The 72,089-nt window shown below is 38.1% G+C and overlaps 3 protein-coding genes and 1 long non-coding RNA gene across 5 annotated transcripts in view; 1 reads left to right on the top strand and 3 right to left on the bottom strand.

Moving 5' to 3' along the window:
* The first annotated feature begins 3,473 nt into the window (after positions 1–3,473).
* Positions 3,474–12,845, top strand: LOC107778309 (uncharacterized). The gene is made up of 11 exons (XM_016598535.2): positions 3,474–4,092; positions 5,118–5,429; positions 5,510–5,618; positions 5,712–5,805; positions 7,332–7,419; positions 7,512–7,595; positions 10,275–10,368; positions 10,454–10,541; positions 10,719–10,824; positions 10,910–11,002; positions 11,962–12,845. Exons 1-11 carry the CDS (start codon positions 3,889–3,891, stop codon positions 12,352–12,354), a joined length of 1,665 nt encoding a protein of 554 aa, XP_016454021.2. The 5' UTR covers positions 3,474–3,888; the 3' UTR covers positions 12,355–12,845.
* Positions 12,846–13,945: 1,100 nt separating this feature from the next.
* LOC107778310 (uncharacterized) lies at positions 13,946–18,582 on the bottom strand. Of its 2 annotated transcripts, XM_016598536.2 has the most exons (8): positions 18,306–18,582; positions 16,760–17,257; positions 16,003–16,177; positions 15,195–15,480; positions 14,969–15,041; positions 14,807–14,897; positions 14,619–14,698; positions 13,946–14,479 (listed from the first exon to the last, which is right to left on the bottom strand). In XM_016598536.2, the coding sequence occupies exons 1-8, from the start codon at positions 18,402–18,404 to the stop codon at positions 14,240–14,242; spliced, it is 1,542 nt and encodes a 513-aa protein (XP_016454022.1). In that variant the 5' UTR covers positions 18,405–18,582; the 3' UTR covers positions 13,946–14,239. The 2 variants fall into 2 exon arrangements, with proteins under 2 accessions (XP_016454022.1, XP_016454023.1); XM_016598537.2 differs by lacking the exon at positions 14,619–14,698 and having other exon boundaries at positions 14,256–14,479.
* Positions 18,583–42,514: 23,932 nt separating this feature from the next.
* Positions 42,515–44,448, bottom strand: LOC107778311 (uncharacterized). Its single transcript, XR_001646356.2, has 2 exons — positions 44,025–44,448; positions 42,515–42,753 (listed from the first exon to the last, which is right to left on the bottom strand). It is a non-coding gene; the product is annotated as an uncharacterized LOC107778311 (long non-coding RNA).
* Positions 44,449–70,383: 25,935 nt separating this feature from the next.
* LOC107797437 (putative E3 ubiquitin-protein ligase LOG2) overlaps positions 70,384–72,089 on the bottom strand; it is a 3,723-nt gene continuing 2,017 nt past the window's right edge. Inside the window, exons 2-3 of the mRNA XM_016620333.2 lie at positions 71,073–71,571; positions 70,384–70,832 (exon numbers count right to left, since the gene is read on the bottom strand). Of these exons, the coding sequence (XP_016475819.1) occupies positions 70,716–70,832; positions 71,073–71,571 (616 nt within the window). The 3' untranslated portion in view covers positions 70,384–70,715. The remainder of the gene's footprint in view (positions 70,833–71,072; positions 71,572–72,089) is intronic.

The raw sequence follows: 72,089 nt of genomic DNA, 5'->3' as shown, positions 1-72,089 counted from the left end.
AACTGGTGGCACTGGTGGCTGACCATCCGATTCGGTAGTACGTGTTCTCACCATCAGTGAGAGAATAGAATAAGATAATTTTTAGTTTTCGGAATCAACAATTCGCACGACAGAATACAAGAAAGTGTAATTTTCCTAAGGGTTAGTCAGCCTCTCGAAGATAAGTACAGACGTCTCCGTACCGATCCGCAAGACTCTACTAAACCTACTCATGACTCGTGAGACCTATGTAACCTAGGCTCTGATATCAACTTGTCACGACCCAAAATCCTAACCTGTCGTAATGGCACCTATCTCAATACTAGGTAAGCCGACAATACCGATAACCCATAATTTCTTGTAAATACGAAAAATATAATAATTAAGTTTAAGAGAAAATCCCATAAATACTGGATATAAATAACTCCCTAAACTCGGTGTCACTAAGTACATGAGCATCTATACATCACAAGTCTGGAAAATACAGTCTATAATAGTTTGAGACCAAATACAGTAAACAAAGAGATAGGGAAGGAGAGACAAGATCTGCGAAACACGACAGCTACCTCGGAATCTTCGAAAAATCAACTGTGCGAAAGAATCAACATCCGCGGTGTCCGGGATCACTGGATCTACACACGAAATGCAGGGTGTAGTATGAGTAAAACCAACTCAGTAAGTAACAATAACAAATAAAGAACTGAAAGTAGTGACGAGTTTCACAGCTAAGTCCAAATACAGTAATTTCCAACATGAAAAGGTAGGCATGCTTTCAAGTTCAACATTTAAAACTCCACGGTAATTTCATATCAAATTTGACTGAAACATAAATAATGTCTTTCAGAGTTTTTCCAAAACAGTGATAATGACAGCTGAAATGCATCAATAATGGAATCAATGCATCCTCTCAGAGTAACAGTCACCCAGTCCTCCCATACATTCCAACCTCACAATCACTCTTTCCTCACAGTCACTCATTCCTCACAGTCACTCATTCCTCACAATCACTCACTACTCGGCACTCGACACTCGGCACTCACACTCAGTAGGTACTTGCGCTCAATGGGGGTGTGTACAGACTCCGGAGGGGCTCCTTCAGTCCAAGCGCTATATCAAGCCAATCATGGCATATAACAATGAAACATGCTGCGGCGTGCACGCCCACACGCCCGTCACCTAGCATGTGTGTTACATCAAACCAATCACATAACATATAATCCGGGGTTTTATACTGTTACTTATCTCGAACAATGTAATTCTTTATTTTGCTATGCCTTCGCCTTGTGAATTGGCCTCCAAACGCCTCGAATCTAGCCACAAATAATTCAATTTAGTCAATAAAATTTATTGGAATTAATTCCATAAGAAAATGCTAATTTTTCAGCAAAATCCGAAATTTAGCTCAAAAATCACCCGTGGGGCCATGTCTCGGAACCCGACAAAAGTTACAAAATCCGAAAGCCCATTCAACCACGAGTCTAACCATACCAATTTTACTTAATTCCGACATCAACTCGACCCTCAAATCTCCAAATTAAACCAAGAAGGTTTTCTAAATTTTTCAACTTAATTCACCTATTTAATGATGGATTTAAAGGCATAATCATGAAAATTAACCAAAACTGGATAAGAATCACTTACCCCAAACACTCACGCAAGAATCTCTCTAAAAATCGCCTTCTACCGAGCTCCCAATTCGATTTTGTGTTATGAACTCGAAACCCCTATTTTGGAACTTTTAATTCCGCCCAGATATGCCTTTATCGCGAACGCGACCTCACCCTCGCGTTCGCGTAGAACAATCTGACTGCCCCTAAAATTAACCCTTCGCGAACGCGAAGCGAGTCTCGTGAACGCGAAGTTTTGTTGTCCCCTCACTTCGCGAACGCGACAACCCCTACGCGAAAGCGAAGGCCAAATGCACGGGGTCCCCAACTGCCTTCTCTCTTCTTCGCGAACGCGTCTGCCTACTCGCGTTCGCGATGCTTTCTCAGTCCAAACCTTCGTGTTCGCGTCCTCTCTTTCGCGAACGCGAAGAACAAAATTCTTCAGCCCACAGACATCCTTCGCGAATGCGAGACCCCTCTCGCGAACGCGTAAGAGGAAACCAGAAGAAAAACACCAGCAGTCTTTAGCCAACATGCTAAGTCCGAAAATGATCCGTTAACCACCCGAAACTTACCCGAGGCCCCGGGACCTTAACCAAACATACCATCAAGTCCCAAAACATCATACGAACTTAGTCGAGTCTTCAAATCATATCAAACAACGCTAAAACCACGAATCATACCCCAATTCAAGCCTAATGAATTTAAAATTTCTACAAATGATGCCGGAACTTATCAAATCACGTTCGATTGACCTCAAATTTTTCACACAAGTCATAAATGACATACAGACCTATTCCAATTTTCAGAATCAGATTTCGACCCCGATATCAAAAAGTCAACCCCCCGGTCAAACTTTCCAAAAATTTAACTTTCGCCATTTAAAGCCTAATTCTACTACGGACCTCCAAATAATTTTTCCGGATACGCTCCTAAGTCCAAAATCACCATACAGAGCTATTGGAATTATAAGAATTTAAATCCGAGGTCGTTTACACATAAGTCAACATCCGGTCAACTTTTCCAACTTAGATTTTCAATTATGAGACTAAGTGTCTCATTACACTCTGAAATTCTTCCGGACCTGAATCAACTAACCCGGTAAGTCATAAAACAACTGTAAAGCATAACTTGAACAGTAAATAGGAGAACATTGTTATAATACTCAAAACGACCGGTCGGATCATTACAATACACTCAACTACTTTTGAAGCAAAATTTAGGCATTTGATTATTGTGACAGAATTTAAAGTCTGGTCAAATTATATAGTGCAAATAATCCTGGTTTAGTGGGGCAAATTCTGTCCCCTGACTGCAGATTTTTATCACTATTTGCTTTGCAAGTTTCTAAAGGAAATTTATTTGTATTCTATATTCATATTAAATTATTTAATTATTATAATTAAAAATAATAAATTAAAACAACGATATATTTTAGTTAACTATACTTTTATTATAATAATATATGCATATGTGTCATGTATTCATTAGATTAGTATAGACTTACAACTTGTTTGAATAGTTCTTATACATTGTATTGTATAATATTGTTACTTTAAATACAAATTTATTTTGATTGTTACTTGAATTTTATTATATCGCATCGTTAAATTTATTGGTGCGTAACAATGAAAAAAGCCACTTTATCTAACGATCGAGTGTAGTTACGTTGTTATTTTATTTTTTCCTTTTATCTTATCCTTATTTTTAAAAAATAATTATATTGCGTACCTTACTTTTTGTTATTGTAATATTATAAGTTTATTTTTTATTTATATTTTTGATAGATGACATCATAAAATAATATCAGGTAACATAATCTGTTTAAATACTGTACACGTTAAACAAAAGGATACATTATAAAATGATCCAAACAAGTTGTAATATGATAAGTCTTTACCTTCCTAAGGCCAAGAGCCCAAATTAGACACTAACACATTCCTAGTGAATCTCAACACCCTCAAAACTCTCAAACAGACAGAAATATTAAAAGAAAAAAGTAGTAGCCGCAGCAGAAGAACGGGGCAAAGAAGAAGAAGAAGAATTAGCTGCAACACAAAACTCTGTCTCAACCTTATATATCCATCCATCCCCAAAAAAGTCAATCTCACCTTTCCCAAAACTTCATCACTCTACACACTTTGATCTAGAGAAGCAATTCACACCCAACAATACTGTTATAACAAAAAAAAAACCAATTGCTTAAATGATCTCATTATTACTTGTACAAACCACATATGTTGAATTGTAGATAAGAAAGAGCAAAAGTTTATTTTTTTGGATTGGTTAAGAATTTGCAAGAATGATGAATTCTGGGGTTAGTAGTAGTAATAATAATAATAATAATAATACAATGTCGTCTGCATCGGGGAACAATAACAACGCAGGACAATCACCTGGTTTGAAGACTTATTTTAAGACCCCAGAAGGAAGGTACAAGCTTCAGTATGAAAAGACACACCCTGCTGGCCTTCTTCATTATGCTCATGGCAAGACTGTTACTCAGGTATAACTATTAGCTCTTATGCTTTTGTGTTTTTTTTTTTTTTAAATTCTTGATTGTGGCTATTGATGTTAATTTCAATGTTATGTTTTGTAAGATGCTAAAGACTGGATTTTGAGCATGACCCACTTGGTAATATCCATGTTTTGAGCTTAGAATGGAAGGGGTTTGGCTAATATGGTTAGTTTCAACTTTAGTGGTTTGTAAGATGGTCAAGATTGGATTTTGGTCATGATGGTCAAGATTGGATTTTGGGCATGACCCACTTGGTAATATCCATGTTTTGAGCTGAGTATAGAAGGGGTTTGGCTAATATGGTTAATTTCAACTTTAGTGGTTTGTAAGATGGTCAAGATTGGATTTTGGCATGACCCACTTGATAATATCCATGTTTTGAGCTGAATATTGAAGGGGAGCCTTGGAGCAACGGTAAAGTTGTCTCCGTGTGAACTATATGTTACGAGTTCGAGCCGTAACCTATATACTTACATCTGGATAAGCTGCCTACATCGCACCCCCTTGTGGTGCGGCCCTTTCTTGGACCCTGCCTGCATGAACGCGGGATGCTTTGTGCACCATACTGCCTTTTTTTGGTGTGATGGTAAAGATTGGATTTTAGGGTTGACTCACTTGGTAATATCCATGTTTGAAGCTGAGTATAGAAGGGGTTTAGCTAATATGGTAAATATCAAATATTGAAGGTTCTACACCTCTACACCATCCTTTTCCAAAAAAGGGGAAAAAAAGGTTACTTTAGGTTTACTTGGCACCTGTATTTGTGCGTGTAGCAGGTTACACTGTGGATTAGTCAAGGCTGATATGCCGACATAGTCCTTTTCCAAAAAAAAAAGAAGGTTAATTTCAAGTTCAAGATACGTTCCCGGGGGTTTGAATAATTGAGTTTTACAGTAAATTTGTTTTGGTCTCATCTACCTTTTAACTCCGGGTCGAAAATCCATTTTCTGTCTGTTTACACGAAATCAAGGATCCACTAATGAGATAAAATGTAAAATAACTTTTATTTTCAGGTAACCCTTGCTCATCTCAAGGATAAGCCGATGCAGGCGCAGCCCCAATCATCATCAAGTTTTGGAGTGAGCAGTGGTGTTAGGTCAGCTGCAGCAAGGTTCTTAGGTGGAAATGGTAGTAAAACACTTAGTTTTGTTGGAGGAAATGGTGGAAGTAAGTCTATTAGTGGCATGAGTGGTAGGGTTGGATCATTTGGGGTGTCAAGTTCAAGTAATTCTGTTGGCAATTCGAATTTTGATGGCAAAGGAACCTATTTAGTGTTCAATGTTGGTGATGCAATTTTTATCAGTGACTTGAATTCTCGAGATAAGGTATGCTCGTCAACATATTTTGCTTTCTGAGATGATAGATTTCGTGATACAGATTATGAGAGTATTACTGTCCAGTACAGGATCCTGTAAAGTCTATACATTTCAGCAATTCAAACCCCGTTTGCCATGCATTTGATCCGGATGCAAAGGAAGGACATGACCTGCTCATTGGTTTAAATTCTGGAGATGGTAAATTTCCATGTATCAGTCTATGTGACATATAGTTTACAGCTTCTAGTAGGATTCTCTTTTGAACCACAATGTCTGTTGTCACACTTGCAGTTTATTCAGTATCCTTACGGCAACAACTACAAGATGTTGGGAAGAAGCTTATTGGGGTACAACATTACAACAAGGACGGTGCTGTTAACAACAGGCAAGGCTCTCAAATCAAACCCTTCAATTCTTGTCTTTATCTTGTCTTTGGGGAATAATGTTTATACACCTAGGCTTCCTTGACATCTTTTTTATTGAGTTTGAAATAGATGAATATTTAGTCAGACAAGCGTCATATATGTTTTTTGATGGCTAATACAACTTGTGTGTTCCCTAAAATTTTCTTTATAGTAGATAGCTTTCTCTTTTGATAAAGGTGGAATCTTGTGTTCTCTTTAACTAATCTTGCTGACTCTCTATAAATGGAAGCCGCATTTGCTGATTGGCATAATAGCATCATTTGAATTAAGTGCCATTGAGCTGGTTATTTCCCATTTATGGGGGTCATAAGTTAGATTTAAATTGGTAATCATAGTTGAGACATCCAGAAAATATGCTGCTTTTGCAATACATTTATTAAATGGCGTTTATGATTACTGAATATTCTTTAAGGCACTCCATCTCATATTTCAAAGTAACATTGTAAAAAAACAGTCAGTAACCTTAAAAGAATATTCCATTAGCTTATAAATGTACTTCTATCATTAATTATAGGTCGTCTTTTATGGACCATTAGAGATACTTTGACACCTCCTATGTACAAACTCGCCCCTCCCCTGGGTTGATGGAAGATAAGTAGATTAGTCTATGAAGTGTAAGGATGACAACAAAAATATGATTAGATTTATTTTTCAGTTTTTCACAACCGTCACGTAATCAAGAAGTTATTGAAGTTGACAAGTAAGCTTTTCTTTTTGAATAAATAAGAGGCACTATATATATAAGAAAGAGCATTAAGGAGATTGAAGATACCCAAAAAAAGGAGAAGATAGAAACAACTAAATAAGATATAAGGAACAAAGAAAAAGAAGAGAGGTAAGATCTTGAAGGCACCATCATTTAGACAAAGGAAATCTAGGAACAACAAAAAATCTTCAGCTCCTTCCATCAACTCTTCCTTGGTCAAAAGAGAAAATTAAATGAAGATAATAATTGTTACAGTAGCTGCACTAGTAGTTCAAAATATTATTTCATGCTGGTTAATTGAGGACAACTTGTAGTGATAATTTGGTGACATGGGAAATACTGTTATAGCATACAAACATTTATGTTCCACGCATGCCTTTTTCAATGCATCCTTCATCAAGGATTCTTTAAGAAGATATTTAATACTTTTTGACATTGTAGACTCCACCACTCAAAACCCCTACCCAGGAGGCATACAATGGGCCTTTCTCACTTTGCCCCTTTGGTGGCTTAAACCCCCAACCTTATTATTAGAATTCGAGGCTTTTTACCAATTACCACTAGGCTACCCCTCCCTTTTCACAAAAGATCCATACTTCATTTAGTGTTTGTTGTGTTCATTACTTGTTGAATATTTTACAATTAGTTTCCTGCAATGTCTGGCCATGCTAGTACTGTAACTCTGTAAGTGTGATAGTTACATATAAAACAAAAAGGTTTATACCAAGAAGAGAATGATTTATTTGCCAATTTAACAATTTCCTTTGCCTCCAACACCAGTCGTTGTACTAGTGTCGCATGGGTGCCTAACAGTGATGGCACTTTTGTTGTTTCTCATGCGGATGGAAACTTTTATGTCTACGATAAGGTAAATATGGTGTCTTACTAATTTCCGATGTTAATGATTTTCATATTTCCAACTTCTGTTAGACCAGTGTGCAATTTGTTTTTGTTTCGCAGAGCAAAGATGGTTCTGCTGATCCTTCATTTCCAGTCATCAAGGATCAAACTCAATTGTCTGTTTCCCATGCACGCTATAGTAAGGTATTGTGCTTATGGACATAGTATTTTTCTGCAGTAATTTGTTGTCTCCAACAATTGTCAATTTCGTTGTTTATCTTTTTACATCGAGAGATCAACCTCACCTCTCAATCTCGAATTATTTGGGGTAATCTGTATGGATTTGTGTTCCATACCATGGTATTTTGGTTCGTTTAATTTTTATACTAAATAATTTGACTTGTAAAGCATATTAGAGGTTCTCTAAATCTCACACTTAACCCTATGCGGATGTACAAGTCTTTAGCAGAATAAGAATAAAAAGACACTACAGTATACTTGATGCAAGTATAACACAATAATGAAGCCTTAAATCTCAGCTAGTTGCTATAGCCTATATGGATCACTTTTTTCCATTTCGTCATGTTTTTGGATAAATAAGAATTGCTTTGGTAAGGTTGTAGGTATACCAAGATAACTTCCATTCATGTATTTTACATCACTTTATTCATCTTTTATCAAAAAATAAACGAATAGTGGTCTATTTAGGACATGACTAAACCATCTCAAGTTATCTCTCATTTTACCCTTTATTGTGTGTTCCTTGCACTCTCTCAGTCTAGTATGATCATTTCTAATCTTGTAAAAGAATCTTGTGCAATCTGATAATACCTACATTTAGCTCATATATCTAATGGTTGTCACACTTTACTAGTAATATTTTATTGCCTTTTTTTAAAGGTTCCTTTCAAATCCTTTTAATTAGAATAATTATCAAAAAGCACATGCATATTAAGTTGCTCCGACACGGTAGTTTAGGTGCTGCACCCGTGTCGACACGATACTAGTATGGGTGTGGGTAAGGGAACCGTATCGGATTTGGTCAAACAATTTTAGGTACTTTGACAATTTTGGATACAATTTGATTCCCAAAATCAGAACTGCAACTAGGGTAAATTTGAAGAAAATAGCATATTTTATCTAGAAAATTAATCCTTTACTTTTCTACAACTTGAGAATAAAAAAGAAATCTGCACCTTACAAGCTATACATAAATATTCCACAAAATTTCTGATAATTTAGAGATTTTTTTATTTTTTTATTTTTTTATTTTTTTGAATCCGTACTAGGAGTCGTATCCTCGATTCTTAGAATTTACATCTTTGATTAGGTAAAGAGGGACGTAACGCGAGAATCCCCTTTGTTGTCATCGATCATGTCAAATTAGATGATGTTGCAAAGCAGTTTATAGAGCCAGCAAATATGGCAAATTAGATGATGTTGGTCCTGTGATATTTAATCATGAGCCAATTACCTCTTTCTCAAGGCATAGGCACATTGACTCCTTACTAGTAGCTTCATTACTTCTTTTGAGCCTATTCTAAGCAAATACAATCTTTCATTGATGAGGTTTACAACTTCTTTGGATGGTTGTTATCCATCATTTTATAGTGTATCATATTGTATTGTATTTTACTGTATTGTTCTATGAGTACAACATTTGGATGGATTGTATCGTTTGGATGTGGTTTAGTAAGATCTTTGTTGTTTGGTTTGATTGTAACATATTGTACAACAACTGATGGGTTTACGAAAATGCCTTTAACTGCTATAAATATTAGATTTACGAAGAATTACTCATAAATTAATTTAAGACAGCTTCTTTCCCTAATTTATCACCAATTATGCTTTGTAGACATATTACGTTATTAAATTCATCCAACTCCTAATGAAATTAAACAAAGACAAGATAATAATATAAACAACAATAATAAATACACAACTTTTATTTGGAACATAAATAATGTTTAATAACAGCATTCATTCATATAATTCATAACATAAAATGCATAATGTAACATTTTCTGGAAACATTTTCCATAAAATCTTCATTTGAGCGAGTTGCTCAGCAGCCAATAGTAAATTTGAGCTTGTTTCCTCAATTTTCTAGTTCCATAAGTCTACCCGTATATATATATATATATATATATATATATATATATATATATATATATATATATAAAATCAGTTCATACTATCATATAGAGTAAGACCTTCATATTTGCTTTCTTTTAGCAGATAAAAGTTACCACATGGATTCATAAAAAGACAAAACTAATAAACATTGATAAGTATCATCACACGAAGTAAAAAGAAAATAAATCATGACACAAGTACACAATGATTTCACAGTAACCTATGGTCTCAAATTGGACAATGCTACTGACGTAGGAAAAGACAGCTGCAAAACCACGAAGAAAAATAGATTATATGATAGAGTTAATAAAAAAGTGTAAAAGGTAAAATATAATTATTGAATAATAATTAAGGATAGAATGGTAAAATAAAATAAGGTAACGATGGAAACACATCAAATCGGTTGTTACATAAAATATTTTATGAGTAATTGTTGATAAATCTAATATTTACAGCAATTAAGATCATTTTGGTAAACTTTCAGTTATTTTACAATATAATATACCTAAACCAAACAATAAAGATGTTATTCAACCATATCAAACGACACAATCTATCCAAGCGTTGTATTCACAAAACGACACACTACATTATGAGACGATAGATAACAACTTTTGGCTACATTGACCTCTGCTGCAGTAGAATATTTGACTATTCCGATCTGCAGTCTGTGAGTAGCAATTTAAGTTATTCCTTTCACCTTTTATCATTTGACTTTATAGTTCTTTCTTTAATTTCCTTGTGCAGAATCCTATAGCTAGATGGCATATATGTCAAGGTTCAATCAATAGCGTTGCTATCTCAAATGATGGGGCATATATTGCAACTGTTGGGAGGGATGGTATTTTCTTCATCTAATGACTTCTGGATCTTTATTTTTGTCCTTTTCATTGTTAACTCGGCTGATAATGGCTAATTAAATACAGGTTATCTGCGAGTATTTGACTACAAAAACGAACAGCTTATATGTGGTGGGAAAAGCTACTATGGTGCTCTATTATGTTGTGCTTGGAGGTGAGTGCGTGTGGTGTTTTAGATACAAGGTATATCTGTGTCTTGAAGTTGCTTTTGCCTTCTCATTTAAACTTAGGATCCTTCCCCTTAGTATACATTTTCTTTTTTCCCTCCAAATATGTTGTTATCAATGTTTTGAGTAGAGAAACATTTTACTGAGAGTGCATGTACTGACAGTATGGACGGGAAATACATTTTAACTGGTGGAGAAGATGACCTAGTTCAGGTTTGGAGCGTGGAGGAACGTAAAGTAGTTGCATGGGGTGAGGGACACAACTCTTGGGTGAGTTTGTAGCAGATTAGTATGATTTACCTTTTCTTCTCTGTGATATTCAAGTCTTCCTTATTGTCTTGATTCGTGTCCATAGGTAAGCGGAGTGGCTTTTGATTCATATTGGACAGCACCAAATTCAGATGGCACGGATGAAAATGTTGTCTACCGATTTGGTTCTGTTGGTCAGGTATTGTTCAAATGAAGCACTAAAACTATTTTTTTTTTTGGGATAGGAAAAATAAATTTAAGATGAGGTCCCACCGGGAGTCGAACCCACGTCTCATGAAGCAATATTACTGTTTGAATTACTATTAAAACTAGGATCTTATGTGCCTATTCAAGATGAACACTTTATCCGAGTTGAAGCTTATATTCTTCTCTTGCTCAACAAAGGAAATGAAATCAAAACTTATCTTCTTTTTTTCCTTCTTAACCAAACATTACTTTGTAGTTTTGGGGTGAAATCCAAATATCCAGCATCTTTACCGGTGCATTTCATTTGTGATATGTAGTTTTTGTACTACTTACTTCCTCAAATCTCTCCATCTTTAATCGTATTACTTACATTGGTACTAACATGTTTATCTATCTTTTTAATCTTTATATGTATCTTCAAAAAATTTGTAAATAATTTTCTTGTAATCGTAATTTGTTATTTCGAGGATATTTGTAAAAATTATATATTTTTAGAATATGTTTTGACTTGTATCGTGAAATTTGTATTTCCTTGCTGGTAGCGGGTTGGAGCTAATCTCCACAAGGAACCTCCTAAGCGGAGGATTTTCTCTTCTTTAACATGCTTATCCGATAGTTGAGCCTAGTATGAATTGAACATACTTCTGTTATGGATAAAAGTTTTCCAGATCAGTTGGCAAATAGCCAACGTTCTACTTGGTTTGAATTACTCAGCAGTTAAGATGAAGCAGAATGAAAATCTGGTTCCAAATTATTTTTTACTGTAGGTGAAAACCAGTCAGAGCAATGTTGGAGTTTGAGTCCTACTTTCATGTGCATAGCAATTTGCAAAAAGTCAAACTTCCAATATCATGAAAGATATTATTATTAATTGCTCTACGATCTCTTGCAGGTTTTACCTACTTGATATCTCCTAGTTTGACTGTCTACAACCTTGATATATTTTTGCAGGACACACAATTACTTCTATGGGATCTTGAAATGGATGAAATTGTAGTACCAATGCGCCGTCCTCCTGGTGGATCTCCAACTTTCAGCACCGGGAGTCAATCGTCACATTGGGATAATGCTTGCCCCGTTGGTACTTTGCAACCTGCTCCAAGCATGCGAGATATTCCAAAAATATCACCCCTGGTTACTCATCGCGTTCATACTGAACCACTCTCTAGTTTAATATTTACTCATGAATCAGTCCTTACTGTCTGTCGGGAGGGGCACATTAAGATTTGGATGAGACCAGGCTTTGGTGAAAGCCCATCAAGCAACTCGGATTCTTTATTGAGTACTAGTCTGAAGGAGAAGCAATCGATATTGGGGAAGGTTGTTACTTCAAATTACAAGTAATGACATAAATATTATTATGTTGGAGTGCAAAAATGGAGAACGCAGTAAATGGAGGTCTTTTACATACTGACATTCACTGCTCTTCAGTTACGTTTGCTCGATGCTGATAAGCGTATGATATGAGGTTGTGCGGTGAGATTAACTGACCAATTGTATAGGGAACAATGAATTTGCTGCAGGGAGCAAGATGAGGTTGGAAGAAGGGTGCACACCTCGCGTGTAAGTATGAAATGTTAAGAGAATATTTAAACTGATAGGCTGAAATAATTATCTGACATCTTTTGAGATGTGCACCCTCCCAGAACTCCCTAACCCCTCCTTTTTTTCCCTTTTGTTCTTTTCATTTTTTTCTCTTTTCTTTTTTAGCCAATTTTGCATAGAAACTACTGGTTGACATTTGATTTGTATTGGAATACCTCATGTTTTGCCCTGTCCAACATTTTGGCTGTGGTTTTATGGGGTTGACAAGCTTATTAATGCACTTTTACATGGAATTTTTCTTGTGCAAGGTAAGTTAGTCGGGCGAAACTACAAATGGTAACAGTCTGAGGTTAATGTAGCCTGATCTTCTAAAAGTTGAACTGGATTTTGGTGAGAAATCTTTGTTTTTAGAGAAGTTTAAACTTTCAAAAGTGATTTATCGTTTCTTTCATCATTCATTGTAAAGACTTTTGAAACTTGGATCTAAAAGTGACTTTGCTGAAGTTCAATTATACTTTTGAAAGTCTGAGTTTGTGCAAATGGAAGGAGCATCAAACATGCAGATAATATTTACTTGATGTAAAAGTAAGCAATGTTGCAGATTTGTGCTTTTTGTTATGAATTACTTGTGATTTATAGTTCTGACTCTGAGTTACAAAGTTGTGGCATTTCAAACCTTGGCCAGTTGGCCGTACTAACCAATTGACATATAACAAATCTACTTGGTTGCAGGTTCTTCAGTCTTAAACTAATAATGATACAGCAGAACCAACCAATTGACATATGATAAATATTCTAGGGGAAAATGACACTGTATCTTTCAAAATAATTTCCGAAAAAATGTATTTTTTTCTGTATATATTTGCATTTCTGTATGTTATATATAAAAAATATACAAATTTTATACTTTTTTGCGGCTATCGAATATAAATAGTTTCCGCGTGATCTTTGCCCATAAATCTACATGGTGAAAACTGAAAGCTCTCATTATAGTCATTGAGCCCTTTTCTTTTCACTATATTTTGATTTTTAAAGGAATAACACCTTTGCGTTAACAGGCAACGGCGTACTGTGACTTGATAGAAAAACAAACTAAGACATTTAAATGTCAGGTTGCGATCTGTGGGTTAGGACAAAGTTACAGGTCCAAACCTTGTCGGCTGTCGCAGATAAAAAGCCTAGTATTTAAGTGGAGAAAGGTAAAAGGACATACCCATTACCCATCGAGCTTCAAATCGTGCACTACTGACCTTCGGAGATTTCTTGATGATCAAAATAAAGATTATATTTTAAATACTCTATTACATGGGGAGGAGAAGAGGGCTAGTTAGGATCCAAGTCACCTATATTGTGTGGGAGATTCCCACAAATACCAGTAAACTGTAACATGTGAACAAAGATGTGCCAAGCAATTGAATAGAAAAAGTAACAGGAAAGATACAAGATTACATTTTTTTAACAGAAAAAGGAAAGGAGAAAATCAATCTTGGTTACATTCTGATATTTACATTATTTCAGTTTCCCTTTGAAGCACTTCCTATCTGCTGGAACAATGAACCAGCCGTGTAACTCAAAACTTTACAGTTGTGACTTGCAACGGCTAGCTATACACTCCAATGATTTTCTTACCCGAGACGGAAAATGTTTTAATCTTGAATATAAGTAGACTATGTGTTCCTCGCGTTCAGCTTCCATGCGCAGCTCCAGAAGTACCAGCTTCAGCTCCATGCATTTGGCTTTCCACGTGGGGCGTCGGACTAACTTCAGATGATTGATTTGGACGCGCCCCTTCCTGAGATTCACGATGCGAATTCCATCTCCTCTTCAATTTCAAAAGCTCAAGAAGGACAGAAGTCCCACACATTGTACCCCCAAAACCCGCAAAGGTGGCAAGAAGAATCGATAAAACTGCTTGCACTCGAAGCTACAATTCCGAGCAAAAGATAAAAAGCTTTTAGTATTAGGTGGAGCCCAAGGCAATTCAAGAGAATTACATAATCTTTTTTCTTTCCAGTTGGCCATGTGTTAGGTTTTTTGTTTATTTGAGCTGAAGCACTACTCACCACTGAGTAGAAAACATGAGCAAACAGAACCACCAAGCCAAACTGAATGACAGCATAAATCCAAGCATATCGTCTTATTACTGAACACGTAAAGCATGTAGTTTGTATGTTATATTACCATATTATTGTAATCCAACACTGTCAAATTTGAAAGAAGCTAGTGAACATAGGGAGTTTAGTTCATGTACCCATAGTTGTCGATGTCATGGAAGCAAGGAGACCCAATATGCATGAAAAGGGCAGAGATATAGCAATGGCGCCCGATCCCATTCTGGTAACCTGTAAACAAGAAACTATTTAGGACCCTTTTCTGGAGTAGGATAATATATTACTGTATAATCTTTACTTACCAAAAGCTGCTCCAGAAAACAAAAGTAGGCGAGCATGCTGACGATGACAAGAACAGGAACATCTTGCCAAACCCTGTAAGCAGTTTGCACAGCTCAAGTAAAATACCATGTAATTCAACTTAAAAACTTTTTTTTACAGGTACGATGTAATTCAACTTAAACAATTTCATCATAAGAAATGATACAGAGCAACAAAAGAAAGGGAAAGGCAAGTTCATGTGTATACCTGTATCGTCCAGCTTCAGCTTGAGCTCCATTTCCTCCACGATTAGTACTTTGAATCCGCAAAAGAGTGACAGGTAAGTTCCGAACCTCTTCATTGCAGACATCACAGATCTTGTTGCCTTTTATGCTAAACCATTTTATAGCACATTCTTGATGAGCTAAGGCTAGTTCACCTTTACAGCTACATTCCATCTTCAGAGTTTCCGAACCCTCCCCAAGTTCAATGAAGCAGATTCTGCAGACAGCATCTTCTTGAGTGATGTCTTCACCAATATTAGCATTTCCATCTGAAACCATAACACTAAGAAAGGTGTAGGTTAGTTATCCTAGGTGAGTCGAATAGAAGGTTCAAGCTGTAAATGCAATGCTGCATAAGAATACTGTCATCTAGATTTAAAGAATATTCTTTCTCCAAATATAGGTTAAGTACAGCTTCTTACAGCTACCAGATTTTAAACAATGATTATATGGATTATAAACGCTATAACTCAACTTCCAACAACTCTTATCCACAAAAATTGCTGTCTATCAGAAATTGGCGAGTACATATTCCTATACGCAGATGATCACCGAGCGGCCAAAATTTTATAAATCGCAATCTGTAGTATGAAATCCTAGTTAGTATGGCCTCCTAATATAAGTTGAGACAGCACTCCATTATATTCGTATGCAGCTGCTCCTTATTAGAATTATAGCTTCAGACAAAAAAATAAAGCACGAATGATGTAACTAACAGAGAATCACAGGTTTGCAGAACCAAGCCCTTATTATACGACAATGCATCAAACATGATTATAGACATAAATTACCTGCGCTAAGAGTTGAAGTCGCATTTAATGATGAAGCATCATGTCTTGGCACGTGAGGAGTAGAGGGGACTACACGATAGATGCTCCCTATGTAATCCATCTGTTTTATGCTCCCATCTTTGATTAGTGTTGGCACTGAATGTGAGCGGGGTATGGGATGTCTAGCTCCTGCTTTCTAGAAGATGGTGAATTCATAAGATTTTAGTAGAGAAAATGAATTGTCCAGAGTGAATAGAGAGCAAAAGAAATCTTGAAGGGTTATGTGAAATTACAAAGACCTTAATTTAACAAAACCTTTATATTTATGCCAACAAACCAATAAGAAGATCCATGATCAGTATATACATCTAGGACTCTAGGTAAATGAATTAAGACTTTGGAGTACTGTCATTGGAGAACAATAATTATGCTTGTCTTTTGACTACACTCATCTTTCTTTTTTCTTTTTCTTTTTAATAATTGTGGTGTCCGGGCCAGCTTATGCGCACCTCGACTAATTCCACGGGATACCTGCCACCTCCCACCAGCAACAGGTACTAGGTAACTCTATCTATCATGGTTTGGATAGATGGGAAAAAATCACCTAGTGGTTTTTGTCTCCGCTGGGATTTGAACCTGAGACCTCATGGTTCAGACCCACTTCATTGACCACTAGGCCACACTCTTGGGTGCACACTCATCTTTCATTACCCAATGTAACATACTCTCACTGAGAATTTTACATATAAGAAGACGGGCAACAAAGATAAGAACTTACAACTGAATCGAGTGCTGCATTTCCGTAGCCACCATGTGTTGATTCAGGATTAGAGTGTTCAATTGGAGTTATAGGCAACGATGAAGTTCTTTTCATCTTTGGAGTGAAAATCCTTTTAACAGATAGAGTCCTGAAAATCGAAGTCCTATCCTGAGTTTGCGAAGAGGCTCCAAGAGCTAACATTGCAGCCTTTTCAATATCAGTCGTTCTATTCCGAAATTTGAAACTTAATTTAGGGAGGAGAGATTTGATTGACGATTTAGCCCTCGATAACGAGGGACCTGGAGATCCGTTTACTTTAACATGGCTCGGGCTTGGTAATGGGGAAAAATTCACTCTTTTCGGAGTTTGAGTTGGCGACGGGGACAACATATTTATTCTCACGAAATCCTCTATTGGTCCATCAACGGTTCTTTCTGGTACTTCCAGAAGTAGATTTTGCTGTCTTTGCCGTTCGCAGAGTTGTAGTTCCTGTACTATTTCACTTGATTCACCAACCTAAAAGATATGAGAACCACAATACAAGAGTTACTACTCAATTTCTTGCCTCTCATCATACAAACATTAACTGTACCAAAATGCAATAAAACAAAAGATATAATCTTGAAACACTTCTCTGATACAAAGATTCAGCATGCGGCACTGGTAACAAGAATTAGCTCCAAGAATGATGTTGAAGCAAAGATAAACAATTCATGCCAAAAATAATATACAAACTAGTAGGTGATCAAGAACCAAATAAAACCAGCTCAGAAATTCCTTGTACAATCCTAAACATCCAAAATCTTTTGGAGTATAAGTTCTATGAACATATGGTGTAAACAATATTTACAACATCATGTAACTTTAAAGTCAACTGCAAGCAATTCTCCATACAACAACAACAACAATAATAAACCAAGTGAAATACTACAAGTGGGGTCTGGGGAGGGCAGTGTGTACACGGACCTTGCCCCTACCCTGGGGAGGTAGAGAAGTCCGAATGACCCTCGGCTCGAGAGGAAGACAAGTAATTCTCTATACAAACATTAATTGATATCTTGAAAAAGGGAATCAATCTTCTATAAAAGGTCAAAATACACCGATAGTGTACAAAGTTGTTTACCCCGTCATTGCAAAATAAACAGGGCAGCCCAGTGCATGAAGCATCGCGCATAACATTATCAATGCACATAACTTAAATCATTTTGCCCTTGGAGATATTTTTAAGAATACAAACAAAATTTTGCAAAAGAAAAACAATCCAAGAAAATCATAATTCAGCCTGGAAAAAGAGGAAATTGAGTGATATCCAAGCGAAAAAAAATCTCTTTTAGAAGGGAATTCAAAATTCCAACACAAAAATGTTATACAAACAAGAAAAAGGATATGAATTAAGATATAGAAACCCAACAAAAGAATTTCTCAGAAAAAAAAAAAGCCATAGCTCAAAGAAATAAATGGGTAAAAGCAGAAATATGAAACAGACAAACAAAACCCATATCCAGTATCCCTTGTAAGTGTTTTACAGCAAAATATAACAAGAAAAGAGAAAGATAAAAGTTACCTTTACAAGAGGAAGAGGAGGATCAAGTCTGCTGTTCATGTTGTTAGTACAATTATTATCATCCTCTTCAGCTAATGATCTCTTGTTACTAGTTTCCATTAAATGTAACAATTCTCAAGGAAACAAACGAAAAAAAGGAAGTAAAACCCTAAAGAAAATATTGGGAACTGAATCACTGAAAGTAAAGAAGAGTGGCTAATGAACAAAGTTACAAGCTTTGAGAGAGAAAAAGAGATTCAAGAAAGTAATGGGGAGCACTCACTATACCATAAGGGGCAGTTGGGTTTGATTAATTATACGGGATTAGTTATCCCTAAATTATTTTTTTTTTTTGTAGGAATAAAAATAATACCATAATTTCAGAATAAATAATATCATATTAGTTATACTATAATTTTATCCCAATTAAATATGGAATAAACTCATCTCAAATATAATTTTAAAATTAATTATTTCTTATCTCTCGTACCAAACAAGTCCTAATTTGTTATTATTAGTATTAGAGTTTATGTCAAAAGAAAAAAACAAGAGGTCTTTTGTCAAAAATTGTACTCCCTCCGTTTCACTTTGTTTTGCATAATTCAAAGTACGAAGGTTAAAGTATTTAATTCAGACATAAATTCATCAAATTTTCAAAATAAAATTTGCATATTTAGAAATTATTTAAAAGGTATTATAAGTCAATTTTTAGAAATAAATTTATATGTTTGAAAACTATATAAAAAATATTATAATTTAAAGTAATTAATAATTTCAAATATTTTAAAAAATATTTAAGAAAAGCGTGGTAAGAAAAATATATTTATCTCTCCAAATAGTAAATGTGCCAAACAAAGGAATATGTATTCTTTTTTTCTTTTTTTGAATAATAGTGTCGGGGTCAATATGTATGCACCTCAACTAATTTATATGAGTGGTATAATAAAAGTCAGAGACAAAAATGTTGGGCAAATTTAAAGATAAAATAGACTAACATTGAAAAAACAAATAGGCTAACATTGAAAATTGTAGTAGTTGAATTTGAACCTAAAATATACTACTACTATTTTGTTGTTATGTTATGTCTCAATCGCTAAGTCATCTCTTAATAACAATTTTTATGTATATGGAAGTCTTATCCAATAAAATTACTTAATGGGAACGTTTTTCTTAATATATCTAATAGGTTACAGGTCTATATCAAGTTCTTGTTAAACATTAATGTTGGTTCTGATTAGGTGTGATATGAAGTGTTTATTTACACATATTTTAGATATTTAATTAAATTGAAAGAGAATTTAAAGTCCTCATTTCTTTTGTTTGTGCAATGTTAGCGAAAACCCCATGAAATTAAAAGTTTTATGTTGTTTCATTTTATTCTTCTTCTTTTTTGGTTTATTTATTGAGGTATGGTTATGGTTAGCATGTAAAATATAGTTAAAGAGGTATAGAAAAGAGTAGGACATTATGGGTGTGTTTGGTACGAAAAAAAAAAATTTCCGAAAAATATTTTTTAATTTTTCCATGTTTAGTTGGTTTAAATATTTTGGAAAATATTTTTTTTATGAACTAATTGGAGGAAAATATTTTCCTTATCAAGAGAATGGGAAAACATTTTCCAAAACTACTTCTCAACCTTCTCACCCTATTCCCCACCCTCACTAACCGATCACACACCCCACACACTAATCTAACCCCACGCCATGCCTACCCACTCCCCCTCTCCAAAATCACCACCCACCCTACTACCCCCTCCCACAATTATTTTTTTTACTTTTTTTTTTTGTAATTTTAAATTTCTATTTTTTCGTTTTTCTGCACCACTCACCCCCACCCCGACAGCCCACCCCCATTGCCCCTACCCCGCACAAAAAAATAATTTTTAAATTTCTGTTTTTTCTTTTTTCTGCACTGCCCCCACCCCGCACAAAAAAAAGTTTATTTTTTACCTTTTTTTGTAATTTCAAATTTCTATTTTTTTCGTTTTTCTGCAACCCCCCCTCCCCTGAAAAAATACCCCCCCAAAAAAAAAACTATTTTTTTATATTTTCAATTTTAGTTTTTTTATCTTTCGGTTTACAGGTTCGAAATTTTACAAGTTTCAAAGTTATGAGTTCGGAGGTTTATGTGTTTGGAAGTTTACGGGTTTAGAAATTATAAAGTTTACGGGTTCGAAATTTTGCGGTTTCGAAAGTTTAGCGGTTCAGAAGCTTATGAAATTTGTGGGTTCGGAAGGTTATTGGTTCGAAAGTTGATGGCTTCATGTTTATTGTATCTAAATTATTTATGAATACTTTTGAGAAGTCATTTTCCTTAATTTGCGTACCAAACACAGGAAAATGAATAATATTACGGAAAATATTTTCTGTTATACCAAACACACCCTATATATAGAGTTGAATTCCACGTCTAAGCTCCTGATTGGACACAGATTTTGCTTCCTGATTGGACCTAGATTTTGCTTACTTTTTTCAAAAAAATTAAAAACATTATTTTTCATAAAACTTGATTAGTCGTTGAAAAAATTTCAAGTTCCAAAAACTGGTTTAAGGCAGTTTTTGAGTGAAAATTTTCTTCCATTCATAAGACTATCAACTTTTTTCCAACTAAAATGCATGTACAAACACAACTTCAACTTCCAAAAATTATTTTTCCCACAACTTCAAAAACTTCTTTTTTTCAATTGTAATCAAATATATATCCAAACGATAGCTAAATTATATGGAGCAGAGTTATTGTAACACTCCGAAAAGTTGGACTAGGTGTGGACATGTTAAATGAGTATTAATGTGATATTTTAGACATGTGAATACGATTCGATAAAATCGACTAAGTTTATGGAAGATCAGTCTTATATCAGGATTTCGTGAAAATCTGTTGAGAATTTGGGAAAACTTAAAACATGAAAGTTGTAGAACTTTGAAATAGATTTCCAATGATACATTGTGGAGCCCGGACGGATTTTTGAGGAAAACGTTATGTGCGTTTTACTGGACAATGCGCAGTATGCGCGCCAGATGGTCCCGTGCACGGCCACACACTTGTGGCAGTGTCACTGCCTCTGATGCGCGTTCAGGTGTGCGGTTGGTCCTTCAGTTGCGTGGGGGCGCACTTGGGAAGTCATTTTATAAGCCCTACCTCGTCTCCCACACCCCCAAAACTTGCTCTAGAAAGGGAAGCTCTCAAGAACCTAACTCCTCAAAGGTCCCTCCACTATCCAAGGTAAGTTCTAATGGTGATTCTAAGTTAATTTGAATTCTCCAAAACTTTATTAATATAGGTAAACCCTTCAAATCATTAGAAGATATTCGATTGAGACATCAGTTTTGAGAGACGAAACCCTAAAACTCGAATTCAAGAGGATTGAACGTAAAAAGGGTAATATCTTCACCCTCTACTTGATTATAGTATTGGATTAATGATTATAGACTCTAGTTCATGAGATATGAGTTGATGGATTTGATAGAAAAGCATGAACGACTATATGTTTTGGTTGTTGATTGTTGATTATTGGTTAAGGGTGTTGTTTATCATATGGGTAAAGAAAAATAATATTGATTATAAGAAATTTGAGATTTTAGAATTTATCTAGGAGCAAAAGAATGGGTTGTTGGGTGTATAAACACCATTAATGAGGGCTATGAGACTTTATGCCCATAAAATATTTGATGAAATGTCTAAGTGACCAAAACATGAGTATGATTGCTAATATGGAATCCCTTTGACTTGTATTGCCATAGGTTAAAGTTGAAATGGTTGGCAATTGTTGTATTATGCTCAATATCAGGAAGTTAAGGTATGTGAGACTAATTCTCTATATTCGAGAATGTTTATGATTCTCCCTACACTGCATTTCTTTTACGACGTTACTAATTGTCTTAGAAATATAGTTAAGCCTAGTTCCTTGAATAGTTGCAGAACTTCTATTCTCTAGCTTCATAACTCGTTCATGACTTACATTCTGAATGTTGTGAGCTCAGTGCGTAATCAATATAGACTTGGGTTTGATGCCCATGTGTCTCAGTCTAGATTACTCAGCATGTCATAAACAATTGAAGTTTCAGTTTTCATAATTAGTTCAAGAATACATGTCTCAGCCTAGTCCTATTCAGTATTCCAGTATCATGTAACTCAATATGATTCAGTATTTCAGCATCACATATTGCAGTATGATTCTCAGTTCCTGAATTTAAATCCTTGAATGTTGAGCATATGTATTTGGGCTTGAGGTCATAGTTTATTCTGGGGTTTTTGCATCTATACCCGGTTTTGGGGTCACAATTGAACCTATACCCACTTTGCAAAAATATTTGCAGGCGTATCCACCTTACGATCAACTTCAGACTTATCGGGTCTGAAGTTAAAAAAAAATTAGTTTGAAGTAAAAAAATTACATTTCAAATGCACTTAAGGCCAAATAGGTCTGAAGTGCAACCAATGGTTTCATGCACTTAAGGCTAATAAGTCTGAAGTGAAAAATTGCACTTTAGATGCACTTAAGGCCAAAAAGTCTTAAGTGCAACTAACGTTTTCATTCACTTAAGGCCAATAAGTCTGAAGTGAAAATTTGCACTTCAGATGCACTTAAGGCCAAATAGGTCTGAAGTGTAACCAATGGTTTCATGCACTTAAGACCAATAAGTCTGAAGTGAAAAATTACACTTCAGATGCGCTTAAGGCCAAAAGGTCTGAAGTGCAACAAACGTTTTGCTACACTTAAGGCCAATAAGTCTGAAGTGAAAAATTGCACTTCAGATGCACTTAAGGCTAAAAGGTCTGAAGTGCAACAAACATTTTGCTACACTTAAGGCTAATAAGTCTTAAGTGAAAAATTACACTTTAGATGCACTTAAGGCCAAAAGGTCTGAAGTGCAATAAACGTTTTGCTACACTTAAGGCCAATAAGTTTGAAGTAAAAAATTCTACTTCAGATGCACTTAAGTCCAAAAGGTCTGAAGTGCAACCAACATTTTTATACACTTAAGGCCAAATAGGCCTGAAGTGCAAATTGCCCAGAAACAAAAATTTGTTCTTCGAATTATAAAAATTCAATATACGATTTAATACCTAAATCTACTCCAAATGAGCTCAAATTTGAAACATAACCTCCAAATATCATCAGGAACAAACCGGTCATCAATTTTTCAAAACAACAATAAATCTAATGAACCCATTTTGCAATTAAGAAAAAGAAGAAACTCTAAGGAATAGTAAAAAATAAAACGTCATAACAACTCACCATTGTAAAATATCATAAACTACATTAAAATATGTTCACAACCACCATATAAAATCATTGTCACCTGAAGAAGAAGAAGAAGAAGAAGAAGAAGAAGAAGAAGAAGAAGAAGAAGAAGAAGAAGAAGAAGAAGAAGAAGAAGAAGAAGAAGAAAACCAAAGAGGATAAGGAGGAGGAGAAAAAGGCTTGACATTGTTTAAAAAGTGGGTACAAGTTAAATGCTTTTTAAAAGTGGGTATAGGTTAAATGGTGGCGACCAAATAGGATGCCCCCGTGTAATTTTTACGTTTATGCTTTATGCATGCTTGGGCCTGAGGCCGTAGTTTATGATTTATGCATTTTTTAGCCTAAGGCCGTAGTTATGTATAAGTATACTTGGGCTTGAGGCCGTAGCTTATGCACATATATATATTGGGCCCAAGTCAGTAGTTTATTCAGATAAACATGTGGTTCATTATTCAGAAGAGGGAGCATTCATATCCTTACTTCCTTTGTTCAGTTTATCAATTCAATTATCAATTATAATTATCTATCAGTGATCAGTTATCAGTTATCGTTTCAGTTTCAGTTCTAGCAGTTTATCATTTCAGTTATCAACTCAGTTTCAGCTTCAGCATTTATAGTTCTTTCTTTTAATTGTTTTACATACCAGTTCAATTCAAATGTACTGACGTCCTTTTCGCCCGGAGCCTGTATCTCATGATGCAGGTAATGATTTACAGGTTGACGATTCAGAGCGCTAGGATTCTCATACCATCTACTTGGTGAGCGCCAGTTTTTTTGGGGAATGACCATTACTTTACAGTATTTCAGTATTTACAGATAACTAGTATTTTCGGTACTTCATTAGAGGCTTCATAGACTAGAGTAATAGTTAGACAGAGTCGCATGCTTTTCATGATAAGCAATGTTGGCTAGAGATATATTTCGGACTTATGTTATTGTTTCGCACTTTGATTTATACTCCCTCCATTTCAATTTATGTGAACCCATTTGACTGGACACAGAATTTAAGAAAAGTGAGAAGACTTTTGAACTTGTGGTGCAAAATGAAGCATATATATTTTGTGTGGCTATAAATCATTGCATAAAGGTAAATTATTTCCAAATAAGGAAAGAAGTCATTTTTTTTGGCACAGACTAAAAATGAAATAGGTTCACATAAATTGAAACGGAGGGAGTATCATTCAGACTCTCAGTATATCAACATGTGTTAGCTTATTTTTCGCAATTAATATGTTATGATATCATATGTTGATTCAGACAGCAGTTGGTTCGCTCGGTCACATGTAGTCAGGCACCGAGTGCCATGTTACGTCTAGGCCGAGGTTCGAGGCGTGACATTTACAATCACCAAACTATAACTCTAGTTTATTTTTTTATTTTTTTTAAATGATTAAAAGAAAGAAGAAATAAACAACAAAAAAAAGAAGAGAAATTTTCATCCCATAAATTTTCGCTCACTTTGATTCCAAGAAACTTTATCTTTTAATTTCTGATTTCATAATAGCACCTAGATGTCAGCCACATTTTGTTTTATTGTGTCTTCCCTGTTATTTAATCTTACTTCTTTTTGTTCACTTACCAATATCGTATCAACTCTTTTGTGCCAATTATTGCCTGTGAAACATCCTTTTCTATCAAGTCAATGTGGTGACTCACTAATGAAAGTTACCTAAACCAACTAGCCATTATAGAAATAGCTCCATATAACTTTAAATGGACTTTGGCATTCCGAAAGGGTTTCGAATATTAACGACTTATGTTTTCAAGTATTTAAAAAGTGTAACTCCCATATGTTCTACTTTGTGTGGCATAAAGAGGTGGAGCCTTGGATCAACGGTCAAGTTATCTCTATAACCTATAAATTATTGGTTCGAGTCGTGGAATCAGTCACTTATATTTACATTAGGTAGGCTACTTACATCATACGCCCTAGGGATGCGGTCCTTCCCTATCCTGCGTGAATATTTTTTTTTGTACCAGACTGCCTTTTTTTAATCGCTGAACGAGGGTTAAATTGCCAAATTTTCGGTGTGTTTTCAGAAAGAATTTTTAAGATTTTTAAAATAAATTTAAATATTTAAAAATTATATAAAATACTATAAGCTACAATATTTAATAATTTAAAAAGTCATGGTTAAAAAAACTCTTTCGACTCTCCAACGGAAGAGGAATATATTCTCGATTTTTTTCCAGCGTCTTAAACAATAACTTACTACAGGAACTTTTATGTAAATAATATATAAACAAACTGTAAAAGGTGGTCTTATTTTTAGGTTTTTTATTTGTGAGCTTTGTTGGCACATTTGGAGCCTTTTATTTAAGTCTTTGTTGGCCAAATAAATTACCTTGTATTTTGAGAGGATGTGGCCAATTGTTGGCCAAGCATTTCTTTCTTCTCTTCCTATATAATGACGACTCTCTACTCATTTGGAAACACACCAACAAGACTTGTCTTCAATTCTTGTTTTTTCCTTTCTTCCTTTATTAAGAGTATTTTGTATGAGAGTTAGTGTTGGGAAGCACTTGTGTGAACCATTTCTTTGGAGTGATCTTGTGAGGTTATTCTCTTGGGGTATTTGGGATTAATTAGAGTATTTACTCTAATTTTGTACTCTCTTTTGTACTCTTGTTGGTATAGTGAAATTGCTTCTCTCCGCTTGTGGACGTAGGTCACCTTGACCGAACCACGTTAAATTTGTGTCTTCTTTATCTTCTTTAATTGCCGTTATTATCAACTTCCATTATCTTTGTTATTATCATTATACCGTTATTTGTTAAATTTCGCATTACCCGGGTTCCCGATCCTAACACAAACATTAACATATTTCTAAAGAGAAACATCCTTACAAGTTACAAGTAATACCATTTGTGGGTTCTCTTGCATGTGTCTAACAAGAAATGTTGTCCATATATAATCGTTCCAAGAGTTGTCACCTAGTAAGTATTTTTCAGGGACAAAAGACTCTCAAGTTTGCTAGAACAAAACAATTATCCTCGGACTTAACGAAAAAGAACAAGGAAAACAAAAAAAAAAAAAAAACGAAAAAGAAGAAAGCAGTAGCGAGGCAGTGTTGCCACCTTTTTTTGTTTTATTGTTTTTTTTTATTTAATCAATTGGTACGCAAAATTTACTTATCTGATTAATTGAATTTCATATCCAATAAGTCCATTAAAAGGCAAAACGCTTCTTACTAATATTCGTTTAAATTTCCAACTTGAAATCTATAATTAAAAGACTCATCTTATAAAACATCCCTTGGGGAATCAAAAAAGTCAATTGTTTTCCATTTCATTTCGTGGGGCTCTGAAATTGTATATATTTGTGTATATATCACTTCACTTTTATATTATTTTGCCAGGACAATGTTTAACTTACGTATTATATCACATTTTGCCAGTTTGCATGTTCTCTATTTTAAGTCGAGCATGATTCTTGCCAACTTTAACTAGCTAGGGTAATGAAAGTCAACGTTACAATTTATACGTTTTTTCAGGGAAAATTAATAAAGGAAAACCTCTCTTATAAATTTTCCCCACATTCAATATCTTTTTGAAAATGTCCAAGTTTCTACTTTTACTATCCAAAATTGAGCAGCTTTGCCCTCTATTAAACTTTTGGTCCATCATAACCTTACTATTAGGAAAAAAAGTTTTGTATAATTTGCCCTTGTCAATAACCAAACTCCTGCAAGAAATTAGTGATTTCACGTGTATAAATTTTTTGAGGAAAACACTTCAAATTTACCCTATCAACTTTTGATCGTAGTTTAAGTTATTCTCGAATTGAAGCTTTGTTAGTGATCAAGGGCAAAAAAGAGTCTTTTTCATAAGGAGGAGGTAAAGCTCAACCAAAAGTCTAACAGAAGATAAAGTTGCTCAATTTATGAATAGTATATGGGCAAATTTGACAATTTTCTCATAATCTTTTGACATGTATGTGTACGAGTAAAATCGGGGGTGATGCCTACCCCGATTCCCCGAGGAGAAAACGGAGGGAGAGCATGAGACCCTTCGTATCGAGATCCAGGAAGAATGAACAATATGCCCGTCAACGGGTATGATAAACCGACGTGCCCCGAGGCGAAGAATGAGTTCTAAAACCACGGGAGATACAGTGAACGGTTACACATGACAGATAGAGGGCCGAGATACTCGCACTCAACCGGAAATCACAGTGCGGATCTCGCTCAATATCGATTATGGATCAGAAATTACCGGAGAAGAAAGATTTTTACCTTTTTAGACTTATACTAGGGATGAAACTCTCCTACTATATAAAGAGAAAGTTTTTCTTTTGTAACATATACTGTAACATGCAAATCAAAGCAATAGGAGTTTATTTTCTGCCTTTTAGATGTTGTTAAAGTTTTGCCCATTTGTTCTGTTCTTCATTCACGACTGGGCTCGAACCGAGGGCCCAACTGAGGACAAGGTCATTAGTCAGTCTAAATTCAGGCTTGGCCATAATATTGCAACTTGTTTGAACGTTTAATTCATTTCTAATTCATTTATTTGATATTCTTAATTGTTCGTGTTGGATTAAACCAAATACTCTTAAAACCGCATACAAATTCAATTGTTACCCAATTTTAGGAAAAACAGTTTGGCGCACACCGTGGGGCTATGGATAATAGTGGCGATTTGATACGAATCTCCATAACAAACCCTGTTTTACAGTTGTTCTTTTGAAGTCTTAATTTCAGGTCAGCCCAAAAATGTCAAACTCTCAGTCTGCTCACTTGAACGTTGACGCTGAGTCTGACCATCATGATGAAAATAATAATTTGATGCGAGTAACGAGGTGCCTCCTGCCGATCCCAATGGTGTCCCAGTTGTCGATCCGGTCGATGTTAGCTCGCAGGTGGCCATCAACGTCAATTTACCGACTAATCCCGAAAATAGTGTTCACAGGGGACCCCTATCACGACCGAATTTCCCCTCCGTTGGGTATCGTGATGGCACCTAGTCTTAGGGACTAGGTAAGCCTAACATTTACTAAATAACAATAATAATAAATAACATCTAACAACTTTTGAAATAGAAATCTCTATAAAATTTATAATTTTCAAAACCGCTAGTACAAGTCATAAGTTCTACAGAGATTGCTACAAATTTCTAAATACAACTATTTGGAAATAGGTAAAACAGTGTGAATACAAAATAGAAAGGTGACTCTGAAGCATGCGAACACAGCAACAGGTTTACCTTGAGTCTCCACAATAATAATCCACACAGATAGCTAATGATCAACTGACTTCGAAATACCTGGATCTGTACAAAATATACAGAAGTGTAGTATGAGTACACCACGGCGGTACCCAGCAAATATCAAGACTAACCTCAGTGAAGTAGTGATGAGGAACAGTCAAGACACTTACTAGACTAAATGGCCTAAACAAGTATAAGTATAGAAACAACAGAGTATGATATCTACATAAAGACTACGCGGAGTGGCAATTAATACGGTAATTGCAATAAGGAAGGAAAACAACAACTATCAGCGGAACACCATAATAATGACATAGAAGAAAGAACGGAAACACATCCTAAGTCCGATAATTACATATAAAGAAAGGACAAGTAGCAACTCAACAATACGACAGCTTTCACATCGAGTTTTAGTCAATAAACTCCATGAGGTACCGAACCTCGGACAAATCACAACTCACGGGTTTCAATACTTGAACCCTAACACTTGGCATCTTGTGCCCTCTTTATACCGCATAACCGCACTGACGACTCGCGTGCCAAATAGAGCCATTCTCATATAGAAGGCAAGTAAGCAAAGGTGTGCATTTATACTCAACAATATCAAGAAAACCTCTTATCCGATAAGAGTGCTTAACTATGTGTATACTTGTGCAAGTGTTCCAATATAGTTCATACCAGCTAGTGAGCATAAAAAAAGAACGGACAACATATAGAATATTTTCTCACAACTTTCACAAGATAAAGCTCACATAGGTAAGTGTACCACTACACAAATATCAACAACAAGAATGCCCCCAAGCCATCACAAATCATCACAAATAAATCCCTGACATAGCCCACCTTGTCCCGCCACGTGTGCAATAGTAAAGTAAATGCCCGCCTTGTCTCGCCACGTGTGCATAATAATGTTCCCACCTTATCTTTCCACATGTGCAACTCTATATATATATATATATATATATATATATATATATATATATATATATATATATATATATATATATATATATCCCGCCTTGTCACGCCACATGTGCAAATATCAATAGTAACAATAGCACGACAAAAATCTCGTGCAACCCCATAACAAAGAGATGTCAACAAAGGGCACTCCCGAGATACCGTCTCGTAGTCCCAAACATAAATGCTCAACATGGGATCTCCCGAGGTACCGTCTCGTAGTCCCAAAAGTAAATATGCAAGACACGGAGATCTCCCGAGCTACCGCTTCATAGTTCTAAAGTAAATATGTAAGACAGGGGATCTCCCGAGGTACCGCCTTGTAGTCCCAAAATAAATATGCAAGAACAACAAGTACAACATCAACAATAACACTAATACAAGGGTACGACAAATAAATCAACTCAGAAATTTCAATACTCAAAGGAATAGAGGAAGTAATTCACGAGGAGTGTACACAATAGAGAATACTTGTCATAATAAAAACATCTCAACAAGAAAGGAAATATTATGTAGCAACGGTCCACAATGCACAGTTCGACAACGAGGGAGCTAACACAAGGCGAATAATTTCAAATAAGGACAGGTCAACTAAAATATAAGATATCTAACTTCTTTTAAGGTTGGCAATTAAGAAAGAGATACAACAAATTCAATTAGGGATAAGCAACGGAAAGATAATCATAGCCTCAATTAAGGATGAACAATTACAAAAGAGATAATTATAACTTCAAATAAAGATAAGCAGTTAGGGAAAATATAACATGGCAATAGAAGAGATAACAATTTCAGTTAATGCACAAATGACTCAAATAAGCATCAAGGGCAGATCATGAAGCAATTAATTCTAATTAAAGCAGGTAAATGTGAAACTAGTAATTAAGATACGTATTCATAACATAACAACTGCATAATCAGTAAATATACGGACCTAAGAACCCTAAAAGGCCAACTTTCCACAAATAAGTCCGAGCACGTACGCATCACCTCGCGTACACGGACTACAATTAGCATAGAAGACTCAAATCCTAAGGGGTAGTTCTCCCACACGAAGTTAGGCAAAATACTTACCTCGAACCAAGATCAATCAATCAGTAAGAATGCCCTTTCCTCGATTATCCGACTCTGAATGGCCCAAATCTAGCCAAGCACAATTACATATCATGAATAAAATTACGATAAACTAATTTAAATAATAAATCTACGACTTTAGCAAAGAATCAAAAATTCGGCCCAAAAAGTCGACATGGACCCACGTCTCGGAATCGGGTAAAAGTCATAAAATACGAACACCCAATCAATCACGAGTTCACTCGTACCAAAATTATCCAAATCTGATATCAAAATCTGAATCAAAACTCAAAAATTTATTTGAAGAACTTTCCAATCTTTTCCCAAATTTCTAAACCAAATTCCTTAATTAAATGATGAATTCAACTATAGATTAATAGAGTATAACCATAAATGAGTAAGGAATCGTTACCCAAAAGCTTCCTCTGAAAATCTCCCAAATTATCGCCCAAGCCCGAGCTCTCAAAGTCCCAAAATAAAAATGAGACCAAACCCTCGAAATTTCCTCTTTTCTGCCCAGCGATCTCGCACCTGCGGATCCATAGTCGCACCTGCGGAAAATCCATCGCAGGTGCGGACTTGACTTACACACCTGGGTCCGCTTATTCCATCAAATGGCCGCACCTGCGAGTGCGCACATGTGAACAAATGTCCGCTTCTGCCGACTGCCCATCCAGCTCACTCTCCGCATCTGCGGAACTTCAAGCGTATCCGCGAAACTTCCCTCGCACCTGCGACCCCTGGCCATCTCCTCAATCCCACTTCTGCACTTGGCCTCTCGCACGTGCGTGTCCGCATCTGCGGCCACCCCTCCGCAGGTGCGATTACACTAGAAGCTTGAAAGCTTCACCAATTACATAAGTCTAAATTTCGATCCGTTAAGCATCTGAAACTCACCCGAGGCCCCCGGGACCTCAACCAAACATACCAACCAGTCCTATAATACCATACGAACTTAGTCGAGCCCTCAAATCACATCAAACAACGCTAAAAACATGAATCATCCTCCAATTCAAACTTAATGAACTTGAAACTTCAAATTTCTACAACCGATGCCGAAACCTATCAAACCGCGTCCGATTGACCCCAAATTTTGCACACAAGTCATATTCAACATTACGGACCTACTCCAACTTTCGGAATCGGATTACGATCCCGATATCAAAAAGTCCATTACCGATCAAATCTCCAAAAATTCAACTTTCGCCATTTCAAGCCTAAATGAGCTACAGACCTCCAAAACACAATCCGGACACGCACCTAATTCCAAAATTACCCAACGGAGCTAACGAAACCGACGAAACTCCATTCCGGAGTCTTCTTCATTCGATTTGACTCGTGCATCCTTCTTTCGATTTGATACTGAATCATCTGGTAATCATCTGAATCATCTGGTAACTGAATTCAACCTTATGCCGCCAAACGAGACTCAAATTCTCAATACGATCGGCCGGGTCGTTACATCCTTCCCCTCTTAAACAAACGTTCGTCCTAGAACGTGCCAAGAATCGCCTCAAAGTTTTCAAATCACTGAATGCACATATCCAACATACACCCGCGGGTGACCCCATGTCACCCAATCCACGTAAGCCTGACGACACCATCTCAACTGTAATTTATTCTTTCTACCAACACCGATAAGCCTTAGAGTCAAAATTCTCACCTTTTGTTCATCTCCAAAAGACCCGATTCTAAATCCATACCCGATATCAGTCTCAACCAGCTGCAACAACTCATGTCTATATCCACAAGGTACGACCACTCAACATGACATGCCACACATAGGCCCATAATAATATTTCTGATCACAATAGCTGCCCGTAATTAAAACCAGCACCGACAATTAGCCTCACATCTGTTAGAACCCTGTTTCAAACCTCCACAACACTGATAACGATGCAAGAAACATGAAAACCTCTTAACTATACTCCCGAATCAACAAGTCACAACTAACACCACCGGGCACACACCCTGCAAGCTAAAACTCAAGAAGCACATAACGAAAATGACTGAATATGTAAAGAGAAACACATAAGAGAAATATCAAACAAGCCCGACAGACAAAACTCTCTATCAGTACCATACTATGAATCAATTTAAAAAGGAAGAATCAAGGTATATGAACAAATCACAAGGATCTCATCCTAACATAACTTCTACCGCGGCACATAGCCCGTTTAACCATATCAAATCACATGGAATCGCGAGGGTCTCACCCTCAACTCTGAATCACAAGTCGAATACACATCATACCAATGGAAATCTTTCACTAACTCAATTCTGCCAATAAAATCACAACACTTACTAAACTCTCACCCCGGTAGAGTATCAAATCACAAATCGTAACCAATTTACTGAGGAATCACATCAAACATGCCATAATAGACAACATAAATTTACTTCTAGTCTCGTAACTTTCAATAATAAATTAAAACAATGATAGACACGTCTATCACTCATAGAATCTCCCAACAGGGGCAAACACATAAACATAATACTAGGTTATGAACTCACCCATATGTGGGACAACAAATAGGGGAATTCGCCCCGATAGGCAGAATCGAATCAAAATACGAATGGTGCCCATCTGTAACAAATCAAAAGCATACATGTATGACATCATCTAGCACAATGGCCTCAAGCCTACTATATGAAACACATCAACGAGCGGGGCCTTCCTCTCTTGGGTGCCCTCTACTCACCTGAATAATCCGCTGTGACACACCTGTCTAGAGTCTAGGACAATCTCTCACCCTGTGGCTGGTATCTTCACACTCGAAGCAACCTCTCTGTTGATGTGGCTATGGGAATTGTGCGGTATGGGTACTCTGAGACCCATGAGCACCTGAAACACTGTGCGATGCCTGAAGTGCCAACTGAACTGGCTGACCCACAAAACCTCTACCATGTCATACCCTACCTCTAGAATAAGGGCCAGTAGATCTCTCCGGTCTACGAGGCTTCCTCGCCTCCCTATCCTCTCTCTCCTGACCTCGCTTGTCCTCTCTCTCTCATGGCCTCGCCTGTCTCCTCTCACTTTATCCCACATGCCTTCTACTCGGCGAGTGATCCCTACTACCTGCTAAAACGAAACATCCGACTCTAACTCCCGAGCCATGCTGAACCGAATATCATGCCTGAGCCCCTCAATGAATCTACGAACACACTCTCTAATTGTAGCGACAAACACAAGTGCATGTCTGGCCAAATCACTGAATCTAACGACATACTCCGACACTCACATAGTGCCTTGGCGCAACTACTCAAACTCTGTGTGCCATGCATCTCGAAGGGACTGAGGTACAAACTCTCTCAGGAACATCTCTGAAAACTGAACCCATGTAAGTGAAGCTGACTCGGCCGGGCTACCCAACTCATATGCCCGCCACCACTGATAAGTCCCCCCCTAAGCTGGAACGTAACAAAAGCAACCCCGCTTGTCTCCACAATACCCATAGTACAGAGAATGCGGTGACACTCCTTCCAGGAAATCCTGAGCATCGTCTGTCGCCAATCCACTAAAGGTAGGAGGATAGTACTTCTTGTATCTCTCAAGTCTAAGTTGTTCTTCCTCAGATGTTGCTGCCCTAACCACGGGCTGAACTGGGACCACAGGTTATGTCGCCATGACACCTGGATCCTGACCAATATGAACTCGCTGCTCTAGAGTGTGGGCGGCGGGAGTTTGGGTTCCTCCTCCGATCTGTGAAATAGCTGGTGCAACCGGAATCAACCTTGCCTGAGCCAATGTACCAAACATGCTCAGGAACTGTGCTAAGGTCTCCCGAAGTCCGGAGGTAACAGTAGGCGCCTCCGGTACCTGCCCCCCAAAGGAACTACTGGCGGCTCATCAACTGTTGCTCCGGTAGGTGCCCTAGCTGCGGCACGTGCTCCTCGTCGGCCTCTGCCTCTGCCCCTAGCGACATCTGCTCCGGGGCTAACGTCATCAATAACTGCAGCTCGTGTCGTCACCATCTGTGAGAGAATGGAATGATAAAAGTTCAAACTTCGAAACCAATGAACTCGCACGATAGGAATGGAGGAAGTGAAATTGTCCTAATAGTTCCGTAGCCTCTCGAAGATAAGTACAAACGTCTCCGTACCGATCCGTAAGACTCTACTAAACTCGCTTATGACCCGTAATACTTATCTAGAGCTCTGATACCAACTGTCACGACCCAATTTCCCCTCCGTTGGGTATCGTCATGGCACCTACTCTTAGGGACTAGGTAAGCCTAACATTTACTGAATAACAATAATAATAAATAACATCTAACAACTTTTGAAATAGAAATCTCTATAAAATTTATAATTCCTAAAACCGGTAGTACAAGTCATAAGCTCTACAGAGATTGCTACAAATTTCTAAATACAACTGTTTGGAAATAGGTAAAACAATGTGAATACAAAAAAGAAGGTGACTCTGAAACCCGCGAAGGCAGCAACAGGTTTACCTTGAGTCTCCACAGCAACAATCCGCACAGCTAGTTAATGATCAACTGACTTCGAAATACCTTGATCTGTACAAAAATATGCAGAAATGTAGTATGAGTACACCACGGCGGTACCCAACAAGTATCAAGACTAATACCACGGCGGTACCCAACAAGTATCAAGACTAACCTCAGTGGAGTAGTGACGAGGAACAGTCAAGACACCTACTGGACTAAATAACCTAAACAAGTATAAGTATAGAAACAATAGAGTATGATATCTACATAAAGGTTGCGCGAAGTGGAAATTAATACAGTAATTGCAATAAGGAAGAAAAGCAACAACTATCAAAGGAACATCATAATAATGACATAGAAGAAAGAACAGAAATACAGCCTAAGTCCGATAATCACATATAAAGAAAGGACAAGTAGCAACTCAACAATACGACAGCTTTCACACCTGGTTTTAGTCAATAAACCCCACGGGGTATCGAACCTCGGACAAATCATAATTCACGGGTCTCAATACCTGAACCCTAATACTTGGCATCATGTGCTCTCTTTATACCGCATAACCGCACTAACGACTCGCGTGCCAAATAGAGTCATTCTCACATAGAAGGCAAGTAAGCAAGGGTGTGCATTAATACCCAACAATATCAGAAAAACCTCTTATCCGATAAGAGTGCTTAACTACGTGTATGCTTGTGTAAGTGTTCTAACATAGTTCATACTAGCTAGTGAGCATAAGGAAAAGAACGGACAACACGTAGAATATTTTCTCACACTTTCACAAGATAAAGCTCACACAGGTAAGTGTACCACTACACAAATATCAACAACAAGAATGCCCCCAGGTCATCACAAATCATCACAAATCAATCTCTAACATAGCCCACCTTGTCTCGCCATGTGCGCAATAGTAAAGTAAATGCCCGTCTTGTTTCGCCACACGTTCATAATAATGTTCCCATCTTGTCTCACCACATGCGCAACCCACATATATTTATATATCCCTCTTTGTCACGCCGCATGTGCAAATATCAATAGTAACAATAGCACGGCAGAAACCTCGTGCAACCCCATAACAAAGAGATATCAACAAAGGGCACTCCCGAGATACCGTCTCGTAGTCCCAAAAGTAAATGCTTAATAGGGGATCTCCCGAGGTAACGCTTCATAGTCCCAAAAGTAAATATAGAAGACAGGGGGATCTCTCGAGGTACCGCCTCATAGTCCCAAAGTAAATATGCAAGACATGGGGGATCTCCCGAGGTACCGTTTTATAGTCCCAAAGTAGATATGCAAGAACAACAAGTACAACATCAACAATAACACTAATACAAGGGTACGACAAGTAAATCAACTCAGAAATTCCAGAACTCAAAGGAAAGGAGGAATTAATTCACGAGGAGTGGCCACAATAGAGAATACTAGTCATAATAAGAACAACTCAACAAGAAAGGAAATACTATGTAACAACGGTCCACAATGTACAGTTCGACAACGAGGAGCTAACACAAGGAGAATAATTCCAAATAAGGACAGGTCAACTAAAATATAAGATATCTAACTTCTTTTAAGATTGGCAATTAAAAAAGAGATACAACAAATTCAATTAGGGATAATCAACAAAAAGATAATCATAGCCTCAATTAAGGATGAACAATTACAAAAGAGATAATTATAATTTTAAATAAAGATAAGCAGTTAGAGGAAAGATAACATGGCAATAGAAGAGATAACAATTTCAGTTAAGGCACAGATGACTCAAATAAGCATCAAGGGCGGATCATTAAGCAATTAATTCTAATCAAAGCAGGTAGAGGTGAAACTAGTAATTAAGAGACGTATTCATAACATAACAACTGCATAATCAGTGAATACAAGGACCTAAGAACCCTAAAAGGCAAACTTTCCACAAATAAGTCCGAGCACGTACTCGTCATCTCGCGTACACGGACTACAATTAGCATAGAAGACTCAAATCCTAAGAGGTAGTTCCCCCACACGAAGTTAGGCAAGATACTTACCTCGAACCAAGCTCAATCAATCAATAAGAATGCCTTTTCCTCGATTATCCGATTTTGAATGGCCCAAATCTAGCCAAACACAATTACATATCATGAATAAAATTACGAAAAACTAATTTAAATAATAAATCTACGACTTTAGCAAAGAATTAAAAATTCGGCCCAAAAAGGCGACACGGGCCCACGTCTTGGAATCGGGTAAAAGTCACAAAATACGAACACCAAATCAATCACGAGCTCACTCATACCAAAATTATCCAAATTCGATGTCAAAATCTGAATCAAAACTCAAAAATTTATTTGAAGAACTTTCAAACTTTTTCCCCAAATTTCTCAACCAAATTCCGTAATTAAATGATGAATTCAACTATAGATTAATGGAGTATAACCATAAATGAGTTAGGAATCGTTACCCAAAAGCTTTCTCTGAAAATCTCCCAAATTATCGCCCAAACCCGAGCTCTCAAAGTCCCAAAATGAAAATGAGACCAAACCCTCAAGATTTTCTCTTTTCTGCCCAGCGATCTCGCACCTGCGGACCCATAGTCATGCCTGTGATGCCGCACCTGCGAAAAATCCATCGCAGGTGCAGACTTGACTTACACACCTGGGTCCGCTTCTGAGATCAAATGGCCGCACCTGCGAGTGCGCGCCTGCGAACAAATGTACGCTTCTGCGGACTGCCCCTCCAGCTCACTCTCTGCATCTGCAAAATTTCAAGCGCATCTGCGGGCTCGCATATGCGGAACTTCCCTCGCACCTGCGACCCCTGGTCATCTCCTCAATTTCGCTTCTGTGCTTGGCCTCTTGCACGTGCGTGTCCGCACCTGCGGCCACCCCACCGCATGTGCGATTACACTAGAAGCTTGATAGCTTCAACAATTACACAAGTTCAAATTTCGATCTGTTAAGCATCTGAAACTCACCCGAGGCCCCCGGGACCTCAACCAAATATACCAACCAGTCCTATAACACCATACAAACTTTGTCGAGTCCTCAAATCACATCAAATAATGCTAAAAATACGAATCACCATCCAATTCAAATTTAATGAACTTGAGACTCTAAATTTCTACAACAGATGCCGAATCCTATCAAACCGCGTCCGATTGACCCCAAATTTTGCACACAAGTCATATTCAATATTACGGACCTACTCCAACTTCGTGAATCGGATACTGACCCCGATATCAAAAAGTCCACTACCGGTCAAATCTCCAAAAATTCGGCTTTCGCCATTTCAAGCCTAAATGAGCTACAGACCTCCAAAACACAATCCAGACACGCCCCTAAGTCCAAAATCACCCAAAGGAGCTAACGGAACCAACGGAACTCCATTCTGGAGTCGTCTTCATACAGTTCCGACTACAGTCAAAATCCTAAGACTTAAGCTTCCAAAACTTGCATCCTTCTTTCGATTTGACTCTGAATCATCCGGTAACTAAATTCAACCACGCACACAAATAAATACACATAATACGAAGTTGTTCAGGACCTTATGCCGCCGAACGGGACTCAAATTCATAAAACGATCGGCCGGGTCGTTACAACCCCTACCAACAACTCGAGAAGCGCCCGAAGGCGAAGGTGATAGGGTAAGCATGCGGCTATTCTTCGAAATGTTACATGCTCAACAGACGGTGTCATACCTCCTTTTTATGGGGAAAAGAGTTTTTTCCAATTTAAGTGACATTATTTAAAATGGGATTGATTTTATTTTTATTTTTTTAGAGTCGTCACTTGAAATTATTTAATTTTGATGTTCCGAGTCACCAATTACTTTAAATCCCTAATCAAGGAAAATATGACTACGTATAAGTTTGCGAAACATATAAGACCTGGGTAAGTTATTCTGTTAACCCGAAAAAAGGTGTGAGGCACTCCTGGATTCCGTGATTTTAGCACGGTCGCTTTACAATTACACATGGCTTAATTATCCAATTATTACATATTTTAGCCATATGTACATTCTTACCCTTTTACCGCTTTTATTGTAAATCGCGTTGCGTGAATGTCACGACCCAAAATCCTAACATGTCATGATGGTGCCTATCTCAATACTAGGCAAGCTGACAACTTAAAAAAACTACATTTTCTCTTAAGTTTGAAATCATAATATTTGAATTTCCATAGAAAAATCTCACAAATTACTAACATAAGATACATTCCCAAAACACAGTGTCACTGAGAACATGAGCATCTAAATGATAACAAAGTTTGACTGCTAAAAACAGTGTCTGAAAATGTAGAACAGTACAAAAACTGAAGGGAAAGAGAATCAAGGTTTGTAGACGTCAAGCAACTACCTCGATGATCTCCAACAGATAAAACTCCAAGAACTAGCAGCCGCCGTGTCCAGAAGTACATAGATCTGCACACGAGGTGCAGGGTGTAGTATGAGTACAACCAACTCAGCAAGTAATAATACTAAATAAAGAATTGAAAGTAGTGACGAGCTTCACAACTAAGTCCAATTACAATAATTTCCAACATAAGAAAGTAGGCATGCTTGTAAGTTTAACAATTAAGCCCCAAACAGTAATTTCATATCAAGTTCAACTAAAACAGGAGATAATATCTTTTAGAAATTTCCAACACAGTGATATATATGACAACGGTAGTGCAATAAGAATGAAATCAAACATATCCTCTCAGGACCACAGTCACTCAGCCATTCCATTCACTCATCACTCAGCATTCGCACTTAGTAGGTATTTGCGCTCACTCGGGGTGTGTACAGACTCCGGAGGGGCTCCTTCAGCCCAAGTGCTATAATCTGTACAGACAACTCACGTGCTAGTATAAACTCATGTGCTGCACGGATAACTCACGTGCTATAGTATAATATCTGGATCTGCACAGACAACTCACGTGCTATAGTATAATATCTGGATCCGCACGGACAACTCACGTGCTATAGTATCAATATCTCACAATCAGGCCCTCGGCCTCACTCAGTCATAAATCTCTTCAGTCTCTCCGACTCTCAATAATCATGAAAGTCAGCCCAAACAACAATGAGATGATGCATCAATAATGAACAATAGAGACTGAAATAAAATAAATAAGAAAACTGTGACTGAGTACAAAACAACAATTTAGCAGATAATTTAATACGGACACGGCCTCTGTGGGTCCCTACAGTGCCAACACATAATCTAAACATGATTTGTGATTTAATTTCTCTACTACATGGAGAATGTATAGATAACAACAGATTATTCAACTACAGAGTTCCATAGAATTTGACCAAGTCACAATTCCTACGGTGCACACCCACACGCCCGTCACCTAGCATGTGCGTCACCTCAAACCAATCATATAACACATAATCTGGGGTTTCATACCCTCAGGACCAAATTTAAAGCTGTTACTTACCTCAATCCGAGCAATTCTTTATTCCAATAAGCCTTTGCCTCGCGAATCGACCTCTGAATGCCTCAAATCTAGTCACAATTAATTCGATTCAATCAATTCAAATTATAGAAATTAATTCCATATTAAAAGACTAATTTTCCAACAAAATTTGAATTGCACTCAAAAATTGCCCGTGGGGCCCACGCCTTGGAACCCGACAAAAATTATAAATTATGAACACCCATCTAACCACGAGTCCAACCATACAAATTTCACCAAATTCCGACATCAACTCGACCCTCAAATCTTCAATTAAAGTCTTTGAAGATTTTCTACCATTTTCAACCCAATCTTTACACATTTGAACTCAATAATCTTTCCACAAACCTTATTGGTACGTGTATATATAAATAATACTCTTACACCCAAGAATCATACTCCCAATCACCCATCTTTACCCAAACTCGAAAATGAAGACTAGGGTTAGAAATTCTTACCTCTTTGAAACCCTAGCAAGATCCTTGTGAAATCTTCAAATCTTGAACAAGAATTGATGGACAACTGGTTAGGTCTTCACTTTTTCTCTCTAAGATGCTCTCACTTCTCTCTAAAATATAAGATGAAACCCTTCAAAATGACCCCTAATAGTGTTTTATAAGAATGGGATCGGGTTTATAAAACCCAAAAAATGAAGTCCCGAAACACACTTTGCGGTCGCATATACGACCGTATAATGCTCCTACGGCCCGCATAATGGGTTGCAAAAAGGCCCTCCATAACTGGGCAATACTGTATCAAATTGCGGTCGTTATGCGGTCTGCAGATCTGTTTAGCGGTCGCATAATGCTCCGCAGAACTGGTGTGCGGTCGCATAACGCGCTGCAGACCTTCCTCTAAACTTTCCCCACTTCTGATTCACTCTGCGGCCATTATGCGGTCCGCAGAGTGATTCTACTACCGCATAGTGGGCCGTAGAAATGACCTTTTTCCGGCAAAATATTTCCTTTTACTCATCGACGCATTGTTCAACCCAAAAGATTTAAGCCGTGGCGAGAAAGCTCACCGTGAAGAATTTCTAAAATTCTCAAACAAGTAAGCCTAGTTCGGCACCATGAAACCTTAATTTCCTTAGCAAATTTTTTTTCAGGGGTCGTTACACATAGGTCAACATCCACCCTTTTCAACTTAAGTTCTAAACCTTGGAACTAAGTATTCCAAATTATTTCAAAACCTCACCGGACCCGAAGCAATTACACTGGCAAGTCAAATAACAATCGAAAAGCACAATTTGAGCAGTAAATGGGGAGACGTGGTTGTAATACTCGAAACGATCGGCCGGGTCGTTACAGTAAAACGCACCCGCAATGTACGACATGATTTTATTTTATTATCACTTTGAAGTTATAGTCAAGTTATACGAGCGTTCACTCGATTTTTGAAGTTACGTATCATGATTATGCAATGGGAATTATACCCATAGTTACGATGATTTATTATTAAAGCACACCTAACGCAAACTATGATATTCGAAGGCTGTTGTCCTAAACTAATTTGAGATTTGTTGTGAGGTCTGTGAATTATGGAAATCATTTGTGGATAACCGTATAGGTATTAATTAATTCTAATCCTACATGTTTGAGCCAATAGTTGAAATCTGCTAAGGTGAATAAGAGACATGACGCAATTGCCTGTCCCAGCCAATGACTTTGACAAAATAATCTGAGAGAGGTCATCGTTTATACTAACTTGCTGAACAATTGAAAATAAAATAAAACACTAGCAATATTTAATTCATGCGAATTTCATTGGGTCAAACTCTAGGGCCCATGACTTGGAGCATCCAGACTCATATGCACAGCCCCTGTTGGGTCATTTACAAGTCTGGCCCAATTCACAACTTACGCACAAATTAGCGCAAAATTCTGGAGATAATCAATCTTCATAAGTTGGGTTTCAAATTTGAAATACATTTGTAATGAATTGAAACAAGATACAATGCCAAACTAGAATCAAATTCATAGATTTAAACCATCTGATGACTCAACGCTATTTATTACAATTACAGCCACTTTACACTAATAATCAAACCCAGTTCATGTTCTTCCCTTCCATTTCCCATGATTTATTAAAGGTATTTACCTCTTTAATGTGAATCCTCCCTAAAAGCAGGAAACAAACATAGTAACTCTTACTGTTACGCAAATAAATAGCAACTGAATCAATGAAATATTTTCTTTATCCTCATTCAATTATATTTTCAAATATATGATGTTAACAAAGACATGGAATCAAATCACATGAAACTGCTTGCATGTTATAAGGTCCAATTTAATCCATAACCATGGTCTAATCAAGTTTACAAGCATTTCACTCACCGCTGAAACTAAATAATAGCTAATGGATCAAAATAGTAACAGCAAATGAATTAAGAAATAACCACGATTTCATTTTAAAGCAGATCTGGTATAGAATTCAGATTGAGACACATACCTAAATCACAGGAGCTAATTTAAAGAGCAAATTGCCAAATAAAGGCCAAACTTGAAGGTTGGAGCTCAGCTACTAAGTTGATAGCAGAAAAACTTCAATCACAGATGAAATCCAAGTTGAAGAACCCAGAAAATGATAGAGGAAATCATTTGGAATTGACTAAAACAGTTGCAGCTCTCCCTAATTGTTTTTGAGTATAAAATTGCTTAAACCTTTATTGTTTTTTGGTGTTTTTCTTGTCAATTTTTGAAGCTGAAATTTTAGATCTAAGATCTGAATTTGAAAGCTGTTTTTGAATTATTTTTTAGAGGCTGCTTTGTGACAAATGCCTGAACGAAGAGAGAGTGAGTGTCAGTGCAGGTGCGTGAAGGGGAGAGTCTTTATGCGGGAGTCTGTCCATCAGAGAATGAGAGTGTGTACTGTTTTATAACAAACTCTCAGTATATTTTTCTGTTTTTCTTTTTTCTTTTTAGTCCTTCCTATTACTGAACAGTCTATAATAAAATCACCTTTACTCTTACTTCTAGCATATTAGTCCCTTTTTCCCTTTCCAGAAGTTTTTTTAACAGTTACACCCAAGATTCCTTAAATTTTTCTTTCCCTTAAACCCTCTTAGACTTTTAGTAATTACAAACAATAGTAACAAACGAACTCCAACAAATTTAAAATCAAAACAGAGCAAATAACATTAAAAAAACCAAGTAATCTAATAATTAATTCTAATTCAAACATGCGACTAACATGATTCAAGATCAATTAGCCTACAAGTTAATTATCATGCAATTAAACTAACTAAAAAGGAATATCCTAATATGCGAACACACAAACTGTCGAGCTAAACTAACATACAAATGCAAATTTGAATCAGAGAATAGGGGAGGAGGATAAGATCAGATTTAAAATCAACAAAAAAAAAAAAGAAAAAGAGGGGAAGGCATACCTACTGAGTTTCAACAGATTGAGAAAAATGATTCCAGCAAGCCGGAAAAGCAGAAAAGGTCAATTGGAGAGCACCTAACCGGTCAACGACCGGTTGACGAAAATCCGACAATTAAAAAACGGGTTAAATCTTACATCAATTGATAGCTCTTGTCAAGAGCTATCCATTGATGTAAATTTCAACCGTAATCATGGCCGATTTGATCGAGAAATGATAAAAGGAGATTTTATTTTATTTTTTAGAATTCTGAGATCTGCAATTCATGGAATGCGACAGGGATTTTGAAAAAATTGACGGTAGATTAGTGATGAGAGGAGGTTGGGGATTATGGGGTGATATTTTGGGGGTATTTGGCGACGGGCCGCTGCCATGGACGATTTTCGGCGACGGCAGACGATGGAGGGTGGTGAGAGAGATATGAGAGGTCTGAGAGGTCGTTTTGAGGGGTAGGGGCCTGTTCGGAGGCCAGGTGAAGTGGGCCAGGTCTGGGATGAATTGGGCATGGGTTTGGGCCTGAAATAATGGCCCAGTCCAATTTTTAACTCACCGGCTCCCTTTTCCCTCTTTGTTTTGATTTTCAAAATTAGCCACTTATCTTAACAACACCTAATTTAAAACTAATTTGCGAAATTAACTAATTTAACTATTCTATCTAACAATTAATCAATTAACTATGAATTATTAAACTAAGACTAGTTGATGAACCAAAATAGCTAATTTATTATTATTTTGTGATTTTTGTATTTAGTAATGCAACTAAACATGTAATTAGGATCTAAAAATGCGAAGAGTAAAATATAAAATATTTTTCGTTATATTAACGATTTGCAATGCAACTAAATATGCTAAAAATACAAATAAATGTCAAACAAATAAAATAGAAATAAAGAAAAATTCCTAAAATTCTATAAAGGCAATTAAAACTATTTTAGAGTATTTTTAGGAGTATTTTAGGCATGGGGCAAAAATTACGTGCTCACATGCGGCAATAGCACAACTGCAGAATCAAAGCCGCGCCCCCAACAGTTCGAGCCCGAACGATCCCGAGAGAGTACTCGAAGAGATGAGCAAGTTATCGAGAGATCGGGTGAAGCCGAGCCCGGGATAAATCCTGAGGTGATAAAGATGCTCAAAGAGTTGACAAGACTAGTGGAGTCGGGTCAGAAAAAGATTGTGGATAATGACAAGAAGGTGGAAACATACAACTCCAGGGTCGATCAGATCCCAGGGGCACCCCCTATATTGAAGGGGTTGGATTCCAAGAAATTTATCCAGAAGCCTTTTCCTCCGAGTGCGGCACCAAAGTCGATATCAAAGAGGTTTCGCATGCCCAACATCCCCAAATACAATGGGATCACGGATCCAAACGAACACGTGATCTCCTACACACGCGCAATCAAGGGGAATGATTTGGAAGATGATGAGATCGAGTCGGAGTTACTGAAGAAGTTCGGAGAAACTTTGTCCAAGGGAGCAATGATATGGAATCACAACTTACCCCCAAATTTCATTGACTCGTTTGCTATGCTTGCAGATGCTTTCGTGAAGGCCCCATGCCGGGGCCATCAAGGTCGAGACCAGAAAGTCAGATCTCTTCAAGGTCCAGCAAAAGGATAACGATATGCTCAGGGAGTTCGTGTTGAGATTCCGGATGGAATGGATGGATCTACCACCGATCGCGGATATTTGGGCCGTTCAGGCATTCACTCTGGGGATCAACCCCCGGAGTTCCTTGGCCTCTCAATAGTTAAAACAAAATTGGTGGAGTACCTGGCGGTAACCTGAGCCAATATCCACAACAGGTATCAGTCGAAGATTAGGGTCGAGGATGATTAGCTCGGAGCCCTTTTGGATCTGTTTACCCCATCAGGTCCGATGATAGATCTAAGAGAGACGTTGATCAAGAGCCAAGACCGGTCCTAGATCAGTATCAACCAAATAACGCGGGACGATTGGGAAATAGATACGAGCGCCATCCCGCAAGGAACGAGAAGAGAGATGATCAAGGGTCCGATGGTCGAGGCCTGATGAGTAAAATTGGGTTCGATAGGCCGCTCGGGAGAAGGAAAGCACAGATATTGTCGAAATACAACTTTAACATGGACGTTGCTAGCATCGTGACACCCATAGGACGTATTAAAGAGACCAAGTGGCCCCGACCTTTGCAATCCGATCTGACCCAGAGAGATCCTAATTTGATGTGTAAATATCACGGCACTCACGGCTATAGAACCAAAGATTGCCAACAGTTAAGAGAAAAAGTTACCCGGTTATTCTACAACGGGTACCTCCGAGAATTTCTGAGTGATTGAGCCAAAAATCACTTCCAGAATAGGGGCGCAAACAAACAGGTCGAACAAGAATAGCCTCAACACGTGATCAATAAGATCATCAGAGGAATTGATGTCTCCTAAGGACCAATGATAAAGCGCACTAAAAAACCTATCATAAGGGAAAAATGTACCAGGTACTATGTCCCGGAGGGAGCCATTTTGTTTAGTGATGAAGATGTCGAGGGCATCATATAGCCTCAGAATGATTCACTGTTAATACTTGTACTTATCAATAAATCTCAAGTTAAACGTGTGTTTATGGATCCGGTTAGCTCGACCAACATCAATAGATCGAGGGTCGTAGAGCACTTAGGGTTACATGATCAAATCGTACCAGCAGTTCGGGTGTTGAACAGATATAACATGGCGTGTGAGACCATTAAAGGAGAAATAACCTTGCCAATGAACACCGCCTGGACAATCCAAGAAACAAAGTTCTACATGATCGAGGGGGATATGAGGTACAACGCTCTATTCGGAAGGCCATGAGTTTACAACATGAGGGGTGCCCTCGACCTTGCACCAGGCGTTAATATTTCCCACACCAGGAGGAGTCAAGACGGTCTACGGAGAACAACCAACCACAAAAAAGATATTTGTTGTCGATGGGGTAGTCCTGGTGCCCGCAATTTCAACATCGAGGAATAAAGAACATACCAGAAAGGCAGAGGTTAAATTGCAATCACTGATACTAGCCTCGGTCGAACCGGAGAAACAGGAGGAATGAGGAGCAGACAAAGAGGATGATTACAACATTTCGAGATCCTTCATAGCTTTTGATGACACCGACGCCACTAAATCGACGGTTGAAGATTTGAAGCAAGTCGTAATAATCTAACACCTATCGGATCAAAAGATATACATGGGCATGGGGTTAACCCCTGAGCTCAGGAAAAAAACTTATTGATTTCCTTAAAGTTAACGTCAATTGTTTCTCTTGGTCCCATATTGACATGACAGGGATTCCACTGGAGGTAATTACTCATAAGCTGTGTTTGGACCCGAAGTTCCATCCGATTAAGCAGAAGAGGAGGCCACAGTCCGAAATCAAACATGCGTTTATCAAGAATGAGGTATCCAAACTTCTAAAAATAGGATCCATCCAGGAAGTTAAGTACCCCGACTGGTTAACTAACGTAGTGGTAGTGCCTAAAAAGGGAAATAAACTAAGAATGTGTGTGGATGACAAAGACCTAAACAAAGTATTCCCTAAGGATTCTTTCCCTTTGCCTAATATCAATCAAATGATCGACGCGACGTCCAGGCACGAGATACTCAGCTTTCTCGATGGCTACTCCAGGTACAACCGAATTCGGATGGACCTAGACGATCAAGGAAAAACTTCTTTCATTACCAAATTCGCCACCTAATGTTATAACGTAATGCAGTTTGGATTAAAGAACGCCGGTTCCACCTACCAATGCCTAGTAAACCGAATGTTTGAAGAACAATAGGAAAATCAATGAAAGTTTATATTGATGATATGCTGCTCAAGTCCCTGCGAGCAGAGGACCATTTGAAATATTTACAGGAAACCTTCGACATATTAAGGAGATACAACATGAAGCTAAACCCATAAAAGTGCGCATTTAGGGTCGGATCAGGCAAATTCCTCATGTTCATGGTATCCAATCGGGGGATAGATATCAACCCTGATAAAATAAAGGCCATAGAGGACATCACCATAGTGGACAACGTCAAGGCAGTTCAAAGATTGACCGGGTGTATCGCCGCATTGGGCCGGTTCATCTCTAGGTCCTCAGACAAAAGCCGTCAATTCTTCTCACTATTGAAGAAGAAGAACAACAAGTTTTCCTGGACCCCGAATTGCCAGCAAGCTTTGGAAGAACTCAAATGATACCTGTCAACCCCCCTCCCCCCCCTCCTGCTGCACACTCTAAAGGTAGATGAACAGTTGTACCTCTACTTTGCGGTTTCCGATTTGGCGATAAGTGGTGTCTTAGTCTGGGAGGAAGAAGGTACACAATTCCCTATTTACTATATCAGTAGAACTCTAGGCGAGGCCGAATCAAGGTATCCTCACGTGGAAAAGTTAGTGGTCGCTTTGCTAAGCGCTTCCAGGAAGCTAAAATCGTACTTTCAATGCCACCCTATATGTGACATAACCTCTTACCCGCTGAGGAATATTATGCATAAGCCTGAGCTCTTAGGCCGGTTGACCAAATGGGCCATGGAGATTAGCGGGTGCAATATCGAGTACCAACCTCGAACCGGCATAAAATCTCAGATTTTGGCAGACTTTGTGGCCGACTTTACGCCGGCCTTAATACCCGAAGTCGAAAGGGAACTACTGCTCACCTCGGGAACTACTTCGGGCATATGGACCCTCTTCACAGACGGTGCCTCCAACATGAAGGGGTCCAGGCTCGGTATCGTATTAAAACCTCTTATGTGAAGTATAATTAGGATATCTAATAGAACTGTGAAATTGACTAACAATGAGGCCGATTATAAGGACATAATTGTAGGTCTAAAGTTGTCTAAGAGCCTTGGGGCCGAAGTGATCGAAGCCAAGTGCGACTCCCTCCTCATGGAAAATCAAGTCGATGGAACGTTCGAAGTAAAAGAAGAACAAATGCGGAGGTACTTGGACAAGTTGCAGGTAACCCTACACCAATTCAAGAAATGGACCCTGCATCACGTACCCCGAGATCAAAATAGTGAGGTCGATGCACTGGCTAACTAGGGGTCATCGGTTGATTCCGATGAATTCAGTTTGGGAGCAGTGGTGCAACTAATAAATTCGGTGATAGAAGAAGGTCATGTCGAAGTGAACTCAACGAGTTTAACTTGGGATTAGAGAAACAAATACATAGACTACTTGATGAAAGGAAAAAAAAATTCGGACCCCAAAGAATCGAAAACTCAGCGCACCTAAGCTGCCAGATTTAGCTTGGTCGTAGGGGCATTGTTCAGGAGGACTTTCTTTGGCCCACTAGCCAGATGCTTGGGACAGAGTGAGACCGAATACGCCATGAGAGAAGTTCACGAGGGCACTTGCGGGAACCATTCGGGGGCAGAATCCTTAGGTCAAAAGCTCATCAGAGCCGGCTACTACTGGACCGAAATGGAGAATGATGAGAAAGACTTTGTATGGAAATGCGACGGGTTCCAAAGGCATGCCTCGATGATCCATCAATCGGGAGAAATGCTCCACTCGGTCCCCTGTCATGGGCACCCGATTTAGCTTAATTCATATTATTCATGACTGATTATTTTTCTAAATGGGTCAAGGACCATGCGTTCGATAAGGTACGAGAAAAAGAAGTCATTGACTTCATCTGGGATCACATAATATATCGATTTGGGATACCAACCGAAATCGTTTGCAACAACGGGAAACAATTCATCGGCAGCAAGGTGAGTAAGTTTTTTGAAGATCAAGAAGATATTATCGAGACCTTATCACCCTAGTGGGAACGAACATGTGGAATCGACGAACAAAACTATACTGCAAAACCTGAAAAAGAGGTTGACCGGTTCAAAAGAGAAATGGAAGGAAATCTTGCCCAAAGTCTTGTGGGCATATCGTACGACTTTGAAATCGAGCACCAGGGCCACCCTGTTTTCTTTGAGCTACGGAGTCAAAGCCTTAATACCAGTCGAGGTGGGGGAACCGAGCCTTAGGTTTCAGTATGCTATCAAAGAGTCAAACGGTGATGCCATGACTACGAGCCTAGAAGTATTGGATGAAAGGTGGGAGACCGCGTTGGTCTGGTTGGCTGCCCAGAAGCAGCGAATAGAAAGGTATTACAACCGAAGATCCAACCTCCAACACTTTCAAGTCGGGGACTTGGTATTGAGAAAGGTAACACTACACACCAAGAACCCAAATGGAGGGAAACTGGGCCCGAATTGGGAAGGACCGTATCGAGTTGTCGGAATAACCGGCAAAGGCTCGTATAAACTCAAAGCGGGAAACAGTGTACAACTACCAAACAACTAGAACGTGGCACACTTAAAGCGGTACTACTGCTAAGGTACATACTTAATTCCTTTTATATCTTGCTACATTATGGACTAACGCATGCAGGTACTCGGCCAAGGGCAGGCGTGGCTATTAGGTCTGAAAGCATGAGTTGCACTCTTTTTTTCTTAAACTGGTTTTGTCCCGAAGTGGGTTTTTCGGTAAGGTTTTTAATGAGGCAGCAGTAAAACGTGCTACCTTAGATTTGAAGACTGGCCTTAAATAGGAATCAATGATCGTTTGCATCAGATCAACAGTATTCGAGCCCTCACAAGTTTGGCCTTGAAATCTGGACCCATTACCCCTAGATTAAGAACTTTAGCAAGGGAAAGAAACTTTTATGTGCCAAAAGATAAGGCTTAGTGGTCAGGACTCATTGTAAGGGTCAAACGGTCATACGAATCATGCCCACATAGTCCATTCTAGCCACGACACAAGAGTTATATGCCTTCGATCATGTACCTTGCATATTAAGCAAAGAAAGAAATTTCTACTTACCTTAAACTTTATTATTACACATTTTATTTTTTTTAGACTGGATCCTAAAGCCCACGGGCTACCCCTACTTGGGGACTATCAAGCTCACGGGCTACCCCTACTCGGGAACTGTCGTCCAATAAAACTTCGGACGATCCGGGCTACCGAATCACGGAGGCACCAAGCCTTATTGGGCATTACTGTCACGACCCTAATTTTTCTCCGTAGGATATCGTGACGGCACCTAGTCTTTAGGACTAGGTAAGCCTAACACTTATAGAAATAATGGCAAAATTTAACCAACAACTATAAATTTCGAAATGGAAATTTCCTTACAAGCCAACAATCCCAAAACCGGTAGTACAAGTCATAAGCTCTACTGAGTTTAATAGAAAATCTTCTAAGTACAATTGTTTCGGAATAGAAATAAACAGTACAAGTACAAAATCGGAAGGTGACTTCGAGGCCTGCGAACACGACGGCAGGTATACCTTGAGTATCCAAGCAAAGTCCAAACAACTAGCTAATGATCAACCAACTCTGAAATACCTGAACCTGCACAAAAATTTGCAAAAAGCATAGCATGAGTACACCACAGCGTTACCTAGTAAGTATCAAGACTAACCTCGGTGGAGTAGTGACAAGGGACAGTCAAGGCACCTACTGGACTAAACAACTTGAACAAGTATGAATGTGAACTAATGGGGAAACAATGTTATAAAGCTAAGCATGGTAAGGAAGACAAAATAATACTCGCAAAGAAACAATAGAAATAACAATTAGCAACAAGAAGCAAACAAGTAATAATGATGTGGAGTAAGCTGAACAAAGTCTAAGTCCGGTGAAAAATAATAAAGGAAAACAAGTAACAATTCATTAAGAACAACCGCTTTTACACCAGATTTATTCAAGAGTTTCCTCGAGATACCAAACCTCATAATCACAAATCACGGGTCCCAATTCATGAACCCTAATCACTTGGCATCTTGTGCCCGCATTACAATTCATAACCGCACGGATGACTCATGTGCCAAGAGAGTGACAATATCCAATATCTGCACAGACCACTCACGTGCCAACAATAATAATGGCTCATGACTACACGGACAACTCACGTGCCGATAGGTCAACTTCCACACAGAAGGCCATGTAAATGGTCAATAACATCACGATTCATCTTTTTAAACTGATATGGGTGATTTATTTATGTGTATGCCTGTGCAAGTGTTCTATCGCAATTCAAGTCAACAAGTAAGAGTAGGGAGAATGAATGGCACATAAGAAATGATCACCACAAAATATACAAGATATAACTCACAGAAGGTAGGCACACCACTACCAAACATCGACAATAACAATGGCCCCAGGCCATCACAAATCATTCCGCGATATAGCCCATCTTATCTCGCTACGTGTGCAATAATAAAGTAAATGCCCGCCTTATCTCGCCGCACATGCATAATAATATGCCCACCTTGTCTCTCCACATGAGCAAACCCACATATATAGCCTACCTTATCACACCGCATGTACAAATATCAATAGTAACAACAACATTGACAACTCACGGGCGAACACCCCGACAATTCTCTCAACAACACCACGTGTACCAAAACATAAAAATACAATAAAATGACTTTCACAACATGTGCCTATATGCCACAACATTTCCTCAAAACAGTTTCAATATCATAATAATAACACGAGAATACAACAAGTAAATCAACTCAAGAACTTCAGAACACAAAGAAACGGAAGAACGAGCTCATAAAGAAAAACACAACAGGGAAGAATGGTCTCAAAAAAATTGCTCAACAGGGAGAGATAATGTGTAAAAACGATTCCACAAAATTACAATTTAAGGATAAGAGAGAGAGCATGAATCAATGACCCCAAATAAGAACACGTCAACAATGAAAGGGATAACCAAAACTTTAATTAGGGCAAAGCAATTATGGAAGAGATAATAATAACTTCAATTAATGCTAAGAACTTAGGAAAAAGATAATAATAACTTCAATTAAGGTTAAATAATTATGGAAGAGATAAAATAACTTTAATTAAGGTTAAGCAATTATGGAAGAGATAATAATAACTTTAATTAAAGTTAAGCAATTACGAAAGAGATAATAATAACTTCAATTAAGGTTAAGCATTACGGAAAAGATAGCATGGCAATAAAAGAGGCAACAACTTCAGTTAAGGCACATAAGAGTTTAGTTGGCAATAAGGGTAAAACATGAATCAATTAATTTCAAATAAGATATGTAAGGGTGGATTTAGTAAATGGAGGATTTAACATGACAAAACAACATCCTATCTTCCTGAGTACGTACTCGTCACCTCGCATATACGGCCTTCACAGACACAATTAACACAAATGACTCAAATCCTAACGGGTAGTTCCCCAGCATAAAGTTAGGCAAGATACTTACCTCAAAGAAGCTAGACTGATACTCTAAAATGACCTTCTCGAGTGAAATAACCTCTAGACGGCTCAAATCTAGCCAAAATAACGTTAAATCATAAATAAAACTCATAGGAAACAATTCCCGATAATAAAGCTTCAATCTTCAATAAAAATTAAAAGTCAACCCAAAAGTCAACCTCGGGCCCGCATCTCGGGACCCAACCAAAATTATAAAAATCCGAATACCCATTCGATAACGAGTCCAAACATACAAGAATTACCAAATTCTGATATCGAATCGTCCTTCAAATCCTCATTTTATATTTTTGAAAGATTTTACAAAATTCCCATTTTCTTCCATTCAATTCACTAATTTAATAATGAAAATGATTATGAAATCATGAAATATAATCCTTTTCGGATAAAGAATACTTACCCCAATCAAACATGTGAAGAACCCTTCAAATATCGCCCAAATCTGAGGCCTCTAGCTCAAAAGATGAAAAATGGACAAAACCCTCGATTTTGGAAATTATATTATGCTGCTTATGTAACATGAATCACGATCGCGAAGATTTGTAGGTGATTGCGAAGAAGGAAAAAAATAGCTGCCAATTATGAGCTACATGAACGCGAGCAGGAAGGTGCGAACGCGACGAAGCAATATCTCTACCCAACAAAAGGCACTAGACGAACGCGGAATAGAGAATGCGAACGCGATGTAGCAAAATTCACACGTTTGCGATCGCGAACCATCCACTGAGAACGCGAATAATTAGAATGGGTCACTCACCAAACAGCATATGCGATCGCGGCTGCACGTATGTGATCGCAGTTGCACCTATGTGATCGCAGAGAAGGATATCAAACACCGGCAACAAAATTCTAAAATAGGAGGAAATGGCCCGTAGCCCATCTGAAACACACTCGAGACCCCCGGGACCCCGTCGAAACATACCAACAAGTTTCATAACATAACGCGGACCTACTCGAGGCCTAAAATCACATCAAACAACGTCGAAACCATGAATCGCACCTCGAATCGAACTTATGAATTTTTAAATCTTCTAACTTCCAAAACTCGTGCCGAAACATATCAAATCAACCCGGAATGACGTTAAATTTTGCGTGCAAGTCTCAAATGACATAACGGAGCTAATCCAACTCTCGGAATCACAATCTGAGCCCAATATCAACCGTGTCAACTCCCGATCAAACCTCTCAACCTTTCAAAATTTTGACTTTCCAATTTTCGCCAATATGCTTTAACTTATACTACGGACCTCTAAATCCAAATCTGGAAGCACGCTTAAGTTCAAAATCACCATACGAAGCTATTAGAATCATCAAAATACCACTTCGGAGTCGTTTACATAAAAGCCAAACTCCAGTAAACTTTTACCGCTTAAGCTTCTAAAACAAGAATCCTTCCTCCAAATTGATCCAGAATCATCCGATAACCGAACTCGACCACACATGCAAGTCATAACACATAATACGAAGCTGCTCGAGACCTTAAGACACCGAAGGGGATACTAATTCTCAAAATTACTGGTCGTGTTGTTACATTCTCTTTCTCTTAAACAAACGTTCGTCCTCGAACGTGACAAGAATCATTCTGAAGTCATCAAATCACTGAATGTACAAACCATACATATTCTCGCGGGTGACCCCACGTCACCCCAAATCTACGTAAGCCCAACAACACCACCTCAACTGAAGACTTTTCCTTCCACCAATACCAATAGGCCTTAGAACCAAATTTCTCACCATCTGATCATTTCCAAAAGACCTGATTCTTACATCAACACATAGTATCAGCCTCAACCAGCTGCAACAACTTATACCTACACTCACCAGATACAAACACATGACATAACACACTACACATATGTCATTAAAAACATCTCTAATCATAATAGTTGTCCATAATCAAGCCCAACACCTACAGTTAATCTCATATCAGCTAGAACCTTGTTCCATACCTCCACAACACCAACAACAATGCAAGAAACACGAAGATGTCATGACTATTCACTAAAATTAACAAGTCACATCTAACTCCACTTGGACACACACCTCACAAGATAAACCCCAATAAGCACAACACGAATATGACTGGATATACAAGGAAACACATGAGAGAACTATCAAACCAACCCGACAAGCACCACTCCCTATCAGTATAATACTTACGAATCAATTTCATAAGGGAGAATTAAAACACATGAACTAATCATAGGGATCTTATCCTGATATAACTTCCATCGCGGCACGTAGCTCGGTTCAACATATCAAACCACATGGAAACACGAGGATCCCATCCTCAGCTCTGAATCACAAGTAGTATACACATCATACCAATCGAAACCTTCCACTAATTCAATTCCACCAACAAAATCACAACACATACTGAACTCCCACACTGGTAGAGCATCGAAATCACAAGTCATAACCAATCACCCAGAAGTCACATCAAAACCTACCATAATGGATAACAGAAATTCATTCCTAGTATCATAGCTCTCAATTATGAATAAAACGAAACGATAGATATGGGCTACCACTATAGAATCTCCCAACATGGGTAAACACATAAGCAGAGTACAGAAATCACAAAACTCACCCATATGTGAAGCAAAATAGGAAGACTCACCCCGAGAAGCAGAATCAAAACAAAATGCGAATGATGCTACTCTATAACAAATCAAACCATACCTGTACAACACCCTCTGGTGTAGCTGCCCCAAACCTACCGTAGAAGGCATATCAACGGGTAGTGCCTCCCCCTTTTGGGCGCCCTCTACTCGCCTGACATGCACACCAAGCTGGCGGTGCAGGGATATCAACGACTGGAGCAAAACTCATAGCTTGAATACCCCGCTGTGACACATCTGTCCGGAGTCTGGGATAATCTCTCACCATGTGGCTGGTATCTCCACACTCAAAGCAACCCATCCGCTAGCGTGGCTGTGGAAGCTGTCTGGTATAGGCACTCTGAGACCCATGGATATATTTAGCACAACACAAAACCTAAAGTGCAAACTGAACTGGTTGGAACATAAAACCTATACCATGGTGTACCCTGCCTCTAAAATATGGACTAGTAGATCCTCCCGGTCCACGAGGCTTCTTAGCCTCCCTGTCCTCTCTCTCCCGATCCCGCATGTCCCCTCTATCCTGGTCCCGCATGCCCTCTAATCAGCGAGCAATCTATACCACCTGCTGAAATGGAATATCCGTCTCCAACTCCCGAGCCATGCTAAACTGGATATCATGATTGAGTCCCTCAATGAATCTGCAGACTCGCTCTCTAACTGTAGGAACCAAAGCAGGTGCATGCCTGGAGAAATCGTTGAATCTAACGGTATACTCTGACACTGACATAGTGCCCTAGCGCACCTACTCAAACTCTGTGCGACATGCATTCCGAAGGGTATGAGGAACGAACTCTCTCAAGAACATCTCTGAAAATGGAGTCCATGAAAGTGAAGTTGCATCGGCCGGGCTACCCAACTCGTACGCTCGCCACCACCGATATGTCGCTCCCTTAAGTTGGAACGTACTAAAAGCAACCCCACTTGTCTCCACAATACCCATAGTGCAGAAAATACGGTGGCACTCCTCTAGAAAACCATGTGCATCCTCTGAATCTAAACTACTGAAAGTAAGAGGGTGATACTTCTTGAACCTCGCAGGTCTAAGATGTTCTTCCTCGAATGTTGCTACCCTAACCATAGGCTGAATTGGAATAACAGGTCATGTCGGCATAATACCTGGAACCTGACCAATGTGAGCCCGCTGCTTTGGAGTAGGGGCGGCAGGAGTCTGAGCTCCTCCCCCGGTCTGTGAAGTAGCTGGTGCAACCGGAATCAACCCTACCTGAACCAATATACCAAACATGCTCAGGAACTATGCTAAAGTCTCCTGAAGTCTGGGGTAATAACATGCGCCTCTTGTACACCCCCAACCGGAGCTATTGGCGTCTCTTCAACTGTTGCTCTGACAGGTGCTCTAGCTGCGGCACGTGCTCCTCCTCGGCTTCTACCTCTGCCTTTGCCCCAGCCCCTAGCAACACCGGCTCTGGGGGTAGCGTCATCAGTATCTACAGCTCGTATCCTCACCATATGTGAGAGAATAGAATGACAAAGGCTCAATCTCCGAGATCAATAAACTCGCACGATAGGAATGTAATAAGTGAGATTGCCCTAATAGTTTTGTAGCCTCTTGAAGATAAGTACAGACGTCTCCGTACAGATCCTCAAGACTCTACTAAACTCGCTTATGACTCGTAGCACCTATGAACCTAGAGATCTGATACCAACTTGTCACGACCTCGATTTTCTTCCGTAGGATATCGTGACGACACCTAGTCTTTAGGACTAGGTAAGCCTAACACTTACATAAATAATGGCAAAATTTAACCAACAACTATAAATTTCGAAATGGAAATTTCCTTACAAGCCAACAATCCCAAAACCGGTAGTACAAGTCATAAGCTCTACTGAGTTTACTAGAAAATCTTCTAAGTACAAATTTTTCAGAATAGAAATAAACAGAACAAGTACAAAATCGAAAGGCGACTCCGAGGCCTGCTAGCTAATGATCAACCAACTCCGAAATACCTGGATCTGCATAAAAATGTGCAAAATGCGTAGCATGAGTACACCACAGTGGTACCCAATAAGTATCAAGACTAACCTCGGTGGAGTAGTGACGAGGGACAGTCAAGGCACCTACTGGACTAAACAACCTGAAGAAGTATAAAGTGAACTAACGGGGAAACAATGTTAATATAAAGCTAAGCATGGTAAGGAAGACAAAACAATACTCGCAATGAAATAATAGAAACAACAATTAGCAACAAGAAGCAAACGAGTAATAATGTTGTAATGTATGTCGAAAACAGTCTAACTCCGGTGAACAAAAATAAAGAAAAATAAGTAACAACTCATTAAGAACAATCGCTTTTATACTAGATTTATTCAAGAGTTTCCTCGAGGTACCAAACCTCATAATCATAAATCATGGGTCCCAATTCATGAACCCTAATTATTTGGAATCTTGTGCCCGCATTACAATTCATAACCGCACGAACGACTCATGTGACAAGAGAGTGACAATATCCAATATTCGCACGGACCACTCACGTGTCAACAATAACAATGGCTCATGACTACACGGACAACTTACGTGACTACAGGTCAACTTCCACATAGAAGGCAAGTACACAGGGGTACACGTAAATGGTCAATAACATCAGGATTCATCTTCTTAAACCTATATGGGTGATTTATTTACGTATATGCTTGTGCAAGTGTTTCACAATTCAAATCAACAAATAAGAGTAGGGACAGTGAATGGCACATAAGAAACGATCACCACAAAATGTACAAGGTATAACTCACGCAAGGTTGGCATACCACTACCAAACATTGACAATAACAATGCCCCCAGGCCATCACAAGTCATCACAAATCACTCCCCGACATAGCCCACCTTGTCTCGCCACGTGCACAATAATAAAGTAAATGCCCGCCTTGTCTCGCCGCGTGCGCATAATAATATTCCCACCTTGTCTCGCCATATGCACAAACCCACATATATATCCCACCTTGTCACGCCGTATGTGCAAATATCAATAGTAACAACATTACGGACAACTCACGTGCGAACACCCTGACAATCCTCTCAACAAAACCATGTATACCAAAACATAACAACACAATAATAATATGTCAACATTGAAAGGGGCAACCGAAACTTCAATTAAGGCAAAGCAATTACGGAAGAGATAATAATAACTTCAATTAAGGTTAAGCAATTACGGAAGAGATAATAATAACTTCAATTAAGGTTAAGCAATTACAGAAGAGATAATAATAACTTCAATTAAGATTAAGAAATTACGGAAGAGATAATAACTTCAATTAAAGTTAAGCAATTATCAAAGAGATAATAATAACTTCAATTAAGGTAGCATGGCAATAAAAGAGGCAACAACTTCAGTTAAGGCACATAAGAGTTTAATTGGCAATAAGGGTAAAACATGAATCAATTAATTCCAGATAAGACACGTAAGGGGGGATTTAGTAAATGGAGGATTTAACATGACAAAACAACTTCCTATCTAATGAACATAAGAACCTAAGAGCCCTAAACGTTAAAATTTCCACAATCAAGCCCGAGTACATTCTCGTCACCTCGCATACAAGGCCTTCACATACACAATTAGCACAAATGACTCAAATCCTAAGGGTAGTCTCCCCCCCCCCCACAAAGTTACACAAGATACTTACCTTAAAGAAGCTAGACTGATACTCTAAACTAACCTTCTCGAGTGAAACAACCCCGGGCCCGCATCTCGGAACCCAACAAAAATTACAAAAATCCAAATACCCATTCATTAACGAGTCCAACCATACAAGAATTGCCAAATTCTGATATCGAATCGCCCTTCAAATCCTCATTTTACCTTTTTGAAAGAATTTACAAAATTCCCATTTTCTTCCATTCAATTCACTAATTTAATGATGAAAATGATTATGGAATCATGAAATATAATCCACTTCGGATAAAGAACATTTACCCAATCAAACATCTGAAGAACCCTTCAAAGTTCGCCCAAATCCGAGGCATCTAGGTCAAAAGATGAAAAATGGACAAAACCCTCGATTTTGGAAATTATATTCTGCTGCACAGGTAACATGAATCGCTATCGCGAAGAAGAAAAATAACAGCTACCAATTATGAGCTACGCGAGCAGGAAGGTGCGAACGCAGAGATAGAATATCACTGCCCCTCAAAAGGCACTACGCGAACGCGGAATAGATAATGCGAGCGCGATGCAGCATAATTCACACGTTTGCGATCGCGAACCATCCACTGTGATCGCGAATAAGGAAAATGAGTCACTCATAAAACAGCCTACGCGATCGCAGAGAAGGACATCAGACACCAGCAACAACATTCCAAAATAGGAGGAAATGGCTCGTAGCCCATCCGAAACATACCCGAGGTCACCGAGACCCCATAGAAACATACCAACAGTTCCATAAAATAGCTCGAATCTGCTCGAGGCCTAAATCATATCAAACAACATCAAAACCACAAATCTCACCTCGAATCGAACTTATGAATTTTCATATCTTCTAACTTCCAAAACTCGTGCCGAAACATATCATATCAACCCGAAATGATGTCAAATTTTGCGTGCAAGTCTCAAATGACATAACGGAGATAATCCAACTCTCGGAATCACAATACGAGCCCAATATCAACCGAGTCAACTCCTAGTCAAATCTCTCAACCTTACAAAACTTCGACTTTCTAATTTTTGCCAAAATGCGTCAACTTATACTACAGACCTCCAAATCCAAATCTGGACATACACCTAAGTCCAAAATCACCATATGAAACTATTGGAGTCATCAAAATACTTTTTCGAAGTCGTCTATACAAAAGTCAAACTCTGGTCAACTATTACTACTTAAGCTTCTAAAACAAGAATCCTTCTTCCAAATTGATTCCGAATCATCCGAAAACCGAACTCGACCACACATGCAAGTAATAACATATAATACGAAGCTACTCGAGATCTTAAGCCATCGAACGGGATGCTAATTCTAAAATAATCGATCAGGTCGTTACAAGTACCTGAATACGAAAGACTACGGCCACCCCATAAACGGCTCAGAGACGTACGGAGTCCAAACTCAGAAAGTAAGGCCCTTATGAAAAATCAAAACCTTTTAAAAGGTTACCCTCTGTAGAGACATCGTCTAAGATACTTATGCATCTTAAAGGCCTTCGATTTTATCGAAGACTCGAAGTCACTAATAATCCGGAGTCACTATCAAAATCATTTGGGCCTCTGAAGAATTGATGTTCTAGACTCCATTTGATTTTATGCTAAGTCATTAAAATTATACGCAAATAAAAATTACAAATAGATGCTGGAAAGTAAAGATACGATATTTCCCAAAAGGGGAAAATTTTATATATTCCAAAAATATTTACAAAGGCACGATAAAACGGCCTCAAAATAAACAAAAAGAAGAAGAAAACACACAAAGAAAAATGAAAAAATAACTAAGGCATTTACGCCTGGTCTCCATCAAGGCTTGACTCGTAAACTGTCGGAATCCTTAGAACCCTCGAAACCCTCGGAGCCTTCGAGACCCTCAGGCTCGTAGAGTTCTTTTGCCTCAGCCTCAAGTCTCTTGGCTTCCTCAATCTCGGCTGACTGGTCAAAACTTCGGGCATGGATCTCTTCGAGGGTCTCTCTTTGGGATAGCCGCTTTATGTACTCGGTCTTTGTCTTTAAGCAGGCCTCGACTACTACCACATTAGACTTATACTGGGCCAATATTTCCTCAACGTTAGAAGATGTTGCATCCAACTTGGACCTCGGTGCGGCATATTCTTGTCCGAGGATGTCCCGTTCCGTGACGGCTGAGCTCAGTTGTGCCTAGAGATCATCATTTATCCTAGACCATTTATTGACTTTGTCCTTTGCCACTCGGGGTTGGTTCTCGACTGATGCCAGCTCCACTTTTGTAACTTCTTTCTCCGAAGCTAGATAGGTCCATCCTGCCCTTCCACACCTCGGTCGTGGAATTGACCTCATCCATCTCATACCGAAGTTGGTCAATCAGGTTTATCTTCTCTTGGACCTGCGAAGTTGTGTTGTTAGTCACCACGACTAGCTTCTTATTTTTAGCCTAAAAGATCCTTACCTTATCGACCAGGTCATCGTGCTTCCGCTTCAAGAACGGAGCCTTCTTTTGAGCATTTTCGAGCTCGGCTTGTAGAATTGGGAGGTCCTTGAGGGCCTCATCTTGTTGCTCACTAAGAGCCATGTACATGTCCTTCTTCCGGACTTGATCTTTGAGATTGAACTCGAGATGGCTGATCTCCAAGCGAGACTGAAGGAAGCTTACATAATGAAGCACTGAAGCCTGAAAAACAATGAAGTTATTAGAACAAGTCTAAAGCCAAGCAAGATTCATAAAGGGGTACTAGGGGTAAACGCCATACTCGGTTCAGTGCCTATTGCGCCTCTTTGAAGAGGCATGACGTGCCCACTTCATTCATCTTTGCCTAGTTCTCGTCAGTCACCAAGCATCAAAGGTATCTAGCTACGCCCACTAAAATGAACAAAACCCTGGCGTCAATCGGGATTGTGAGAACGACTGTTCTCTTGCGCTCGGGGTCCATGCTCGGAAAAGGGAATTGCTTCACTAGTTTTGGGCTCGAACTCGGTCCGCACAATCCCAATGGCAAATCCTTTTTCAGGACCTCCGGTGACCAAGCCCGGAGAAGTCCTCTAGTGTGGCCATATTCATGCCATCGAAGAACGAGTTGAGGGTGTCATCTAGGCCCTGTGCCATCTCGCTTGATTTCTGTTTGCCCGCTTGAGCTTCCTCAAGCATGGACTCAGTATAGGACGACATCTCCATGATGTCAATGACACCTGCTGCCTCCTTCGGAACAGAAGCGGCTTCTCGGGAGGCCGCGACCTCCGTCTCTCCCTCTGGTTCCCGAGCTAGAGGGTGATCGACCTCGTGGTCACTTTTCCCGGTTGCTGCCTGCTCCCCCTCATTAAAAGTCGACCCATGGGAAATGAACTCAAGGTCGTCGTCCTCAGGATAATTCCTGAGCCTGTAGAGGGAATTAGAGTCTGGTACGCTAGACTTGGTGCTCTTTTTTATTTTCTGGACCAGGATGGTCAACTTTTTCTTCTTCGCCTCGGCATCCGGGGAACCCGAGGACTGCTGTCCCGAAGCGAAGGGTTCAGCAAGCAAGGACGGATCCTTGTCCTCATCCAACGGACTGAGTTCTATGGTCTTAGGCAAACCTGTAAGAAAAAAGAAGACTTAGCAATATGTAAGCTAAGAGTATGAAGGCAATTATTCGAGAAAGAACCTACCATGGGAACGAGCCTCCCACTTGCCCTTCGAGAGCTTGCGCCATGCGCGCTCGGAGTATGGCATCTGTTTGTAGATCCCCTAGATCCACTCCTTGAAGCGGGGAACTACATTAGGAACTTTGGCAATAGTTGCACGATAACAAATACATGCAGTGAGAGAAAGAATACAGGGAAATGACAAATACTCGAGAAGGAAAATACTTACGGGATGCGATCTACTTCTCGGGGAATGGTAGGAATTCTGAAGGGATGAGGTCTTCGATTTTCACGTGAACTAACCTCCCCTGCCAGCCTTGAACTCAGTCCTCATAGATGCTCGAGAACGGAGCCTTGCTTGCTCAACGAACAAGCTTGATCAGCCCCACTTGGAAGATTTGGGGACTGTACAGGCGAATCATATGGTAGAGGGTGAACCGAGGTGCTTCGTTGTTGTTCACGAAGTGTCGCAGGAGGATCATGATCCTCCAAAAAGATGGGTAGATCTGCCTAAGGTGCACCTCATACCATTTGCAAAAATCGAGAACTATGTGGTCTACTGGGGTGAGCGTGAAGGGGTAAGTGTAAACACTCAAGTACCCTTCCACATATGTAATAATGTCGTCGTTGGGCCCGGGGACGACCACCTCCTTGCCCTCCCAATTATAGTCTATCTAGACTGTGGGTAGTGTCTCCTCAGTAACAGAGCATATATATCTCCATGCCCCCTCGTCTCGGTCCTGTTGACTGGAGGCCTTCTCGATGTTGAAATCATTCCCGATACAGCAGCCCCCGGGTACGAAGCTCTTCAAGGGGCTCCTGAGCCACCTCGGGAATGGCTATCTCTGCATCCGTGCCAGGTTGGAAGATGAAGGAGCAGTTTGCTGAGGCACTGACTTGAAGGTTTTTGCCATCATAATCTATAAAATATGAAGATTTGAAGGAAAAATATGAAGGTTTTAAGAAAAAATATGAAAATTTGAAGATGAGATGAAGGTTTGAAGATTTGGGTTGAAGACCCTAAGAGAATGTATAAAAATTGAAGATGAAGATATGAAGGTTTGAGGAGCGATGTATGAAGATTTGGAGGAGTTAAAAGCAATAGAGAATTCGAGGGTATGTTCTGGAATCGGAAAGTGGAAGAAGTGAAAAATAATCGGAGCTTTTATATGGGAAGAACAATCAGTGCGCGTCATTTTGCATTCGGGGAAAATCAACCAATGGCTGACACGTGTCCGAAGTCAGAACGATGCGACTGATGGGATGTTTCGTTGACTCGTCATCTCGGTTGTAACGCACGAAGGAAGGAACGAGGGTTCATCTATCGCTTCCCATCATTTTAGTAAACCTACTCTCCTAAAAATGAGGGGACTATGTGTGTACGGGTAAAATCAGGGGTGATGCCTACCCCGATGAGAAAATGGGGGGAGAGCACGGATGCGCGAGACCCTTCGTATCGAGATCCAGGAAGAATGAACGATGTGTTTATCATCGGGTATGGTAAAGCGACACGCCCCGAGGAACAGAATGAGTTCTAAAACCACGGGAAATACAGTAAACGGTTACGCATAACGGATAGAGGGCCGAGATACTCGCACTCAATCGGACATCATAGTGCGGATCTCGCTCAATATTGATTATGGATCAGAAATTACCGGAGAAGGAAGATTTTTACCTTTTTTTTAGACTTATACTAGGGATGAAACTCTCCAACTATATAATGGGGAAGTTTTTCTTTTGTAACATATACTGTAACACGCAAATCAAAGCAATACGAGTTTATTTTCTGCCTTTTAGCTGTTGTTAAAGTTTTGCTCATTTGTTCAGTTTTTCATTCATGACTGAGCTCGAACCGAGGGTCCAACTGAGGACAAGGTCATTAGTCAGTCTAAATTCAGTCTTGGCCATAGTACTGCAACTGGTTTGAACGTTTATTTCATTTCTAACTCATTTATTTGATATTCTTAATTGTTCGTGTTGGATTAAACCACATATCCTTAAAATCGCATGCAGAATCAATTGTTACCCAATTTTAGGACAAATAAGGTAACAACTCGAGTAAATATATAAGTAGTCATAATTCATAAATCTGCACATTTTTACATATATATGTCCTCGTGGGAATTACATTGAGCTAGAGTACTGTCAATATTGCATTATGGTGTAATTCCCACTTTTAACTTTCAACAGTGTACTCTACAGTTGAGTTTCTTGTGCTTTAGACTATTGGCAACTACTCCTTCCGTTTTAATTTAGATGAGTTAGTTTGACTCTTCACGGAGTTTAAGAAAAAAAAAGATGAGTTTTGAAACTTGTGGTCTTAAAAGTTTAAGGGGTAAAAGCTTTGTGGAGCCATGACATTTGTGTGGTTATAAAAGCTTTTCTTTAAGGGTAAAATAGGTAAAGTGAAGAGTTTAAAGTTTAGTTATTTCCAAATTTAAAAATATGTCATTTATTTTGAAACAAAGTAAAAAGGAAAATATTTTAACTAATTTAAAACGGAAAGAGTATCAAATAAGTAAAAGAAGATACTAAAATCTTATGCTTTCAAGTTAATTTAGCTGACTTGTGAGCAAAAACGACATATGGATGATGATGAGGATAACAATATAAAAATCATAACCAGTAGTTATTTGCATGTTAAAAAAAGACAGTTCGATACACGAAGGGTCAGAAAAGGATTGTATTGGATATGTGATGTTGAAACCTTACCCTGATACAAACATTAATAACTGATTGCACAGTTCGAAGTTGTGATCTATAGATCACACGAAGATAATTTTATCGTTGCTCCAAGGTTCTCCTTCTATTATTTATAGGTTTGTGTTTGTCTAATTAAGCAACACATTTTAGGCCCCATTTGTCCATAAATATTTTTTTTTTCTTCAAAAATGTGTTTGTCCATGAAATTTTGCAAGTTTTTCAAAAATCAAAAAGCAAAATCACTTTTTCAAAATTGTCAGAAAAACTTATTTCCCCACTCACAAAACTGCAACATTTTTTCAAATGAAATGCATGTCCAAATATAATTTCAAATCCCAAATACTATTTTTTAACTTAAACCCAAATATCACTTTTTAAAAAAAATTATAATTTATATGTCCAAACGCCTCCTTAGTATCATATTTAGTGGTTACTATGCATAAACTTTGAATTAAAAGAAGGAAAGGGGCTACCAATTAAAGAAAAAAAGTTGAAAATCGATAAAGGGGTATGGAATCTCCACCCAAAACATACTTTTAGTGAACATAAAAATTAGTAGTACGACTTTACAAGTACAACCAAGTTTTACTTCAATACATACATTGACATATTCAGTTTTAAAACGGACCTCATTTTATTTTTTATTTCAACATACCTTTTTTTCCCCTCGTTTCAACATACTTCACCCGACTGATTCTTAAATCCAAGTGTTAACTTTTTCCTTTTTAATTCTTTTTTCTTTAGGATTAATGCGGGCGATTTCTACAAACTTTGACCTCTTTAAAGAAAATTTTGGAAAAAAGAAATTCGCAGCCAGCATTAGGTAGCGAAATCCTAAAAAATCTCCTTAAGCAATAAAAGATCGTAGTGGAATAAATAGGATTCCTCCGTCTTTAACTAGAAATTTTTGAGTTCAAAAATCTGATAGTCGAAGTTTCAATACGAATACCAGTACCGAGTACAACAATAAAAAATTCAGTATGATCCCACAAATGAGGTATGTGGAGAGTAGTGTATACGCAGACATGTCTCACCCTGCTTTATAACGATAGAGATAGTGTTTCTGATAGACCCTCGGTTCAAACACCGAATGAAAAATTAACCAAAAAAAAAAAAGGTAAATAAAAGGTATCACAAAAACTTCAAAAACACTACTATTTAATAATAGGAATGATATCATTTGATGTAGTCCCATAAAGGGACCATCCACCAAACAAAGTCAATTAAACTAAAAAAAGCTAGATTACATTGATTTATGTCCAAACCAAAAGTAGATGCTCGCCCTTAACTTCACTTGTAATCTTGTGGTGGAAAGTTTGACATATAAAGAAGCTAAAATTGTACGATGAAGAGTGAACACCAAAATGAATGGTGTTGTCTTATTGCAGTTGGTGGCTCTGAGACAAATTAAGAGCCCGTTTGGACCTAAGAAAAATTTCACATTTTTTCAAAAAAAAATTCACTTTCTCTCGAAATCAGTGTTTGATCATAAATTTTCAAATTTTCACTTGAAAATGGATTTTGAAATTTTTCAAAAATTTGAAAAATTCCAAAATCCCTTTTTTCAAAATTTTCACTCAGATCTCTCACAAAACTTCAAAAACAACCCAAAATTACATTCATGTCCAAACACAACTCTAATTTTCAAATACCATTTTCACTTTGAAAAAAAAAATCACTTTTTCCGGAATTTTACAATTCTTACGTCCAAACGCCCACTAAATAAAATGGATAACCAAAAGAATTACATGTTAAAATAAAATAAAATAGAATAAAACAAAATAACTCGTTCAGACCAAATTTGTAATTAGAATATTGCTTGAGTCGTCATAATCTGGATATCAAGAAATGCAAAACCTAACTATGGAGAATTTGTCAATCAATTACCAAACATTGCCAACCAATGAAGATTTAAAAATACACATATACACATAACAAATTAGAAGACAAAATCTCTTTTATATATATATATATATATATATATATATATATATATATATATATATATATATATATATATATTGTGTGTGTGTGGAGAAAGGGCCACAAATCGCATAAGAGTATTAAAAAACAATAATAGTATGAAGAATTCGACAATGACTTCATCATCAGTCTATCTAGTTAATTCTCTTTACAATTTCGTGAAAAATACATAAATAATTTTTTTTTAAAAGTTATCGCGTGCAAAGTCTGATTGTATAATCCCTTAACTCAAAACGGAAAAAAAATATGTCGGTAATAATTGTTGGTAAATGGTAATAATTTTCCAATCAAACTAAAACGATTTTTAGGGAAGTTTAAAATAAAACAAAAGGAAAAATAAAGTTGCCTTGTTGATAGGGATGAAAATGAAAGAAAGATAATACAAGTGGAAGTACTACCACAAGGTAGTGGTAGGACGAATAGGAACCTTCCAGCCTAAATCAAAGGTCTTAGCTTCAAACTCAAAATGAAATTTTTTTTTTAATTATGTGGGTCGAATCCAAATTAATCAAAGCCCCAAAATAGCGAACACTAAATAGAGTTGGAGCTCTACGTCTTCAAATATTTCAATTTATTATTCAAAAATCATTAACTTTCAATGCTAAAAGAGAGTTATATTAGGTTTGAAGGCGAGCTCACTTGGGTAAGCATCCTCACCTTGTATCATGTAGATGACGACGACGACAACAACACACTTTACTCCTACCCTGGGGTAGAGAGGTTGTTTCCGATAGACCCTCAGCTTCCTCCTTTCAAGAACTCCACATCGAGGGTGCTCACCAGTAGAGCAACTCACTCTTGTATCACGTAGATGAAGAGTCAAATTTCACAAGAACTTCCCTTTTCTCCCCCCTCCTCGCTCCTCCTCTAATGTAATTATATATATATATATATATATATATATATATTGAAGCTTTATTTGAAACAATCTTTCGTTTTCTACTTGGACTCACCAAGTTTCAGGCCCCGATGTGGAAGGAAACTTGACTGCACAAATACAACTATTTTGTGCCATCGTTTATATTTTGAAGTACACTGCCAGAATTTTGAAGCTTGTTGTCAAAACTGAAAATTCTAGCAACGTGCTTCAAATTTCTGGTGCATGAGTTACTTTACCAAAACTTTTTTAACGAAATTAAAATATATTTGATGATTCTAAAATGGTCCATCGGGCGTTATTTCCTAGGGAATAATTTGTTGAGCAAAATATAAAATGGGCGAGTCTGCCGAAACTAATTGCATTCGCTAGCTAGATATATAAAATATATATTTTTGGTATATAATATACATATACAACAACAACAATCCAGTAAAATTCCACAAGCGGGTCTGGGAAAGGTAGTGTGTACGCAGTCTGGGAAAGGTAGTGTGTACGCCGACCTTACCCCGAAATAATATATATATATATATATATATATATATATATATATAAAGGAAAATAGTTTGTCTTCTAAAATTATATATTTAGATACAAACAAAAAGCAGCTAGGGCCCAGATGAAGAACAGCCCATAGACTTCAAAAGCCCATCTTATGTGAATCAAAATGAGGCTCCTGATCTGCTATAGTTATTCCTTCTCCTTCGAGTAAAGAGCTTTTGAATTGAGTACCGGTGGTGAATTGGTAAAATTCAGTTCTGTTTTCTCTGATTTTTTTGCACAACTTCTCCCGCAGCCTTGAGAATTATCTCAGTTTGGGGGATTTAGTTGGATTTAATTGTTCCATTTTAGCGTGAAATCAGCTGTTGGGATATTTTATAGGAAACATGATTTTCAAAGGGTTTTGGAATATGGCTACCCGGGGTAACTAATTTAACTGCAGTATGTAATGTTTCTTTTATGGCTAACAGGCTGCAGTTATTTAGTGAAAGTTGTATATTTGAGTAAAGATGCCATATAAAATTTGGAGTACAGTCAAACATCTTTATAACAACCTCGTTGTTCCAAAAATATTTTGGTTATTTTTGCGAAGTACTGCTATGAAGTACATATATTATAACATAGCATGAAAATTGATTCCAATAGAAATATGACTTTTATGATGAATGGTTATTATATAGCGATGCAGTTATAGAAAGATCCGACTATATTACAAACCAGTAAGGTAAAAGCGGAGGGGTTCTTTTGCGGTTAGCAGCTTCAATAAGATTGACCAGTGACAAGCAAGATCTAAAACTCGACGAATAATGAGCCGCCCCACTACCTTAAGATTAACCTACTTACCAAATGCAGCTATTTCGTTCTTTTCCTTTTGGTTTTATTGGAATGATAACCAACTGACAAAAGAACACCAAAAGAACATTTCTTAAACATTTAGAATTAGAAAATGAGATAGAATTACAAAACTCAAGTTAAGAAATGACCGAGTAAAGAGAGAAAAAGGCAAGGGAATTCCGTGTCAAAAGATCACAAAAACTTAATTGAACTGGATAAAATAAAGCAATTCAAGAACACCATTTTGCATATATAAGTCAATACACCATTCCACTGCTGAAGATGACCTAAGGTTTACTGGATATTTGCTAACAAGAGATGTCGAACGAAAATTTAACCAAGGAAGTTTGAAAATAAAATAGAATATAACTGCAGATTTGAGCAACCAACAGTGTATTTACTATGTATACTAACAACAATCTAGACAAAAAATTGCAGGGAAGTACAACAAAGCACTACATAAATAAAAAGATGTAAAAGCAAGATGGCTCAACTCAACAGCAAGTCTTGATCCAATGGTCGGGCTGCATTATATGCAACCACTTACAAACTTTTAAGAGGCGTGCTGTTGGATTATTCTAATTTAGGAAGCGGATAGAGGAAAGAGTAATTGCGAAGGAGATGTGAGAAAATACAGATATATTTATACAAGAGTGATTCTGGCAACTCTTCATATCTTTACTCTTCAGCACCTTCGCTGACCTTGATCTCCAAAAGGCGCTCAACTGGCTGTCGACAAATAGGACAGCGATTTGTCTGGAACCTCAAAACCTTTGCACATCCACTGCACATACACTGCATCAAGAAAGATAATTCTCTCATCTCCAACAAACTATACGCTTGTTCAATCAATAAATGTCTAAAGGTAAATGCAGGGAAAATGATGCTTAAAAATGATGTCTGCTACCCAATATCTTTCTACTGACATCTTAAATACTCAAACTACACTACATAAAATCATGAAATTGCAGATATTGGTGAATATATTGAGACCAACAGTCAACATAAATTGTTAACAAAGCGTAGGAGTCATACCATGTGCCGACATGGAAGTACAGTAGTGTCCCGAGGTTCAGAGAGGCATATCACACATTCTTTCCCAGGATCATTTCCATCGAAGTCGCTTTCAACTGAATTACCAATACCATAGATCTCTTGCAATTCATACCTCATGCCATTGACCCAGAGGATTTGCTTCACCACCCTAACATGGTACTCACCTTTGTCCTTTTCGAAAATTGCTTGAGTAATCTGTGAATTAGTGAACCCTGACGCTGCACTCCCGTCCTCTGATCCACTTTGACTATCTGGCGATGCCTCCGCCTTAACAGCAAGTGGATACACATCCGCCTCGCCATCTTTGGACAATTCTGCTTCTTCAAACATTGAAAGATCAATGCCGGTTCCGGAGGGTTGCCTAAACTTCTGAGCTAAACCTTTTTGAAACTCAAAAGTTACTGGCGGAAGCACGCTTTCCTTCATAGGAGTCAAGCAACAATCTTCACCTTCTTTCGCAAAGAAAATGACAGTCATGCTGCAAGAGGAAAAAGATCAAGAAATACGTTTAGTTATCTCACGTTGAAAGCACTTCCGTGCCACTTGAGTCAATAATATGTTACCAAGCAGAAGCAGTAACAAATGACTACAATTTTCAATAACAAACAAGCACAAAGCAACTACTTTCATTATTCTGACATGAGTGTCCTAGAAACTGCAAGCATATCAGGGCTCGTTCCTTGTAAATACTATCTCACATTTGATAAAATTCCTTCGTTTAATAAGTCCCACAGTCGTCAACATTGTCGGTTCTACTCCTAAGAGTCAGCAACAGATGCTGAAGACTGAGAAGTGAGTAAAGCTCCCACACGACCGACAAAGAAAAAGCAACTACCTTCCTTATTAATTCCCTTGGTGACAAATAGCACCTTTAGTGATCCCTTGTTAATGTACTGTCAACTGCAAGCATATCAGATCTCAACCTTCGGGTATTACAGTCTCAACTTTCAGTATGAAACACCATTATGGAACATTTAGACATGCGAGACAAATATA

Source organism: Nicotiana tabacum, chromosome 2 (genome assembly GCF_000715075.1).
Source record: "Nicotiana tabacum cultivar K326 chromosome 2, ASM71507v2, whole genome shotgun sequence".
Taxonomy (NCBI): Eukaryota; Viridiplantae; Streptophyta; class Magnoliopsida; order Solanales; family Solanaceae; genus Nicotiana; species Nicotiana tabacum.
Note: the sequence above shows the minus strand (reverse complement) of the source record. Positions and strands in the feature narration are given on the sequence as shown.

Excerpts from the sequence above, each read along its gene's own strand:
- LOC107778309 (XM_016598535.2), top strand. The coding sequence starts at position 3,889 with ATGATGAATTCTGGGGTTAGTAGTAGTAATAATAATAATAATAATAAT. Across the intron at positions 5,619-5,711 it reads TGGTTTAAATTCTGGAGATG|TTTATTCAGTATCCTTACGG; the intron begins GTAAATTTCCAT and ends TCACACTTGCAG. Across the intron at positions 10,542-10,718 it reads CTATTATGTTGTGCTTGGAG|TATGGACGGGAAATACATTT; the intron begins GTGAGTGCGTGT and ends ATGTACTGACAG.
- LOC107778310 (XM_016598536.2), bottom strand. The coding sequence starts at position 18,404 with ATGGAAACTAGTAACAAGAGATCATTAGCTGAAGAGGATGATAATAAT. Across the intron at positions 17,258-18,305 it reads CTCCTCTTCCTCTTGTAAAG|GTTGGTGAATCAAGTGAAAT; the intron begins GTAACTTTTATC and ends CATATCTTTTAG. Across the intron at positions 15,042-15,194 it reads GCTGAAGCTGGACGATACAG|GGTTTGGCAAGATGTTCCTG; the intron begins GTATACACATGA and ends AACTGCTTACAG.